Below are 60,948 nucleotides of genomic sequence, written 5' to 3'. Positions count from 1 at the left end.
TTTAATGAAGCGCAGTGCTGCAGCGCTCTGAACAACCAACCATGGGGCTGATACACTGACTGGAAACCATGGCCATGTGACTCACACCACATACTGGTCATAAAGAGCTCAGCGTTGATACATTTATGCAGAAATAAATGCAATGAAACAATCTGAAACGTGGCTGCTTTAGAAGAAAGTTTTATTTATAAAGCACCAACTCACAACAACACAGCGAGCTCAGTAACCTTACAGTATCACATATCCAATATCACTCTCACCCGATGATGGTGAGAAGGCAGGACTGTATTCTAACAGAAGAGGCCTCCAGCATGTGGGAGCACACCTGAAAGTATGACATTCAGTCCATGGTGTTTACACCTCCACTGCTTAAAGTGGCTTAAGTGGTGGTTGTTGCCTGTTGTGTGGCTTGTTTCATATCCCTTTACAGCATCAGGTGCAAGTTTGGGACGGTGCCTCTAGATTAGCAGAGCCCCTGTTCCAGAAAGGGGACTGAAAGCTGGGCTCAAACTTCACGGAGATCAGAGGAGGACCCATCAGCTATTTGATCCTTGGAAACAAAACACCAGCTGCTTGGAGTTGTTTGGCTTTGCATGTATAATATTCCAAACACAACTGGAACATGGTGCTGCCCCCTGCAGGTGAGCAGCAGCGTCTCTTCTTTACATTAGTGCCCCGTGAAGCCTTCAATCTGTGCTTTTGTTCAGTAATTACAAACTGCTGCACACTGGCTGTCAGAGTGTTTCCACTCTGATTACTGACCCCACAGTGGCTGTGAGAGGAGGAAGGCGTCTCTACTTGCCTCACGCTCTTGGGGGCGGAGTTTGTTACCCAGAAATGAGGCAGATTCTTTCAATGAGGCAGTTGGAAGGAGAAGGGAGCAGAAGGTAGGAAGGAAGGAAGGAAGTGCCAGCTGTTCAGGTAAGAACATGTTGAAGTGGTGATCTTTGTTTAGTTTTCTTGCACGTCTTCATCTTCTTTTTGTTCTTGTGTGTTTTAGTTTGATTGTCTGTCTTCTGCATGTTATTGTGCTGATGTTTCATCTTAAATCTGAGGACCACGTTAAGCTTGAATATAGCAGGACATGTGCACATGTTGCTGTACTCTACTCAGGGGCAGTGAAATGTTAGCAGCCTGTGATTTCAACAGCATTACCTTTTTCCCCTCATGGCTTTAAAAAGTGCTGACTGCTGTCATTATTTAGATTAGAGGATGAGATGAATGAATGAAGCAGCTCTCAGTGTTACGCATCACACTTCCTCAGCGTTGTGTGTTGGGTTGGAAAAGAAACGAGGGAGGGCTTCATCTTATTTAAGGGAAGGATTATGAATATTTGACCTTAAGAATATTTTATGACCTTATTGGAGACGCACCACATGTCAGCTTGTTGTGTGACCTCCACCATCAGCCCACATGAACCAGGGATCACCATACAGCCTGTGGGTTAGGAGTGGACAGCAGACAGAAAATGTCTTGCTGATATGTTGTGTAAGGACTGTAACACGAGGCTGAGCCCAAACAGGAAGAGGATCAACCCAAAGTGCTCCAGGCAGCATAACATTGGGACCTTTCCCAGGACTCCCATCTGCTGCCTCCTCACTGGGATACACATCAGAGACATCCAGCTCTGTGAGAGGACACCACACAGTAAACATCAGCATCATGCAGTCATGTAGTGCCGTTTAGTCCTGGACAGTGTTATCTGACCTGCCATGCGTTGTTTGTCCATCCACAACACTGATACTGGGTGATAAGCTCTGGTTTCAGAGTACCAGATGTCCCAAAGGTGCTGGATAAGTCCAGGCTGGTTCTGTAGTTTCTTCATAGAGACTCTGTGCATCCACACAGAGCAAGCTGCTGGCATCATGCTCCAGTAGCAGCTGACTTTGCTGCACCTACTGTACCCCAGCTGACACACAGTATCTGTCTGCAGGCAGTATGTGCTGATGTGTGCTGCATATTTACAGGTGTGTGCTTGGCATGCAAACACCTTTTGTAGTGGCTGTCGTAAACATTTTGAACATTAAAAATGTTGAACTGAGCTGTGTGTGAGGACGTCTGATCGCACGACTGCAGCCAACAAATATGTCTTTAAAAATAAACAAAAGTTCTGAACAACAGCTGGTATATATTCTGCAAAGCATTTTGTTTTATTATAATTATTTTGTTCATGCAAAATGAAAACTGGAAACTCAAAGCATGTCAGTCAGTCTGTGGAGCACATCAATAGTTACTGTGTGGCATTCATTACATCAGTGTGGTGAGTAAAACCACACAGAGGGGCGTACTGGATCAAGTTTGTTAGGCAGATTCTAATAACAATCAATTCAACTTTATTTATACAGCGCCAAATCACAACAACAGTCACCTCAAGGTGCTTAATACATACAGAGAAAAACCCAACAATCATATGACCCCTATGAACAAGCGCTTTGGCGACAGTGGGAAGGAAAAACTCCCTTTTAACAGGAAGTAACCTCCGGCAGAACCAGGGAGGATACTTGGGTTTTACTGAAGTTTCAAAATAAAGGACCATTGTTTACTAACACTCAACATAAATCTAACATTTAATAATTGCTCTAAGGTGTTGTTATACATCTGATAGACATTCATGGCAACACTGGAAAATGACTGATTATCCTGACTGTACATGGAGAATATTTACACACCAGGACAGAATATAAAGTACAGCTATCAGGTTGTACTTCCTATGTTCCTGGTTAACTTCACACGCTTTTGCAAAACAAATGTTCAATTTTTATCCGGCACACTTTGGGAGCTTTTTCACTTAAATGTGTATTACTACATCGAGAGGTTAAGGATGAACAATCAGAAAAAAGCTTTCTTGAGACACACTAAAACTCTGACCAGTGGAAATTCAGTTTTTCCACACAGCTCCACACATGTGGGACAAGCTGCAGCATGTTCCCTGCTACAGAGGGTGATTATAAGGTGCTTAGTGTGTGAGGTCTGGGGCAGGTGTCCTACCTGAGGAACATGCTGAAAGAATGTGGAGGGCTGAGATCAGCTTTCAGATACTGAACAGCTCTAATCTGCATCCTCAGCCTGATCTACAGTCAGACAGGACTAAGCTTTATTGATTACTGTGGAAAAGAAGTAACAGCTCCACAAACGAGACAGGCTACGTAAGCTGAACTGGGCAGGATGTGAAAACACTGTAACAATTTAAAGCACCCTTAGCTTATAGGAAGTTATTTTGCAGATGGGTTAATGAAGCCTTTTCCACTGGAGCTGTCTTAGATAAGTGTGGCAGGAGCAGGCGTATGTGTCCCAAACATGTCTGGAGCTGTCTCTGATCATTGCTGTTCCCTCACGTATAATTACCAAAACCACAAACAGCTCTGTGTCGCTGGTTTCAGAAAGCACCAGTGTTGGTTCCTGTGTGTTTACTCTAGCTTCTGCGTGTAGACCCCATGGTCTTTGTCTCTGGTGCCACTGATGGAGCTACAAAGGTATGATAGAGATAACATTTATACTGAAACATGTCCAAGATGAAGCTTCTATTACATACAACAACATCAGCTACACTATATAGCCAGAAGTATGTGGACGCTTTTTTCATTTGGAGCTGCTTGTTTGGTTTGACATGTTCATTTAGACCCAATAGTGTAAGTTTATGTCAGCATCATGTTTTCCATCATTTCATTTGTAGAGCACGTAGTTACTCAGTTCAACACAGTCGGTGGGTGTGGGGGGGGGGTCTTTCTCACAGTCTTATTTAGGATGTGTGAGCAGCAGCTTGTGGTGCACTGGGGGAAATGATTATTTGATCCCCTGATAAATGTCAAAGTTTGTGCACTTATAAAGAAATGAACAATCACTCATTTGCAACTTTAATTTTAATGGAGACAGCAAGAACATCACCCACAAATCCAAAAACACATCATATAAAAGTTAAAATGATTTGCAGGCTGTGATTGGCTGCATTACAGATACTCCTGTAACTCAGCAGCTGTGTAAAGCACAACTGTCCACAGAATGATTGTTTTTCACTTCAGCCTCTCCACCACCGTGGACCAAAGCCTGGCCAAAGGATGTCAGGGTTGTAGATCTTGTTGAAAAGGTAACAACTGTTGGTGCAGCCATTCAGAAACAGAAGAAATATAAAATAACCATTAATCACTCCTGGTCTGGAGCTCCTGGCAAGATCTGGCCTCATGGGGTGTGGATGATCATCAGAAAGAAAACCTCACTGAAAGAGCTCAATGCTCTGGAGGCATCTGGGACCCAGGAACAGCACTGATAACACACTGTGCCATAAAGGAAAATGTCGCCTGGTTTGGGAATCAAACTGGCTCAGATGGATCCAGATTAATGAGCAGCATTTCTCTGGCAGTCAGTGGGAAGCAAGCAACTATATTTTTGGTGACTAGCTATCCATAATATCTTCACAGCATCATATCGTGTTCACTTTATTTCCCATCCCACCTACAGTCTGTGTCGTGCCACAGAGGTCAGGGGTAACACTGACACTCTTCATGTATGAAATGCTTTGAACTGAAATCTTTTCACTTCCTTTGCAGTTCCTGACTCATCCTCCCGCCTGGTTCAAGCTCAAAGCCAGAGGAAGCTGAGTCAGCATGCAGCCAGAGTAAAGTCTAGCAGGTATCCTTTCATTGGCTGAAGAGTTGAACTGAAGTGTTTTCCTGAAGGTGATCGTGCTCTTGTTTGGTGCAGGCCTGAAGGCTCCTCAAAGACGTTGGCTTGTGACTGACAGCAATGGGCTCACCTGTTCAGCTCCTGGCCTGGATGTGTCTTCCTCTGCTCTTGGTTGTGCACTGTGCATCACATGGTTCCCTTGTTAAAGTCAACAAGGGTTTAAAAGTGAAACGAGGCCAATCGGCCTACCTTCACGTGGAGGACTTGCAGTTCCACATTCCCCATCAGAAGGATTCGTGCAAGTTGGAGGTGGTGATGAACGAGCCCATAACTCAGCGAGTAGGAAAACTGCTGCCTCAGGTAATAAAACCCTGTGTGTTCAAACAAAGCTGTGTGCTGTTATTGGACGGCATGTTTTACACTTTCAAAACACTTTTTATTAACCGTTCAACATCCAGTTGTAACATTTCACATCAAGAGTGAATTTGATCCCTTTCTATGTCTTTTAATTGTATAAAAATGTAATTATGAAATGATGAGTGACGGAGCAGCTACATGATACAGCTACATCAGAATGAAAACTCTTTATATCAGTTTCTCACTCACTATTCGGGCATTCCCAATAATAATGATTATAAATTCATAATCATTTAACCCTTCATTATGAACTAATTTAACATAGTCTTATAAAACCCCAGTGACAAAACAACCATGGGACCAGTTTACCCAGCCTGGGGCAGAGTTATCTAGGCCCTGGGCTGGATCCAGGTCTGGGGTGGGAGCTTGAAGGACAGAATCTGGTTTGTTTCATCAGATGATCTGCATCTGCATGTTTTGGACACTCAAAGGGAGGAGGTGAGCTGTCAGCTGATCAAACTGATCACTGCTGAGCTGGATCGGGTGGTGGGGGTGGGACAGGCCCAAACACACAGTCAGGGTCTTTGTTCAGAGGCATCTTCATTTTCCAGCTCAGGCAGAGTTGCTACAGCATTCCAAAGGACGCTGGGAACATGTAGGCTGGGAACATGGAGGCTGGGAACACGGAGGTTGGGAACATGGAGGCTGGGAACATGGAGGTTGGGAACATGGAGGTTGGGAACATGGAGGCTGGGAACATGGAGGCTGGGAACATGGAGGTTGGGAACATGGAGGTTGGGAACATGGAGGCTGGGAACATGGAGGCTGGGAACATGGAGGCTGGGAACATGGAGGTTGGGAACATGGAGGTTGGGAACATGGAGGCTGGGAACATGGAGGCTGGGAACATGGAGGTTGGGAACATGGAGGTTGGGAACATGGAGGCTGGGAACATGGAGGTTGGGAACATGGAGGCTGGGAACATGGAGGCTGGGAACATGGAGGTTGGGAACATGGAGGTTGGGAACATGGAGGCTGGGAACATGGAGGTTGGGAACATGAAGGCTGGGAACATGAAGGCTGGGAACATGGAGGCTGGGAACATGGAGGCTGGGAACATGGAGGCTGGGAACATGGAGGTTGGGAACATGGAGGTTGGGAACATGGAGGCTGGGAACATGGAGGTTGGGAACATGGAGGCTGGGAACATGGAGGTTGGGAACATGGAGGTTGGGAACATGGAGGCTGGGAACATGGAGGCTGGGAACATGGAGGCTGGGAACATGAAGGTTGGGAACATGAAGGCTGGGAACATGGAGGCTGGGAACATGGAGGCTGGGAACATGGAGGCTGGGAACATGGAGGCTGGGAACACTGACTCCAAATGGAGCGTGATCCCCAATACTGTTACTGCAACTGCCTGCTGGTGACTGTTGAAGCAAATGGAAGACACCACACTCTGGGGGGCTGTGGATGTCCGGGTCTGGATCTCCTCCATATCTGCTTCATGCTCTGGGGGGCGGGGCTATGGCTTCCCACACCCTCTAGCAGATCATTACATGGAGAAACCTTTTGAACTCAGGCGCACACCTTGAGTGTGCACACCAGTGCCACATTCAGTGTTTAGTATTGACTGTTACTTACACATATCTAGGTTGTTGCTCTCATCTCATTGTGTTGTTCTCTTGTTGTTTGTTTTCTTTTTTCTTCTTTTAACAGGTGATTGTCTCTTACTGCCCCTCCTTCTCCTTTCTTTCTCTCTAATTGTCTGTCCAATTTGTAATAACTTAAAATAAAATAAATAAATAAACAATAATAATATAGCATTGTCATATTGTTCCTCTTGAAAAATAAATCCTTCCTGGCCTTCAGACGACAATTCTGCTAAAGTATAGAACAGAAAAAAATGAAAGGATAGTCTTATGATATTCAGGTGTTGTTCAGACTATCAGAGGAATATGATCTCTGTTGTTAACACACAAAGAGTCTAACTCGCACCCTCAGTGTGGCCATTTTCAAAAGGTTTTCTTACTTTGCAAATGTCCAGTAATAGGTCAGGTCTTAGACCCACGTGTCTATTTATTTTCTGTTTAATTAGAAATATATACTCGTTTGCCTTTATTGGACAGTGTAGCAGTAGAGTTAGACAGGACACTGGGGACAGAGCAATAATCTGCACTTTGGCCGTGTGGCCTGTAGTCGCCATGACACTGAGCCGAAGCAGCACCCACGAAATATTTCTGAAAAGAACCACAAATTCTTTGGGTTCTGCAAATAAACTTATTAAGAAAAACGTGAGCTGTATAATGAAACATTATGTTTGTTCTGTGACGATGTTTTTGACTCTGTAAAGTTGTCTCCTACATGTTAGACTAACTCGTTATACTTGGTGATGCTGATTTTCACCTCACAGGTGTTTGATTGTGATTATCTGGCCGATGAAGTAAAGTATGTCCACAACGGCTGCCCGTTGTTGAAAGAAGACACTGTCAAGCTTCGCCTGTACAGGTAAATGGCTGATCAAGTCCTTCATGCAGGTTTTTAAAGAGACTGTATATTTCACACACAAAGAAACACATTTTTGAATCATTTCCTTTTGACAGTACTCTTCACTGGGACACAGCGCTCCATAAAGAAACAGCACAGTTTGCTATTTATCTGTGAAGGTCAATGTCTTTTTCCCTTTGACATCAGGTTCACAGAGACAGAGACATACATGGAGGTCTTTTCCATCCATGTAGAAATTATGGAGCCTGAGTGCACCATCATTAGGTTGGGGCCAAAATCCCTGGAGGTTCCTGAGTTCTACAGCCTCTCGAATGCTGTGGATGGAAATGTGGTCTCCTTCCACTATGAAAGGAGGTCAAGCTTGGAATGTAGCATCCATCTGAATAGCCATGACACCCATCTGCCAACCCACGGGCAGCTGGTCACAGGGGAACCAGAGGAAGCCGTCAGGAGAGGGGATGAGCCGGAGACATTCATCCATTTGCGTCAGCAGCTGGGTAATCCATGACACTGGTTGGATATTAGATCCTAAAACCAAAATAAAATAACACAGAAGTACATAGTTCTTCAGCTAGTTCATAAAAGAAATGAAAAGTGATTTTTATGCTTCACTGAGAGCAGCTAGCAGTGCATGAGGCGTTTTATGGACGCACAGCCTTCATGTTCACATCTGCAACACTGAAATGTCAACTGAACATTCACCTGGACTCCAGGATGACCTGATTACATGTTGGTGGTCAGTTGAAGCTCACAGAATGTCTAACACACTGACTTATGTATATGCAAAGTCATCTTCACTGTGATGTCAAATCAGTTTTAAATGTACCGGTTTGGAGCACCGTCACTCAGGAAGGGAAGACGATATTTTATTATATTTTACCTGTGGCAGCTTTGTGTCACACTCCATATAAGCAGAATACAAAGCGTGATCGTTTGCTCATGGTTACGTGTCGTGTCATCATGTAGACAACAAAGCCAGAGCAATGTGTAAATCTGAAGACTGCCTGAAGGGTCTGAAGCTGGTGAGGTTTACCACAGTTTCCTGTGAGGACTTCCTGGTGATGGGGCTGAGGTACCAGCACACAGACCCTCCATCTCCACAGGTAGATTACATTGCAGTCAGACTGGATCTGAAGGACACCAGGAGTGGCAGCATATATCAGGTAATTCAGCACACTTTATATGCACTCAGTTTAATTTGTCATGAATTACACATTTGGTACAAAGTTCTTCTCCTGGTGTGTTTTCAGTCTGAACAGGCCTGGATCCCAGTGCAGATCACTGGTGCAACGCCCAACCAGCCCCCCAAACCAGCCTACATGTCCATGTTTATTCTGGAAGTAGATCAGTTCATCCTTACTCCGCTCTCCACTGCTACGCTGGATGCTGAAGACGAAGAAACTCCCAAACAGCTTTTAGTGTTTAACATCACGACAGCTCCTCAGGACGGCTTCATCACCCATCTGTCTGACCACACTCGCCCAGTCTCCTCCTTCACGTGGCTTGATCTCAACGACATGCTCGTTGGATATCAACCTGCTAACTTCTCACATAACCAACGTAGGAACTATGAGGTTAGCACATCCAGCTTTACTCTTCTTTTTTAAAGCATTATGTCTTTGTGTCTTGTCACTGGTGTGTAAAACGTCTTTTTAATTACAGGTGGAGTTTGAAGTTCATGACTTTTACTTTGAGAAGAGCCCGACACTAACTGTTCACATGTCTGTGAGGACTGCAGATACAAACGCTCCCAGGGTGTCCTGGAACATGGGTACGTCATCACTGTCACATGACCTCAGCATTCTGGTTGGATAACTAAAAATGATCCACTTTCATAAAACATAGTTCTCGTTAGACTGTCGGGTTATTGTTTTGGTGTTCAGCTGTGTGTTTGTCAGTTTCCTGCTAGCATTTTGACCCTAAATGTCCCATTCAAGAAAACAAAATGACGTTTGTAATTTTCTCATTTGTTCTAAAGACTTCCCATCTTTGGTGTTGCTGGTGTCCTCCAGAATGACCAGTTACATGAATTGTAACCATTAACACTTTGGTTTGTAGGTCTCAGCCTGTTAGAGGGTCAGTCTCGTCCAATAACATGGGAACAGCTTCAGATTGTGGACAACGACAACCTGGACGCCGTTCGTATCATAACTGTGGACGGCCTGCAGCATGGACGGCTAACAGTCAGAGGTGCTAACACAACTCTGTTCAACTGAATTTGATTTATATAGCGCCAAATCACAATCAAGGAGCTTTCTACTGTAAGGTGAAAACACAAACTCAATCAGATGATCCCCATGAACAAACGTTTTGGTACCAGTGGGAAGGAAACACTGGAAGAAACCTCGGGCAGAACCAGGCTCAGGGAGGGGCGGGGCCATCTGCTGCGACGGGGGGTTGGGGGTGAGGTGAGGAAGACGGGACAAAGATAGTTTGTGAAAAACAACTGCAGTGCAGTACCTGTAATACCTACAGCATGTTCTAATCACTCTGATAGGATATTATGGTCGACAGTATCGAACGCTGCACTGAGGTCTAGCAGGACAAGCACAGAGATGAGTCCACTGTCAGAGGCCATAAGAAGATCATTTGTAACCTTCACTAAAGCTGTTTCTGTGCTGTGATGAGCTCTGAAACCTGACTGAAACAAATAAGCCATTCCTCTGCAGATGATCAGCAGACTTATTTCCATAACAGAAAGCCTTTCACTGCTCATAAACGGAAGGTCTCATTGTCTCGTCTCAGCTGAAACTAAATGAGAGTCCTGTTTACATTTACATTTCCTATGAGCTCCATCATCATTAAAGCCGGACAAAGTTGGTGTTCAAAAACTGTTTGAATTCATCTTTTTGTCAATTTTGTTGAACAAAATGAAATGATGAAAACATTGTTGCATTTCTTGGATCTCTGTTAGTCTGTGGGAACGGTCTTACCTGTGTATCACCCTAGCCCCTGTTCACCTTTAACAACAGCGATACCACTGGGGTGTTTTGACCCCCATGGTGGGATCTCAGTCCAGTACCAGTCACAAGTCCAGTGCACAGTTTCACACATCACCATTTGGTCATATTTGCACTGACGTCTTGGTTCGGATGCTGCCTGTATCTGTTTGAATGTAATAGTTTGATATGATTCTAGGTGGAAAGGGCTTCATGTTTACTGTCAATGACATAAAAGGGGGAGTGGTCTGCTATCACCATGACGACAGTGACTCCACCAAAGACTTCATAATCTTTCGCATCACTGACGGTCATCATCAGACCCGACACAAGTTCCCCATCAAGATCCTCCCCAAGGATGACACGCCTCCTTTTCTTATCACCAACATGCTGCTGGAGGTCCCTGAGGGCCACACAGCTCTGCTGAGAGGCTCCACCCTTCAGGCCTCTGACATGGACTCCAGTGATGACTACATCCTCTTTAACATTACCCGCCCCCCTCAATCAGGGGAGGTTATGAAAATTCCTGGACCAGGGAAAACAGGTCGGAAAACGGATCATTTTTTATACTTGTATCATACCGAGCGTCTCTTTGTGTTCTAACATCATATCGTACGTACTGGTTTTGATCCAGGTTACCCTGTCAGCCACTTTCTGCAGAAGGACCTGTCTCAGTCAAAGGTTTACTATCGTCATCTTGGACATGAGGTGTCTGATGATTGGTTTGAGGTGGTACTGTCTGATTTCCATGACCCACCCAACCTATCAGAGGCTCAGGTGTGTAGCACTATCTCACCTTAAAGATACTGTAATGTAGTTTGGATCAGATGAGGATGTACTATTGAGCGGTGCACCATGATACCCTGACATAGCTCAGTCACATTTATCTCTTCTATATTCCCCAAATACTAAATCCTCCTCATTCTTAACCTAACCTCTAAACGTAGCAGCAGAGACCTTCACACCTATGGATACGTTTTTAAATGGCTCTTGGCTAAACAGGTGAACTCAGTGAAATCTCGTTTCCTTGTAAAGTTCATGAAAAAATGAAGCTGAAACTCTTCCCTTTGTCTTTGATTTCACATGATGTCCAGGAACACAGCCCAGAGTGCCACACACAACCTGAACGTGCACTGACAGCACATAGGGCGCATACATAACCATATATATCAGATATCTTTGTTCATTTGCTTGTTTGTTTGGAGGTGGTGATGGTGCACGTCGAGCCGGTTCCAGACAAACCACCTAAAGAGGTTCCAGGTTCCAGTCGGTGTCTTGTGCTGAAAGAAACAGACGTAGTCCACATCACACGGCAGCAGCTTCACTTTGCAGACCCGCAGTCAGCTGACAGAGAGCTGACGTTTACTGTGACTACTCCACCTTTTTACTCTCGTCCCCACAGGTGAGTCGCCTCAGCTTCACAAACCTGCTGTGGGGAAATGTTCTGTCTGAAGGTTCTGTTGTCTTTGTATTGTCGTCTTACTGAGCAGCAATCCGGATGCAGGGAGGCTGTTTCTGGTCGACAGCATACCCAAATTTACCAAAGACGCCAACGCGCCAATGCTGAAGGTCTTCACTCAGGTAAATCTTTATTTCTTAGTCAGGAAGATATTGTAAGCACATATGTGGTCTGGCTCAAAATCTCTGGTTCCTTCCTGTTTGCAGCATGCAGTAAACTTCATGAAAGTAGCCTACATGCCTCCAATCATGGACATCGGCCAGTACTCCCAGCAAATCCAGTTTGTTCTCTCTGTAACCAACCATCTAGGTAAAACAGTCACTGGGATCTGCTTTAACATCACCGTAGAGCCAGTGGACAACCAGCCGCCACAGGTGGACAGAAAATGATCACATTCTGATCTCATTGACCACATGCAGCAATGTGAACGCATCAAAGAAATGTGATTAAATTCTCCTTCAGGTTGTTACCAAGCCTCTGACCGTAGATGAGGGAGGGGAGCGCAGGCTTGGCCCTGAACACGTGCTGCTGTCGGATCAGGACTCTTCAGAAGAAGCTCTGCGGGTGGAGCTGCAGAGGGAACCACAGCATGGGGCTCTGCATCTCGGTGGCCTCCTGATGAAACCAGGACAAAGCTTCACTCTGCAAGATCTGAAAAGCCACAAAGTTAGGTCAGACGTCCTGGATCTTAGTTCTTTGTGCCGCCGCCCATTTAAAATACTTTGCATGTCTCTTGCATGTATAGGAATGATCTGGATCAAGTCTTCCTACAGTCCTGTCTTGATCTGGGACACATAATCTCCTTATACAACTGATCACCTCTGTCCACATTTGCACTGACAGGTGTTGCAGAAACAGTTTATTCCTTTCTCAGGATAATGCAGTCATGTGCTTGTCTCAGTGAAGCATCCCAGTATCTGGAGATTTCCATCTTTATCCTGCTACCATAGGAGCATCTAAAGTAACCCAGTGTAGCTGCTGCTGGATAGTGACAACAGGTGCCTCTGTGATCACAAGGTGTCATTTTAAGGTGCTGCTGCATCCAAGTCTGCATGTTCCATCATTTCCTCAACAAACACAGTCAATACAAACCAGGCTTATTTTATAATAATTGTATTTTTACTCGCTGTTGACTCATTAGTTCATTTTTAGGATCTTAAATTGTCTTCACTCTCACTCGCTTCTGTTTTTATTGTTTTCTTCCTCAGTCACCGTCCTCTTCAGTCTCTCTGCCTCTGTAGGTGATTACTTTAAATAACCATTGTTAAGAAGAGACATTACATTTCATATCTTTTTGTGCTTATCTGTCATGTAGGTACAGTCATGACAGCTCAGAAACTACACAGGACAACATTGAATTCACTGCAACAGACGGGACCAGTTCAGTTATTTTTGTCTTGCAAGTGATGGTAATTAAAGAAACGCCCAACATCAAACAGAAAACAGAGAATTTGCACTTGCTTCACCCTCTTTGTCCATTTCCAGGTGAAGCCCATCAATGATGAGGTCCCAGTAGTCGGTGCAGGTTTGAAACCAGGTCTCAGCTGTGCAGAGGGGCAGGAAGTAGTCATCACCACAGAGTACATCTATGCCACTGATAGAGACAGCGACAACAGCAGCCTGTCCTTCCTAATTGTGCAGCAGCCGCATCACGGTGTGGTACTGAGAAAAGGTGCAGCGGTGGACCGCTTCATCCAGGCAGACATCACTGCAGGGATCATCACATATAAACACTCAGGTACACAGTGCACAGGTATACAGGTGAGCAGGTACACAGGTGCACAGGTGCAAACAAAAAAAGAATAATATACTTATTGTGGAGACTATTAGTGTCTGTCCTCTGTAATGGACATTTGTTTTCCATCTATGCCTTTAGACTTATTTGAGCTACGCTGCTAAAACAGTGATGTCTCGTGTGTTTAAGTGGCCTCTATTAGCTCCAAAGAGGCAGAAATCACAAAAAAGCTAAACTGAAAGAGACTTTTTCCTTTCTCAGAAGGATATTATGTAGATGATGGTATATTTTCATGTGAGGCTGTGTGCAGGCAGGAGTGGTGGTAAGGAGGACCCAACGTGCAGACACTCGGAGGCAGAAAGTAAACTTAAACTTAGATTTATTGCTCGATGGCAAAACAGAGAACTGGCTAAACTGAGAATACAAACAAACTAAGCAGGCAGAACACACAGCGTGGAATGACAGCAGATCCCAACACAGACAGAGGAAAACACAGGGCTTAAATACACAGCTGGGGCAAATCAGGGCTAACGAGACAGGGGAAGCAAAACCTGATACAATAACCTGAGACACAGAAAGTAAAACAGGAAACATAACAGAGACGCAGAGTTGACAAGGGGACACAGCAGAAAGCAGAACTGTAACAAAGAAACCTAAAGACTAGAAAAGATACATAATAACAAAATCAAAGTTCAATAATAATGTAAACTCAAAACTCGGGGTCGAATACCCAGGTCTCCCAACAGTCTACGGGCTATTACAATAAACAGGAAGTTTGCCATTCATCGGGATGCAGACTGAGACGTGGGACACAGGGAACAGAACAGGAAACCAGAAACTATCAACACAACACAAAGAATAACTCAGAGAATCTAAGTTACATGCTGTGTCACCAGAGCCAGGACTGTGACAGCAATGGAGGACAAACAGATTCCCTTCTGTGCTCTCCCACCCAAGCTGTCAAGTTTGTCTATAATATGAATATAGCTGAAGTGTGATGGTGAAGCAGCTGTTCTCTCTAAAGGCTCTTTTTGACGTTTGTGGTTTTAGAAGTAGAGATTGGACTCAGTCCTCGCCATGACACCATCACCTTTGTCATTTCTGATGGAGAGACGGAGACGCTGGCTTTATGCTGCAGTGGAGGGAGTCCCGTCAGGGTCAGCAGCACTGCTCATCTGAGGCAGACTCTACCCGTGTACGACCTCCAGATCACCGTGTTTCCTGTTGACAGCCAACCACCTACGCTAGAAACACGTGAGCATCTCAACTTGAATTCCTCGGGAAAAAGGGAAATGTACTTTAAGTACAGTATCTATGCCCTGTTTGCTTGTTTGTAGCAGACATCTTTAAAGTGAATGAAGGTGGGACGGCCCCGATTACTGCGGCTCACCTGAAAGCCTCTGACATGGACACAGTGCTGGACGAGCTGGTCATCAGTCTGACCTCCCCGCCTCAGTTTGGCTACATTGAAAATGTCCTCCCCACTCCTGGTTTTGAGAAAAGCAACACCGGAGTGAGCATAGGTGAGCATCTCACTGTATATGACCGTAGCACTCAACAAGGACTGTTTGATGTTTGTGGCTCCAACCTCTTTCTCTCAGCTTCTTTTTCATACAAGGACATCATGGAGGGTCATGTCAACTATGTGCAGTCCAGACATCAGAGGGTGGAGCCAACAGCTGACCACCTGATGCTCTGTGTCACAGACGGCAAACACAGCTCCGCCCATGTCTCTTTCTACATCATTATAAACCCCACAAATGATGAAGCCCCAGAGTTTGTGACTCACAACATCACGGTAAGTTTTTATGATGCACATCTAACTTTCATTGATAATAATACTCATGACTGTTCATCGTCATTACGTCCCTGTGTGTGAAGGTACAAGAGGGAAAAATGAAGCAGCTGGACTCGTCTGTCTTACATGCGACGGATCTGGACATCCCCAAGAACGTGTTGCTCTTTAGTGTGGCCACACCCCCTCGACACGGCAGCATCATCACCCACAGCAGGGGAGACGGCAAGAAACGAGAGACCCAGCACCAGCTTCCTGTTGTTGCCTTTACTATGGCAGATCTTATAAATGGTGTTTGTCACATGTTGATGCTTCAATTATGACTGAAATAGTTTACAAATATTTAATATTACTTATAAAATAGTTGCAAATTCAAGATGATCCAAACAATATCTGATATCTAACCAGCTGCACATCCGCACTTATCCAAGGTTACCAATGTGGGTAATCAACATGTTGTTGTTCTGTTGTGCATTCAAATAAACAACAACAACAACAATAATAATAGTTTTATTAATTTGCCTTGATCTAGCAGTGAGTGCAGAGTGGAGGGTAAAATATTAATATTAATATTTCTTAAATGAAATAAACTCTCATGTTACCGAATACAAAAACCCCACTAAGGTGCACATTTAATTAAAAATGAATCATTTAAAGAATAAATAAATAAAATGAACATCTTTCACTGAGGCAGAGCAATGTGCTCATCATCCAACAGATATGGATGTGATGTACGTGCACGATGACTCTGAGAGTGCGGAGGACAGTTTCACCATCCAGCTGACTGATGGACGGCACCAAGTCCTGAAACAGGTGATGGTTAAAGTGCTGCAAGTGAATGATGAGAAGCCCCATCTTATCAGGTTAGACCAACATTTTCAGACTCCCTGTTTAAAGTCAGTGCAGGATGAACTGTGACAAACAGAAGTGATTGTTGTATCGATCTTGTGTCCTTCAGGAACACCGGCCTAGACGTGGAGCCAGGTGAAGCCAGACTGATATCCAGCGCGTCACTGTTGGCACAGGACCGTGACACGCCTTCCTCAGAGCTCATGTACATTTTTGAAAGCGTCCCAACCCAAGGACTGCTTCAGCTTAAAGTTAGTGCAGTGTCATTTTATTATATGTATAAAATATCTATCAGTTTATGTTGGTTTGGTGGAAGAAGATGTTAAATGTTACAGTTTAACATAATAAGTCTGAAGCAAGTTAAACATCATCGAGAGCCTCTGATGTGCAGTACCATCAAAGTTCCTTTTAATTTCAAGGTTCTCCTAGTTCCACTTTGTCAGAGCTGCTCTGGTCTCTGAGACACAGATGATGGTAATAGGTGATGTTTATGTTTGATTCTTTTCATAGCTCCTTTATTTAGGTCCATGTTGTTTCTTTATATCTGTATCTCTCTCTGACTTTTCATTGCTTAAGACTTAAAAGGCTGATCAGCCATTACTCCCTTGCTAAGGAATTTGTGGGGAGCTGCTGTGTTTCTAACTATGTGTAATCCTGTCTCAGGAACATCAGGGCTGGGTCACACTGGCTGCTGGGAACAACTGCACCCAAGAAATGGTCGACATGAACCTTCTACGTTATGTGAACACAGGCCGTCGTGCTGCTAACAGCCAGGATTTCTTTGTCTTCCATTTGCTGGATGGAAAGAATGAATCACCCTCACAGCACTTCCAGATCTCCATCAAAGACCTAGACCAAGGTATCGGAGCTCCATTTAACTTATTCCTGTAGGTTCCTGATCAATGAAGAACATTTATCCTGCTCAGTGTCAGTAAGCAGAAACAGAAGGCTGTGAATCTTTGTTAGTTTTCATGTCTCGGATGCTGGCAGCTTGCTGTACTTCTTGCACCCCTTTCTTCATCACACCTTGTAGCAGCTCCAGTAGTTGGCTAACGTCCCTCCATGCTACCTTCACCTTAGCTGATGGCCTATAGTGTCCCTCTCCATGGAGGACGCTGCTCTTTGTGGCTGTTCATCTTGTAGCCAAGCATCACCGTGATCTCTGCTGCGACGGTGTAGAGCAGCTGGTTGGTTTCAGTGATGGTCCCAACAGGGATTGTACGTAATGCTGCATTCATATCATCTAGTAGACCTGCTGAGGGCACTTGATGTAGTCTTGGTAACCGGCACCTATACCTAATATACCCATAGCATACAGCCACCTAATCTCAGTCCAACAAAACAATATCTTAATAATTCATGTAATAAATGCAACTCTGCAGAGAGAAAGACCCACAAACAGCTGCTGAAAGTGGCTGCAGTGAAGGCGTAGTCACACCGTGTACTTTTGTCTTTTTAGGAAACATTGTCGTCTTTGTGAAACCAGCGAACGTCAGCCGTGGAGATCGTATTGTTCTCACCACCGATGTGCTGCTAGCCACAGATGGCACAGACAAGCCAGAGGAGCTTCTGTACACCATCACCAGTCCGCCTGCTCACGGACACATAGAGTACATGAAACATCCCGGCCTCATCATTTCTACCTTCAGCCAGATGGACATAGCAGCCAACCTCGTGGCTTATGTCCATGATAGCCGAGCCAGCACACCCAAAGAAACCTTCCAGTGAGTCTGAAAATCTGTCTAAGATTAAGGAGAACGTGCTTTTTAACGATGCTTAGTATTTAAAATAGACCTGCAGCTTTGTTTCAGTGGGATTCACTCAATTAGTGGTTGTTAGACCAATAACCCAAAGTGGTGTAGAAGAACAAAGCAGCACATAGATCACCCCCAACCAGTAACAGCAGATGGCTGCCTGAAGTTAGCTGTCTGGTGAAAGTTAGCCTCCTAGCCAATAAGAATAAAGGCCTTTAAACGTGGACCTATGCACACATTTCAGTCAGTGCAAAAGTAAATCTGTGTAGTCATTACATTGATCACATTACAGCTAACACCCAGTCCTTTGCATTTCTTTTGACAGGTTTATTGTGAGCAATGGTAAAACCAGCCTAAACGGCAGCTTTGAGATCGGGGTGGAAACGGTGGATCGTATCTTACCATCTCTGTCCTCCAACAAAGTCCTCACGCTGCCCCAGGGAGCTTCCATGATCCTGGGTCCAGACTACCTGTCTCTGTCAGACCCTGACACTCCACCCAGCACGCTGACATTTGTCCTTTCACAGCCGCCACAGTACGGCAGACTAGTTTTAGCTGGTGAAACACTGAGCACGGGTTCTAATTTCACCCAGAGAGACATAGAGGAGCTGGAGGTGGCATATAAACACGATGGGGGGCCGTCACAGATAGACCGATTCTCCTTCACTGGCTCTGACAGCACTAATCGAGGGTTCCTGCTGGACGGGCTGTTACACAGAGAGCCTGTTTTCTTCACAATTCAGGTAGGTTATAAGGGGAGGGCTCTGACTGTGAGAGATACTGTGGTTGTGCCGTAATTCTGCTGGAAACACAAACTTTAAATTTAATTTGGACTCAGCAGCAGAGCTAGAGGTCAAAGGCCAACAACTCTGTGACCTCTTTTGGTCATAAACTAGAAACATGTGCACTACTTAAGGCAAACAAACACTGAATGGGTTAGCTTTTATATCCATCCATCCATTCGCTTCCACTTATCCTTTTCAGGGTCGCAGGGGGCGCTGGAGCCTATCCCAGCTGTCATGGGGCGAGAGGCGGGGTACACCCTGGACAGGTCGCCAGTCTGTCACAGGGCCAACACACAGGGACAGACAATCATTCACACTCACATTCACTCGCACATTCACACCTAGTGGCAATTTTGAATTATCCAATTAACCTATCCCCACAAGTTGCATGTCTTTGGACGGTGGGAGGAAGCCGGAGTGCCCGGAGAGAACCCACGCAAACACAGGGAGAACATGCAAACTCCACACAGAAAGACCCCGGCCTGATGGTGGAATTGAACTCAGGACCTTCTTGCTGTGCGGCAACAGTGCTAACCACCGTGCCACCGTGCTGCCTTTTATATCCAAACAGCCTAAAGTGCTAAACCACGTTTGTGGTCATTATTCAAATGTACTAAAGCTGTTTTATGTGACTTTTCTATCAAGTACAACATCAAGCTGTGTGTAATTTCAGATCAGGCCTTTGGATAAGTCGCCTCCTGAGGTTGTGAAACTGCTTCCTCTTTGGAAAGCAGAGCGTTTAGCTGACGGCCGATACGGCATCTTTCTGTCATCCCAAGAACTGAAGGCTCGAGACATCAACAGCAGAGAAGAAGAGCTCACATTCTGTATAGTTCGCCCTCCACACTTTGGTTTCCTAGAAAACATTACCACAGGTAAGGACGGCTTTTACACCTTAGCTTAACTTTGAAGCAGAAAACCCTGAGCCTTATGCTTTTGACTTTGTGCAGGTGGTTTTGTGCCGCAGCGCTTCTTGCAGATGGAGCTAAACAAGAGATGTATTGTATATATCATCAGTCTGGACACGGAGTCTCTCTCAGACAGCCTGGAGTTCAGAGTGTCCGATCTGCTGGGAAACACAGGGCCTCGTCACCTGTAAGAATAATACTTTAAATAAACAGTATAGAGTTTGTCCTGTATTAACTTTGTTCTTTACAGACTCGAGTTCAGGTGGTCCCGGGTGGAGCTGCTACAGACCGAGTCTTCAGCATGCGAGGAGCAGGGAACGATCTCACTGGACATCATTCGTCGGGGGAATTTGGCCGTATCCTCATATATTGCTGTCAAGGTTTGCACGTCATTTGTTACTGAAACTGAGGAGCTGTTATCATTTTTTTAAACTCTAACAAAGGTTAACTACGAGCGTTTCACTGTGAGGTGACTGTTGTTGTGAAATAAATATGAGGTGAACTGAACTGAAAAGAGATTTGTGATAGCTCAGCTACAGGACATTTAGCCTGTATGCAGGTTTATGAACACGTGGTTCTGCAACTCGTTTCTTTATTTAGGTAAATGAGGTCACTGCAACTGCTGGAAAGGATTTCCTCACAAACCCTTCTGCACTCGTCCAGTTTGATCCAGGTATGTGTTTGATAGTAGAGACAAGATTCAGCCGCGGTTTGGGCCGTAACAGCTGTCAGTTTGTCTGTGTTTGAGTCTGGGCAATGAAAGAAAGTCATTAAAGTTTGGTGAGGATCTGGGTCAGTGTCTTTATAAGTGCTGGAGGCAGCAGGTTCTTTCTGGGCGTGTGTGGGCTTCCTCTGGATATACCGTCTTTCACCCACACTCTAAAGATCCAGTCATGTGAAAAGAACCAGTTAAACCAGAGGTTCCCAAAGTGTGGGGCCCGCCCCCTAGGGGGGGCGCAGAGCCATTGCAGGGGGGGCGCGGTATGAAAAGGAAAAAAAAAAAAAAAGAGCGCTTGGACACTGTGGACAGGTTTTTGACGGGGCTCCCACACAAACGCAAAGCAGGAGATGAAGCATCGCCAAATATGTTTCCAAACCAACTTCATTCTAAGACAAAGACTAGAAAATATGGTGAAGCATATCTTCCCTTTGGCTTCACCTGCACAAGTGCCAAGGTAGGTCTCCCCTGCAAAATTAGTTTCCCTGCGTCGGGAGCAGCGCTGGGCTCTCCAAATCACGGACAAACAGTATCCCACATTCTTGATTTTTAGTTCACAAACACTTCTTGTAATAACTAACTACTCCTGACATTTTGGACATGTTAGCTCTTTATGCAGTAAAGTTACAGCGGGATACAAATAATATCAGGCTGATCCTGCCGTAATTTGTTCCCCCGGTTCAAATCACGGACAAACAGTATCCCACAGCTGTTTTTGTTTTTGAACCCATTTTTCACAGAGAGACATTTTTTGAAAAATGTATTGACAGCAATGTTGAATATTATTACACAGGAAAAAACAACTACACGTAAAATAATCACACCATGACGCCTCTGCCTTTCTAAATGCAGGGACAGTAACTGTGTGTATATGTAAGCGTGTAAAACCTGAAGATAGTCAGATTAACAGTATTTCGTCTCTATCTGCCATTCTGCAATTCATCTCATGTAAACAATAACGTGGCCACAGCGTGACGTGAAAAGAGGCACATACCTTTGACGTTGCGTGACGAACTCTGTATTCCTCGTCCACACGTAAACGCAAAAAAGGAGTTTTAAATAATCTCCGTTTTCGGTGAATCGCAACGCCGTTTACGTGTTGACGAAAAGCCCAAACGCATAGAAACAGCTGAGTTTTCAGAAACACCCGTGTAGGTGTGGACGCAGCGTAAAAGAGTTAGTAGTTTATTTTATTACTACCTGTAATTTATTGCCGTTTACTTGTATTTGCTTAATTGTTTACTAAATGTTTGAGGTGTGAAATAAACCGCAATGGAGCAAAATATGAGTGTGTGTGTTTGGAGGATGTGTTTGTGCGGGGGGGGGGCAACATCTTGTAAAAAAGGGGGGCCTGGCAAAAAAGCTTGGGAACCACTGAGTTAAACAAACATGAAAAACAAGAACTAGAAATATAAATACTGAAAACTTAGAGAAACTAGGAAAACTGAAAATGCAGAACTGGAAGATGAGTCACTGTAATCGTCCACAGAAAAGAACGAACCTCAGAGCCCCACAGAACCTGACCATGACCTTCTTCTAATTGTGTTGTGACTGAATTTCTTATTGTTGCAGCAACAGTTTAGTTCAGTGCGACGTGTTAATGGTCCTCTTTAGAGATGGGAATTGAAAGCCTTGTAGAGAAGCGGTTCCCAGTAGTTCATTGTTCCTCTGTCTGCCTGTTTGTTCCCCTTATTAGTTCCACTTGTGCTACAATCAGCTGATTTCAGTTCGTGTGCTGGAGGAAGAAAACAGTGTTTGTGGATTGTGTTAGCAGCATAATGCAAATGTTTGGTCTTTTCTGGATGCACTTTAACATCGTGTGTTCATCCTTTTGTGCAATAAAACATAAATAAAATGTCCGTGTCACTGTTTCTTTGCCCAAAACGGTGCAGGAAGTGCAGGAAGTGGAGGAAGTGCAGGAAGAAGTGCAGGTTTTTACACTTGGCTCATTTTTTTACTGTCTACCTTTACTGTGAATGAATGATTAAATGTCTCTGTGTAAACACTGTGATGGACTGCTGACCTGTGTACACACACACACACACACACACACACACACACACACACACACACACACACACACACACACACACACACACACACACACATATATATAAACACTGTGTTTGTAGGAGTGTCAAAGCGAAGGTGGCAAATGGAGATTATTCACGATCACCTTGAGGAGGCTGAGGAGACATTTGAGGTGGTGCTAGTCTCTCCTGTAAGCACGGTCATTGGCAGCATCAACAAAGCTACGCTCACCATCAGAGACTCAGCAGGAGGTAAAAAAAAAAGTATTTTGCCTTAAATGATGGTGTTTGAGGATAGACTTATCTTACCACCGCACTAAAACCACAGGGCAGTGCAGGCTAGAGCAGAATCAGGAGGCTCCTGTTCTTGGAGGACAGGAGATCCAGTCCAACACGTACCCTCAGCATGGATCCATACACCTAGAGAAACTTCCTCTTGGGACAGACTCCATCATCTGGACGCGTGGAGACAGCATCTCCAGGCCAGGAGCAGGACTCCCCCAAAAGAAACTCAGAGTCAGAGGCAATGCAAAGTCAGTAAGTACTTACTGTTCTGCTGTTTGAGTGTATTATATATTAAACCGCTGCAGTTTAATCTTTTTGCAGTGGCACGTGGGTAGGGATGCTCCATGAACTGCTGCTCTGTGTTTTTCCTTTCAGATTGCACCATCATCAGTTTTTCACAATGGAACAGACACAGTTTACACAGTAGGTAGCACTCCCCGCTCCTACCAATCAAACCAGGCGTCTGAAAGTTAAAGTTTTAATTTCTATTGCTTCTTCAATTTCAGTATCATGGCATCATCCAAATGCAAGTAGAAGATGACACCTCACCATCCAGGAAGGGCAGAAAGGCAAACATCCAGGTGGTTAGCAGGGGGGCACACCAGCGTCGGTCAGAGGGGTCCAAGTCCCATCCTCACAGAAACATCTTAAAACCTCAAAAAGCTGGTGTGGCTAAGGGACATGTGAGTACCAGTGGGTTTTCTTCCCCCTCGAACTCCATCAGCTTGGCTTTTAGGAACGGGGAATCCTTTTGTTTTGCTTCTATATCTGTTTAAAAGAAAAGGCAAGAATCTGCTGATCCTGATGCAAATTCACACTTCAATCTCCACCAAGCACTTGAGCTTGAGATTAGCTGCTCTCGCTCAGATATTGTTACAGCCGGGCGGCCGGTGTTTGTGCGAAGCCGACCTAAAAGCAGACACAAGGATGGAACACAAAGTGAGCTGTTTATTAGGCTGAATACACAAACACAAAACAAGGCAAAGCAAACAGGAGCATAAGCAAACCGAGAACATGAAACACACACAAAACTTTGGTGTGGTAATCTGAACATGAACGGTAGCTTGAAACATCCTGAGATCAGACGTGACATGAAGCGAGATGGACAGACGAGCCGACACTGAACAGAGGGAGACAGACTTAAACACACAGAAGGGTAACGAGGGGAGTGGAAACACAGCTGACACTAATAAACCTGATGCCACACAGGAAGCAAAACTAAACACACTGAACATGGAAACACTAGACTTTCAAAATAAAAGAGGAAAACTGGAGAGATGACAACACAAGCTTGACAAACATGAAACAGTTGACAGACTGGCGAGACACAAGCAGAGACACATGAGAACAGATAAGGGCGACACAAGCACGAGCATAACTAAACGTTAAACAGAGGACAGGAAAAGACTCACAAACAAGGAAACAAACTGGGTTAAAACTCAACCCCAAACTAAAAATCAAAAATAGAAACTAAACTCAAAGTGCTGGCTCACAGAGCCCCTGACATATATGCTCTATAAAATATAGTCCATGTTTCACAATAGGCAAGCTGCAGTACTGAGTCACAGTAGAATTGACATTGGCTCATTGGCTTGACTACTTTCAAACCAGCATCCAAGTTCTTGTCTTTCAGGTGTGTGCACCTTTGGGTTAGCATGATGTGCTAGCAGCGCAGTAGTAGCTCTGTTGCTAGTGTGCATACTGGACTTTGTCTTGCTCCACATGCTGTGAAGTATGTTGCATATTACTGTGGAGCAGCACTATAATCATTTCTGTGTGAATGTTTGTGGGTCACAGACTACAGCTGGTAACCCCGTCCCCAAACCCTGTGTGCCAGAACTTAGAGGCCTCCTTCATCTTAACCAAGCTACCAATGAGCTCTTTCACTGCAACGGTGTCTCCTGGAAACCCTGGGCACCAACTGATCAGGTATTACAGCTTCACAACACCAACACATACATGAACTAAAAGAACGCTTTACTTGAGTGGGACAAAGAAAGTGTCTGGCCTCGCTAATAATCTGCCTAATGAGGCTTTAACTTTGTTTCCTAAATTATTGTGTTCTGCTTGCAAATTAACTGAAAAGCTGCAGATCTAAAATTATCATCACGTCATCTTTCCTGTTGAAACAGATGGTGAGTGCTCAGATGTGTCCTCAGGGCTCCACCTTTCATGGTGGTTATTGCTACATCCTCAGTACTGAACGCAAGCTGACGTGGAGTGAAGCAAACAGGGCCTGCAGGGAAAGGTACAGTTCAACATGCTGTGTGGAGGCATCAGGTGCTTCAGAGAAGATAACTTCTTTGTCTTCCTAATGTCAGGTTTAAAGCAACACTGGCAAGTGTTGTGTCTAAAGCTGACATGGACTGGCTGTGGGACTTTGGTGGAAGAAAGCCTTTCTGGATCGGTAGGTGTGGTGTTTTTACATGTGTGAGTAACACTCAGAATAATGTCACTGTGTCATTACTGTCAGCTCCTCATTCGCTTGTAATGCATTAGAAATAAAAAATCACTCACTGTGTAAAAATGTACTTTCAGTCTAGTTTAATATGTAAAGTTTAAAGTGCGCTGGACACAAACGTAACTACAACTGGAACATTCTTTAAGTTTAATAAACCTTCAATTAAAAGAAACGTTTTTGTATCCAGTACAAAGAATTCTGTGTAACCTAACTAACAACAGCATTTCTAGTATTGATTCACTTTATTGAGGAAGAAGGTTCTGGGTTTGACTTTGCTCCCCGTCCTTACATGGATCCAGGTACTCCTGCTTAAGTAGTCCAGAGACGGGGAGCTGGTTTACTTCAGTGGGATGAGCGATCCACCGTATGCAGCTGCTCACCCACTGAGCTAAACCCGACGCTGCACATCTGTATGTTGTGTTTGCAGGGAGCGGTGCACCTGCCACCTAGTCCAGGGCCAAAGCTCCAGAAGTTTCTGTCGGTGTATTTTTTATGCAGAATGGAACGAGCTAATTTTCTCTGTTGTGCCAGGTCTGAACGACAGGGAGGGCGGAGGGCGCTGGGAGTGGGCCGGAGGCGAGCCGGTCGGCTACACCAACTGGAGAAAAATGCCTCCTCAGACAAAAAAGAAGGAAAGCAAAAAGTGTGTTCTGGTTTGGAGGAGGGCAAAGTGGCAAATCAGGGACTGTAAGACGAGCAGAGGTCATCACTTTGTCTGCTCGCTTAAAATCTGAATTGAGCACAGTCCAGTCCAGTCCAGTCCAGTACAGTCCAGCACAGTCCAGTCCAGTCCAGCACAGTCCAGTACAGTCCAGCACAGTTCAGTACAGTCCAATACAGTCCAGCACAGTCCAGTACAGTCCAGTCCAGTACAGTCCAGCACAGTCCAGTCCAGTCCAGCACAGTCCAGTACAGTCCAGTCCAGTACAGTCCAGCACAGTCCAGTCCAGTCCAGTCCAGCACAGTCCAGTACAGTCCAGCACAGTTCAGTACAGTCCAATACAGTCCAGCACAGTCCAGCACAGTCCAATACAGTCCAGTACAGTACAGTCCAGCACAGACCAGCACAGTCCAGTCCAGTCCAATACAGTCCAGTACAGTCCAGCACAGTCCAATACAGTCCAGTACAGTACAGTCCAGCACAGTCCAGCACAGTCCAATACAGTCCAGTACAGTACAGTCCAGCACAGTTCAGTACAGTCCAATACAGTCCAGCACAGTCCAGCACAGTCCAATACAGTCCAGTACAGTACAGTCCAGCACAGTCCAGCACAGTCCAATACAGTCCAGCACAGTCCAGCACAGTCCAATACAGTCCAGTACAGTACAGTCCAGCACAGACCAGCACAGTCCAGTCCAGTCCAGTACAGTCCAGCGCGGCCCGGCAGCAGCGAGCTGTCACTGTGTGACAGGCGTCGCAGGGCGAGATGGACATCAGGACATTAAGCTGCAATTAATGGCAAATTATCAACAATAATCAGTGTAAAGTTACTAAAACTGTTCTTTTAATAAAATTCACAACCTGTTTACAGTTAACAAGTGAAAATATTGCTGCATGTCTAAAGCACACAGTTTATATTTACAATGTAAGTGTTGGGGCCTTAATCAGGTCCACAGCCTCTGTTTGAACCACATGTATTATTATTAAGGTGCAGAACAAACATTCATACGTTACAGTTTTTCTGGAATGACATCGTGTCGGCTTAATGTTGTTCATGAATATGTAAACATGTGGAAAGATGAACTGTGTGAATAAAGCTGAATCAGTTCATTTATTTTCCTTATTAAAAGATATAATCATGTAAATGTGCTGATATTGTGTTTGTGTGCAAGTCTAAGAAATGAATGTGTGACGTGGCTGCTGCTCTGCTGCTGCATTATAGACTTAAACACATGTTAGCAGAGTTAATGTTATTCCTCGCTGTCACCAATAAAAACAGGCTCTATCGGTCATGAGCTGCTGCTGCTGTCGTTTTCCTCAACATTATCTCTGCTGTTTAGACCCGACGCTGCTGCCTAACTGCGCTGTAATTGTGATTATCCGCATCATGTGATCAGCAGGCCGGCTATGAAAGAAGGCCTTTTATATGAGCTGTGAGCAGTTCTCAGAGGTTGGTATGCAGGCTACATCTGATCCTCTTCAGCTCGGTGAGTCCGGTTCAAACTGAATATCTGCGTGTTGCTTTGAGACTAACAGGCTGCTCCATCTACATGGATACAAAGATTTAGACACATTTTGGCTTCTTTCTAGTGATTGCTGGTTCATCACACGCTGAACAGGAAACATTCTTCAAAGTCTTGCAACAGACCAGCTGAAATCAATGTGTTTTATGTGCTTGACATTAAATCCTTGATAGGGTTGAAACAAAGTCTGCAGCAGTTTGATGCTTTGGGTCATGTTGCTGACATCACTGATGTAGATTTTGTTACCATATTGTTGCTTTGACAGGGTTATTTTTTCCTGTTGTTTGTTTTCTTTCAAACAGTAAAATGTGTTAAACAGCATGAAGCTGCAGTCAGGATGTTGGTAGCCTACCAGCCATCTATTTAATCTGCTAACCCGCAGAAACTGGACTTTACTTTGACTTTGGATTTCCAGCTGTAAAATGTTTCCCTGCCTCGACTCTTCATCGTCACACATTATTGATTGAAGCACAAGCATGTTTTCCTTGAATCCTGCCTGCTGTAATAGCACATACAGCATGCATGCATATTGATTCTTATACAGCGTATGCTCTGTATACACTGACATGCTGTCTGTACGTTAGCTTTGTGATGTTTCCGACTGTCCTGAGAGTCGATAATGTTTGGGAGAAACACAACATGACTGCTCTGCGTCACTGTTCACCAGCTGTTGCTTTGCTGTTTATTTATAATTGCGGCTCGATCATCTGACTTTCTAATCTTGATCACTACCAGCTGGAGGAACAGAAGACACTTCACCGCTGGGTCATGGATCATCATGCATCAGGCCAACAAAGTCCTCACAGCCATGCATCACATTTCCAGTGGCTGTCCTTTGCCTACCAGGGCCTCACAGAGATCCCTTATGAAACCATCCTGACACAGACCGACAGCCTGCAGGTGCTGGACCTGAGCTACAACCTGCTGGATGAGTATCCTTTTGGAAATAACACAGCAGCGTAAAGACGCTTAAAGATATCACAAAAGAAAAGCCAACTGTTACCAACTCTGACTTTAATGGTTCTTCCAGAAACACTGCTGTGACACATGAGGTTATAAAGCCCTTCAGCTCGGTGGAACTTTAACCTGACTGCTTTTATTCTTTAGGAAACAACTTCAAATAGATGCTAACCCTGCTTTAGTTCTGTAAGTGATGCACATAGTTGACTTTTATTAAAATATTAGCACGAGTGTTCATCCGTGTGTTAGCTTAGTCTAAGAAGAAATCATTGGATGCTGATGAACAGTCTGTGTGGAGAGCAATCCGCCCGACAACAGTTCATCTGTATTAATAAAGTTTTTCATGCATTCACAGTTTGACTGTAAACGGTGGGCAGCAAGTCTAAACAGAAGGATACCAGTTATTATTTACCCGTTACTGCACATGAGGGTCATGTTGGGGATGAGCAGGATGCTGCGGGTGTGTCAGAGCTTTGTTCACTGCCTAGTGTCCTTCACTCAGTCCTTATTGGAACCCGGCTCTGCTGGGCCGCCTGGAGAAGCTCAGCACTCTGATCCTGGACTGCAACAACTACACGTCTCATGTCAAGTTTCCCTACATGCCGAGTATCACCACAGTGTGCATCAACAAGAACAAGATCAACAACCTGCCTGTTTTTGTGGAGGAGATCTGGAGAAAGTTCCCCAACATCAAGTGAGCCGTTGCTGTTTCTCTCTGAACCCACGCGCCCGTGCTCGCTGTTACTTCTGCCTCATGTGTCTCTGTTCCTTCTAACTGCAGGATCCTCAGCATGATGAACAACGAGGCAGCACCCAGCTACTTCAATGGAGGCAGTCTGACTCAGTACATAGACTACAGGTGAGCTTCCTCCTGACAGGTGACTGCACAGTTTCTTAAAAACGTTATAAGAATCTACACACAGTGTGTAAAAGTACATGAGCTGACACAGATTTCTATCATGCACCATACAGCATAATGACCTGTGTCCCTCTGTTACCACCATTACCACATCATGTTTATGTAAATACCATATACTGTACTACATGCAGAATCTAGCCATGCTGTCTGTTGTGTACAGCGCCCCCATCTGACTCATTGGTGCAAGAACACAAGATGTGTTAGAATAAACAGCATTTATTGTGGTCTGCTGTGCGTACTCAGACACTATGAAAGCCTGAAGAGCACAGAACAGGAGGTGTGTCAGTGCACCCTGCACGTAACACAGACCTGTGAAATCATCAGTGTGTTTTACGCCTGTGTTTGAAAACTAAAGGTTGTACTGTGACACCTGCAGAGGATCAGCTGCTGAGTCTCTGTTGTGCTGTGGGCACCTCGCTAATTTCAGCTTTTAGAAACAAAGCTATGGTTTTAATTGGAGATGATGTATCGGAATTTCAGGAGCGGGGCCACGCCTCCAAACACGCTCCTTCTGGCTGTCATCTGCGTAGGTTCCCCCAGTTCTGCAAGCTGTTCATTCTCGTTTACGTGCCCCTCCCTCCCTCCTTGTTCTCTGTTCTTTAACTTCTTCACTCCTGTTTAGTGCACAGGGATCTGCCAGGCCCGGGAGCCGTCGCCGGTCCCCTTCGAGGCCTTCCCCGAACCACAGCTCAGCTCATGTCCAAGCATCACCTTTACCTACTGAAACGCTGTCAAACCTAAAATGAGGACGTGGGCCCAGCGAGTGAAATATTCCTTTATGGGGCCAACATGTGCAGACAAAAGACAGAAGTGCAACTCTAAGCACACGTATGAAACACGTCAGCCTTTACACACGTTTAGCGTAAAAACTGTGTCACTCTGTGGATAAAAATAGGATGCAAACCCATATTTACAGTAAAACACAGAAAATATATCAAACTTTATGATGAGAAAAACATCCAGTTTTAAGATAAAAACATGTGGTATCCAAGGAAACCAGACGGACGCTGTCTCGTCTGATGGATCGCTGACCACAGAACGGTTTCCTGCTTTATCTCCGTGTTAGATGAGCGATGGCTTAAAGAACACAGCAGTAACTCTGCATGCTCACATAAACAGCAGATTCTTCTCTGCATCACAATCTTCAGTCTGCATCTGTGGTGCGTCAGCTGCTCTTCAGCTCCTGTTTTTAATGTGTTGGCCCTCATGCAGAGATTTTTCCATGTCCATGAAATCTTTTGATAGTATGTGCTGTAGATGATGACATATTCAAAGCCTTTGCAGTTTTACATTGAGGAACAATATTCTGAAATTTTGCAGATGCAGTTTTTTACCTCTTCCCGTCGTTACTCCTGGGAAGCTTTGCCTCTAACACGTCGTTCTTAAAACCAGTTCTGTTACTGTTACTGTTGTCAATCAACCACATCAGCTGCAAACTGCTTGTCCAGCTGTTTCTTCTTAGTATCACTGCTGAAATACAAAACAGAAAAAAGGGTAAAATGTCTCAGTTTGAACTGTTTCCTATGTTTTACTGTGAATAAACAGTCCGAACATGTTGTTTTCTGGACATGCCTTTAACAGAGCTCAGCATGTGTAATATAATACCAGTGCTGTTGAAATGGTTTTTATGGGAACACCACCCACTTTAGAACATCCTCAGTGGAAGAAACATGACAGCCTGCCACACTGCACACTGACTCTGGTTGATTTAAACATGAGAGTTATGTGGAGTAGATTACAGGTGTGGATTACAGGTGTGTGCTCCTTTGTGCAAGGAGGAACAAGATGAGCACTGCCAGCGCCCTACAAAGCAACCTCCAGTAGGCCACTGGTGTGAACATCTCTGATAGTAATAATAATAATAATAATGGATTGCATTTATATAGCACTTTTCAAGACCCTCAAAGCGTTTTACAATTCCACTGTTCATTCACTCTCACATTGACACAGTGGTGGAGGCAGCTACAGTTGTAGCCACAGCTGCCCTGGGGCAGACTGACAGAAGCGCCATCAGCCCCTCTGGCCATCACCAGTAGGCGGTAGGTGAAGTGTCTTGCCCAAGGACACAACGACCGAGACTGTCCGAGCCGGGGCTCGAACCGGCAACCTTCCGATTACAAGACGAACTGCCAACGCTTGAGTCACGATCACACAATCAGAAACAGATTTCATATCATATCTATGATCATCCGCACACAGATGTCTAACTGCCTGTTAGGTATTGGCATGAATTTCTTGGAGTCACTGTCAGACCCTATGCTGGTGCAGTGGGTCCTGGATACTTCCTGGTGACAGCAGTGCCTGCCATCATGTGGCAACAGTATGCAGGTAGTTCCTGGAGAATGAAGGAGCTGATAGCACCGACTGGCCACCTGACCTACATTCAGTGGAACACCTCACATTTAAGACACTTCAAACTTCTAACCTGAAGCTGTTTAAGCTTAACCAGAATATTTATTTTAACCTGTCACTGGTTTACTACAAGTTTACAGCACAGCTGTGACAATAATGATATAAAGGGTTATGTTAAAATATGAATGAATCAACACAGACTGTGTGCTTTTTCTCTAAGAGTCTGTCTGCAGTGCATTCACCCATGCTGACCTTGTTTGCTTTTCCCCTTTCAGACTCTATGTGATCAGTCAGCTTCCAGGTCTGGAGATTCTGGATGACACGGAGGTCCTGGAGAAGGAGCGAGCCCAGGCTCGGAAAACCTACCGGCTGCAGCAGAGCGGTCACAGCAGCAGAAAACGGAAAGAGGACTCCTCCAAGAAGCACACGCGCATTCAGAAAAAGCCAAGCAGCATTATAAAATAAAGACTGTATCGCCCCTGTTAACACTACAATATGCACTGTGTGTTCTATGTCTGCTTGTAATAACATTAATCTGAAGCTATGGTATGTGGTCATACCATATCCTGAAGCCACAGTCTGAGCATGTCTGCTGGGCTTCATCTGATGAACAATAATCAATAATTAACAAGAAGACGCACATAAAAGTGCAGCGAGCAGCTCTTAATGCAGAGCTCTGTACCTGTTTTATTAAACTAATAATGAAGCAGCCAGAGGATTATTCTTCTTATCATCTGTAAGGTTTCCATCATCAGTTGCATGAACAAAGTCAGCTTTCACACAGGTGCTTACATGTTTTACATTTTCCTTCATCTGCTGACAGAAACGTCTTCCTTTAATTTCTTTGAGTAGTGCATTAAAATCATTGTGTTCTATAAAGCGCCATCATAATTTTAACGATGTGCATTTTTTAACAACACTAAATCGACTATTTCAAAGCTGTTCTCTGCTTGGTCACCAAAGTCGGAGCTGCAACAGGCAGGATTGAGAATGACTCCAACAGTCTGATGTTTCTGATTGTGGAGATATCAGAAAACTCTGAGATTAGTACTGTCACACTCCAACATCTGGTCGTGTCCCACAGAAAGGAATGACATCAAATTTTAATGAAATCAACAAACCCTGAACTTTTTGAAACATTTTCTTCACCAGGTAACAAAAGCAGCAACGAGCAGTCAGGCTTGTAACATTGTAGCTTTTATTATTGCCTGTTTTTGCCTGTTCATTCCTGCTATGATTGTGCTATCTACTGTACAATATAAAGCGCCTTGAGGCGACTTTTGTTGTGATTTGGCGCTATATAAATAAAATTGAATTGAATTGAATTGCTATAAAATCACTGTGGAAATAACTTTGAATTCTCTTTGGGTGGGTTTACCACCGGGACTGTCAGCACCCGTGGCATGTGTCAGCAGCTGGGGCTGTAGCATAAGCTTTATATTGTTGTTATTGGTAATTATGTGCATCATGTTACGGTGTAATGTGAAAGTAATGTAACAAATGTAATGACCACAACACTGTATAAGATAAAAACAGAATGCACTTATTTGTGGATCGCATAAACACATATTTCATTCACACAGGACACGGAAACATATCAAATGTTCTATTTTAAGAGGAAAAAAACTGTTATTTTGAACTTGATGTCAGCAAAAAAGTTGATACAGGGCCACGTTTACGACGGTGCAGCCTCCATCTTCTTTTTAATAACAGTCTGTACACATCTGAGCAGAGCAGCTGCTGTACTGCCAACCCAGTCAGCAGCTTGGTGAGCGATCAATCAATGTTTCTGTGTCATGTTGTTCTGTTTTTATCTCTGGTAACTTAGGCTGAACCAAACACATTCTGCTGTTAGTTAAGAAGCTGATTAAAGATAACAAAGACTGTGTGAAGTACAGCTTGAATGGCTCACCTCCTACTGTAAGCTCTGTTTGGTTAGAAACCGACTCTTCATGTTCTGTGCTTTGCAGTAAGACCTTTGTGTCATATGACTTCTCATTTCTCTGTTCTTTGTTATCTCAGTTCCTTCCTGTGCTTCTAGTTGACACCCTCAGTGTGTTTCTGCAGCTCTCAGTATAAGATGTTCTATTAGTCCTCAGTATGTGATCCTGGATGGTTATGAAGGAGCCGTGAGCTATCACATGTGTGTTACAGTGTTACTACATGCTAGCAGTTACAGACATGTTGTAGTTATTTGTTACCAAATGTCAAACTGTACCAACAGCCCATCAAAGAACTGCGTGTTATTATAACATGTCTGTGTAGGTATGTATCCTAACAGTGCACGCTAGCATTAATGATAACCATAGACCATATATATAAAAGATGGTCGTAGCCATGGTGATATCACCCATCATTACAAACACTGCTAAAGACAGCATCATCAGCAGACAGCTGTTCCTATACTGACCTGGGAAAACAGAGTGAGATACCAAATATCCCCTTACAGCTTTTGCATCACGTGTTACACATGTTTTTAATGCTGCTGAACATTTTACTTTGGAGTTCATCAGGAGCGACTCGCTTTGGAGGTATTTGATCATTTTTGTGATGCCTAATTTTTCTGCCCTGAGGTGGTAACTTGGTGAGAGAGTAAGGCACAAACATCACAGCTTTTTCTTTTACATGTTGACAACTTTACTCCATCTAACACGCACACACACACACACACACACACATGCGCGCGCACACACACGCACACACACGCACACACACACACGCACACACACGCACACACACACACACACACACACACACACACACACAAACACACTCTCCCTCTCGAGAGTGTGTTTGCTTTGTCTTATGACACGAGGAGAGGGAGCCGTGTGATGTGTAGTGCATGCCTAAACACGTTTCACTCAGTGGAATACATTAGAAGACCCATCCATCATTATACACACTTGGTGACTTTAATAAGTTAACATATTGTGAAAGTGGGGGAGGGGTTTGGAAAGTGGGGGAGGGGTTTGGAAAGTGGGGGAGGGGTTTGGAAAGTGGCGTCTCCACCACGTCCTGCTAAAACTGCTCCAACACTTCCTGATATTTGGCCACCACAGTCGTTGTTTTTTGATTTCCAGTTCATGAGGAGAGTTTTGTTGGTGATGCATAAGGAAGTAAGGAGTATATGTGATGTATTAGCTTCCACATCTAGTTCACTTACTCACCTAAGATGCACAGGTTAGGCTAAGGTTGGGATACTGTAACTAAGCCCTTGGATAGGTCTTCACATATACAGCAGGCCCATTCAGCATGCTGTAGTTCTTAGCAGCGTTGTCTTTGGAATAGCTGCATATATCTGCCCTGTATAGTCTGCTCTGTAGAGAATGTTGTACTGTATAAGCTGTATTTTGGGGCTTTTAGTCATTTTGAAGGCATTCAGAATGACTGGAATTCAGTTATTCCTGTATGATAGATTTCAGTTGCTGTTAATGAAGAAATTCACCTTTGCTGATTCTATATTTTGATAGAAGTTCTTTAAATAAACTTCCCATCTTGTACAACATGTTCTAGATTTCCTTTGTCTGTCTCTAATGCTGATATTTTAAAAATATAGTCAGAAATAATCTAATAAAAAAGGGAACTGGAGAAAACTGGGCTGATTACTGACTGCGTCATCTTCATATCCTTTTATTTCCACTATGCTTTTGCTGTCAGTGTCCTGGTGTTGGGCTTCGTCTACGTGACACGATTGTTTATTACCTGAACAAACTGTAAAAGTTAGGATAATATCTGAACTCTTCACGTATTACAATAGGAGGACCTTTGACATTAAGACTATTTGTCCTCTATTCAGATGACTGTTTGGAGGTTTGTGGTCAGATAGTCACCAAATGTGAAATCTAAATAACTCCAAATATCTTTAGATGGTAAAAGTTTCTTGTTTTTGTAGAACACAATACTTTCACTTTGTCTCTGAGAATGATTTCTCCACATTAACTTTCTGTTCTCGTGTCAGTTTTTGGTTTGTTGGTTTATTTTTGTGTAACTTTTGTTAGTTTCTACCTCTGTGTTTGTCTTGTCTAAATAAGGACACGAGATGAATAAAGATTATTTAAATAAATAATTCAGTGTTTTGTGTTATTAGCACAATTTCATCAAACTGGTTTCAGGAGTGAAGCGACTGCTTTTATCACACAGGACGTCTTTGTGATAACTAGATGTCTAACTCAGCTGGTCAGAGAACTAACCAGCTACAGAGAATTAGTCAGCTGGTTAGGTTATTGAAAAACTGAGTTGTTGTGTTGTTTGTGGACAGGAAGCAGACTTCCATCCTCTGCACAGATTATTTCCTTTGTTTTTTCCTGTCTTGTCAGACATGCGATGGTATAAAATGTCCTGTGCACCCTAAGAGTACAGAATACTGCATGTACACGGTACAGTACTGCACATGGACACAGTACAGAATACTGCATGTACACGGTACAGTACTGCACATGGACACAGTACAGAATACTGCATGTACACGGTACAGTACTGCATGTACACGGTGCAGTACTGCACATGGACACAGTACAGAATACTGCATGTACACGGTACAGTACTGCATGGACACAGTACAGTACTGCATGTATACGGTACAGTACTGCATGTATACGGTACAGTACTGCATGTACACGGTACAGTACTGCATGGACACAGTACAGTACTGCATGTATACGGTACAGTACTGCATGTATACGGTACAGTACTGCACATGGACACAGTACAGAATACTGCATGGACACGGTACAGTACTGCATGGACACGGTACAGTACTGCATGGACACAGTACAGTACTGCATGTATACGGTACAGTACTGCACATGTACACAGTACAGTACTGCATGTATACGGTACAGTACTGCATGTATACGGTACAGTACTGCACATGGACACAGTACAGAATACTGCATGGACACGGTACAGTACTGCATGGACACGGTACAGTACTGCATGGACACAGTACAGTACTGCATGTATACGGTACAGTACTGCATGTACACGGTACAGTACTGCATGTATACGGTACAGTACTGCACATGTACACAGTACAGTACTGCATGTACACGGTGCAGTACTGCACATGGACACAGTACAGAATACTGCATGTACACGGTGCAGTACTGCATGTACACGGTGCAGTACTGCACATGGACACAGTACAGAATACTGCATGGACACGGTACAGTACTGCATGGACACAGTACAGTACTGCATGTACACGGTACAGTACTGCATGTATACGGTACAGTACTGCACATGTACACAGTACAGTACTGCATGTACACGGTACAGTACTGCATGTACACGGTACAGTACTGCACATGTACACAGTACAGTACTGCATGTATACGGTACAGTACTGCATGTATACGGTACAGTACTGCACATGGACACAGTACAGTACTGCATGTACACGGTACAGTACTGCACATGTACACAGTACAGTACTGCATGTATACGGTACAGTACTGCATGTACACGGTACAGTACTGCACATGTACACAGTACAGTACTGCATGTATACGGTACAGTACTGCATGTACACGGTACAGTACTGCGCATGTACACGGTACAGTACTGCATTACACGGTACAGTACTGCACATGTACACAGTACAGTACTGCATGTACAAGGTACAGTACTGCGCATGTACACGGTACAGTACTGCATGTACACGGTACAGTACTGCATTACACGGTACAGTACTGCACATGTACACAGTACAGTACTGCATGTACACGGTACAGTACTGCACATATACGGTACAGTACTGCATGTACACGGTACAGTACTGCGCATGTACACGGTACAGTACTGCATGTACACGGTACAGTACTGCATTACACGGTACAGTACTGCACATGTACACAGTACAGTACTGCATGTACACGGTACAGTACTGCACATGTACACAGTACAGTACTGCATGTACACGGTACAGTACTGCATTACACGGTACAGTACTGCGCATGTACACGGTACAGTACTGCATGTACACGGTGCAGTACTGCGCATGTACACGGTACAGTACTGCATGTACACGGTGCAGTACTGCACATGTACACGGTACAGTACTGCATGTACACGGTGCAGTACTGCACATGTACACGGTACAGTACTGCATGTACACGGTACAGTACTGCGCATGTACACGGTACAGTACTGCATGTACACGGTACAGTACTGCATTACACGGTACAGTACTGCACATGTACACAGTACAGTACTGCATGTACACGGTACAGTACTGCATTACACGGTACAGTACTGCGCATGTACACGGTACAGTACTGCATGTACACGGTGCAGTACTGCACATGTACACGGTACAGTACTGCATGTACACGGTGCAGTACTGCGCATGTACACGGTACAGTACTGCATGTACACGGTGCAGTACTGCGCATGTACACGGTACAGTACTGCATGTACACGGTGCAGTACTGCACATGTACACGGTACAGTACTGCATGTACACGGTACAGTACTGCACTGAGGTGTAGGGTATATTCTATATAAACATACTGTTGACAGCGTTTGTCAGCACTGCGCTGTGTGCAGCACAGCCTTCAACAAAGAGCGGCCGGGGGAGGAGACCCCACAGCATTACTGAACAAGGACGGACCCTGCATGTTAAACACATAACGGGGACACGCTGTGAGCACGGCCCGGCACGGCACGGCTCCACTGCTGACCGGGTCCTCCTCTGTCCCCAGTGTGACTACAGCTAACCTCAACAGTATGACACGGAGACACACTGATCGAAAATTTCTGAATTAGTTCAGCGCTCCGTCGAGCTGCACGAGTCAAACCTGTACCGGAAACTGAGTGAACCCGCCTTCAAAATAAGGCTCGCTCTCGGCTTGGCCATGACTTTGTAATGCTAAGCTGATGCTAAGTATGTTAGCATGGAAATGTAGTAAATGAGAACATGAGATTAAAAAAAGCTTAGAGTGGATTAAAAGTAATGCTCTTCTGTACACTGTACCACACTAACAGAGGAACAGATGTGCTACAGTCTGTGTGCTCACTTACACTAATTTACTTTCATTTTACTTTAGTTTTGAAGGTGCAATATGATTTCAGTTCAGCTGTCGCTTTATTGGCACATTTCACTTCAGTTATATTTAATTTTTTTATAATGCCAAATCACAGCAGCAGTGACATCATGGTGCTTCATATTGTAAAGATGACATTAGTGTGTATGTGTTCTTACTGCCTGCCTCTGTCTCTGTGTTTGTCTGCCTGCTCTGACCCTTGTCCAACACACCACACTGCTGCATCACAACAACAACGCTGCCTTCCTGATCAGCAGTGTCAAACATGAAGCCTGCCACAGGGTCAGATTCAGCCCAGCAGGACACTTTAAAGGATGAGGGCACATCTTTGGTCTTTTCAGTGCAGTTTGTATTAGTAGTTAAAAGTAAGTGATGAATTCAAAGAAATGACTCGTGTCCTTCCACACTACACTGAAATATGATGGTTAGATGCTGCCAGCTCTGTTCTAGGATGCCCTCTGGACCCAGTGGAGGTGGTGAGTGACAGGAGAATGGCGGCTAAGCTGTCATCCCTGCTGGACAACATCTCCCACCCATGCAGGAGACTGACAGCACTGAGCAGCTCCTTCAGTGGCTGCAGCACCCACGGTGTGGGACGGAGAGACTCCACAGGTCTATGCAGATGACCACACACACAGACACACACAATACAGCGTGATAGCCTTCACCCTGTCTCCCTTATGTGCAATATTACCAAGTGCAATTTTTCTGATGCAACATAGTATTTTATTCTATTTTATCTTATTCTATTGTTTTTATTTTATTTTATTTTTGCTGCTCTTAACTTTGTACTGTCCACTTTTTGCCGTACCCAACAAATTTCCCACGAGTGGGACTAATCAGGTTTTATCTTATCTTATCTTATCTTATCTTAAACCAAGGACATCTCATGACTTCTCAGGCTGTTGCTTCTTGTTTTCTGTTTGCTAAATGGGGTTTTCAATAAATGTGAAAAGCTTTTCGAACAGACTACTACATCAACGCTCCTTTAAGGTAAATTCTGGTACTAAACTGTTTTTCACACCTAGCTCAGGTTTTCCTTTAGTTTTAGTCCGAATAATAAAGCTTGGCTCAAATCAAAGTTTCCCCTTACATGTCCTTTATTTGGTGCTGACCTTGGTGCGTGTTGTAATTAGAGACTGTGCGTTGGCAGTGCTGCACTGAGGGCATAATGAAAGCGGCTGGGTTATAATCAGGGACGGTTTAAATGGTAGGTAAGTGGACACAATGACCTCTTAGACGTGTTACATCATAGCCTCGGTGTTTCCATGTGAAAGTGCTGACCGGAAACTCGCTGTGACTGTGCGTAACTTGACGAAGGTACCTGTCAAAGTGCCGTTCCGCTCGGTATTTCGCAGAAACGCCGGCTGCCGTTGCCCTCCTCGGGCATCGCGCTCTCCTCCCTCATCGACCCTTTACGCGTGGAATATATAAAGTCACGCTCTCGGATCTAAAATGCTATTTTTAAACGTGACCTTGCGTCGAAGGACTGAACACCGGCTCGTGCCAGTCCTGAAGGATTTCTTCGCAGCGCACTGCATTGCAACAGATCGGCAGCTGAATGAATAGAAACCGGGATGTGGAGACTCGCTGCGGCACAACAGGACGTTACAGTGCTGATGAACAACACGGCCTACATACCACCGAGCTTAAGGGTCGCATCTCCAGGACATCAGTGCGGTATGAACTCCTTCACTGACGCGCTGTTAACCTTGTAACACAGTAATAATTGAGCTCCAATTTATTCGCTGCTGCAGAACTATGCATCACAAGACAGGTGAATGTGTGTGCTTGATCCACCAATCCTATGCAAGAGAAGGAAAGACCAGCAGGGAGATGGACTTTGCATGCTGGATGGTTTTGCTGACCTTCAAAGAGGAAACCAAAATGAAAAATTAACCAAGCGAGTGGCCTAAGCTCTTTGGATATTGCATAACTCTTCTTTGCTCTTGGTTCACTCCTGGACTATGTAGTAGCTGCTCTCTGGATTAGTCTGCAGCTCATGAGGGCTGGAGGTGCAAACAGAGGGTGCTGAAAGGTCTTTTAGAGCTGGGCCCGTCTGTAGATGCCTTATCCACCCATGAGCAACGGATTGAATCGCAAACCACGATGTGATCAGCAATAAAGTCAACAGCCAAGCAATAAAAAGTGAAGAACTTATGCAAACAAAGATCCCAGCGCAGGTTTTTGGCCATCGGCAGCATAAATAAAGTCTAACTATGCTTCTGAACTGCGGTCAGCCACTGCCTCTCCTGAGGCACACGGACGTGCCGCCTCGAGTCATAGAAAACTTTATCCTGACGGGCTACCGCTTCCCAAACTACAGCCTGTGGGACTGCTTACTGTCAGCATTCAGGCCTACCAATGAAACCGGCAATTTCTGGACACACTTTCTTCCCGTTTTCATCTTTTTCTACTATTTTGTGGAGGTTTTTGGTTGGGAAGGTGCGCCCGATAGCAGTGAACCGTTCTTCTATCCGCTGTGGAATTACTTTATTGGGGTGTTCTGTTTGCTGATGGCCAGCAGCATGGCTCACCTGCTTAACTCAATGTCTCTTGTGGTAAGAGAGGTTTGCTTCTTCGTGGATTACGGCACCATCAGTGCGTACACGGTCGGCTCATCGTTGGCATACTACTACTACATCCACCCTCAGGCAGGAATAGCGGAGACAGGAAGCAGCTCCCGGGTGGAGTTGAAACGTGAAGCTGCAGCGTTTACCTCATCCTATGCAATCCCAGAGTACAGCGTGTTCTTCGAGACCTGCTACATCCCGTGTGCATGTGTTGTAGCAATCATTTGTGTTTTATCCTGCTGCAATACTCGGCAGAGGTGGAGGCAGCATCGATACATCATCCGGACGCTGGTTTTTCTCCTTCCGTTTCTCATCTCCTCCACGCCAATCTTCTACCGCCTCCTCACTCGATCGCCTTACTCCACCTCCTCCTCCTCCTTCATCGCTTCCACCCCCATGGCCTGCTTCTTCTATCGCCACTGCCTCTGGTTGCTGGTGTCAGCCATCTTCAACATCAGCAAGTTCCCCGAACGCCTTGCGCCAGGACGCTTTGACATCTGGGGGCACAGCCACCAGTGGTTCCACTGTTGCACATTTTTGTCCATCCTGGATGAACTTCACATGATCAAGGCTGAGATTAAGGCCATCTTGCTGAGCCCAGCTTTGCTGCTCCCCCCCACCTCCCTCTCCCACCTCCCTGGACCCACCGTTGCATCCACCTACGGAGTGATGCTCCTCCTCCAGACCACCATTGTCTCCATCATCGTGTGGTTCTCCTGGCGAGCCAACTGTATCTATGGATCCCAGAGAGAACAGCTGGAAAAGGAGCCCCCCAAGAAGCACCTGAAGTGTCACTGATCACGGAGAACTCTGTTTTCATTGCCATCATTGAACCCGTTGTATGTTCCCGTCCCCTTTGGATTATAAGGATTATATGCTGAGCTCATGTGTGGTTGATGCATATCTTTGCCAGTTCTTTCCCAGACCTGCTGCAGCACGTTCTAACAGGATGTCTGAGCGCTGGGATAATAACTACCTCTCGGGGCTCTACAATTATGGTTGCTGCCCAGGAGAACTAATGTTCCACTTTACCACTGGTTAACATGGCTTAGACGTTAGTGGGACCATTAAGAACATTTGCTGATGAGCTGTCTGCTGTTAGGTCCTTTTTTGTTGTTCCGCTTCCCTTTTTTATTTCGACCTTAAACGGCCTGTTGCCGCGGCCTCTGCTGAGCCCATTGTTTCATGTCTAATGATTCCTTTGATAACATACCTTTTCTTCCTCTTACTTGCACAAACATACACACACGAATCTCATTTCCTGTCTGTTTTGCAAGTGACCCTTGCAGCAGGAAGTGGGCCTTGCACACGCCGACAGAAATAGCTGAGAGCTCTTATCGGTCTTACAGTGAAGCACTTTCAGGGGGCTGCTCGTACTTCCCCCGTCATTAAGAAGCCATGCTTAACTTTCAAATCTGTGAGGACACAACACTTCAAAGCGTCCTTCTGAGTTATTGACATGTGAAATGTGTTTGCGGTGGTGTGACTGTGTCTGCTGTTTGTGTGGTTTTCATCGCACCCGGAGCCAGTTCCCCATACGTTCTGCTGCGTACAGCAAACTCTCTTTTTAGACATACTGGTGCATTTATATCTTTATGGTGAGAGCAAAGTCTGAGCTTCAGAAATACTGCAGAGCACTGCTCCACTTTAAAGCTTTCCTTTGTTAACGTGAGCACAGTGACTGCAGCAGCAGTGGGCTCTGTGTCTGAGACCATGAACAGCCTGTCACAGTCAAAGCCATAGTCTGCAAACGTGTTGAGGTAACATCACAGTTTCAGTTCTTTATGCCTACGAGCTGATACGACCACGTGTGTTATCGTCTTATTACAGTCACGTAAAATGTTCCTATAAAAGTCTCCAGACTGCATACATGACAGCTCAGTCTGTACACAGCTCAGTTTGTCCACAGCTCAGTTTGTCCACAGCTCAGTCTGTACACAGCTCAGTTTGTCCACAGCTCAGTTTGTCCACAGCTCAGTTTGTCCACAGCTCAGTCTGTACACAGCTCAGTTTGTCCACAGCTCAGTTTGTACACTACATACGTCAGAAATTAGGAATCGATCTTACAGTTTCATACAGACGTGTTTTACCACAGGTTTAAACACAGTTTGTCACTTCTGGATGTTCATGGATGGAATACTTTTTAAATACAGGCTGAAACCAGCGACGTTCAGTGAGTCCAACATGCCAGTGAACAGACTGAGGCTATAAGTTAAATGTTAACTTTACCAGAGAAGCCACCGACTCTTTATTGAGCAAAGTTTAGCTTTATGGTGTTTGATCACAGCTCCTCAGCCATGAGACTTGGACCCTGTTTTGTAGGGTTTGGTTTAAACACCATCCATGTACATCCTGATATTTAGATGTGGATTGTCCAGAGAGAGCATTAGTAGATGAAGTGAACATATAACCTCTCATGTGCTGAGAACTACAACATGGTGGCTGTGGCTGAGGAGCAGGTCAGCTACTAAACAGGTTGGTGGTTTCATTCCTGGATGTCAAAGTATACTGGGCCAGATAAACCACCAGTCGCTCCAGTCTGAGTGTGAAAGATGTAGAAAAGATGCTGGTATGAATCTGTGGGTGAATGAGAGCTGCTGTATAAAGTGCTTTGAGTAGATTAGAAAAGCTGTATAAGAACCAGATTTCACCATACAGTGACTAATGTCCCCAAATCTGTACTGCTGAACACAAACGTCAGTGTGTAATAATAATAATAATGATTTTAGCCAAACAGAAATATTCTTCTGATCATTTAGTTTCACGTCTTCCATCGGTGTAGTCCGGTCCTCCACGTCTGCCGGGGGATGAGACGTAGTTTGCACACTTTAAACCAACAATGACCGTCAGTGTTTTTCTCTTTGACCTCTTTTGTTAATCTCACGTGATGACATTGTGATTATGTACTAAAATCTGCACATATACCTGCTTATACTTGCACACCAGAAACTAATTAGACATGGATCCGAGTCGTTTATTACACTGGAAGATGTATGGAGGGAACATCCTGACAGGGTGAAATCATGCTGCACTTTCTTTAGGCTCCTCATCTGGTTCCTCTGAGGGTCTGTGGTACTGTGACATTTCTGTACTGCTGTCTGATGAACGGCCTGAGACAGTCTGGTTATCGAGGATCTCATGTTGAAGCAATGTTTTTACCTCAACTCAGCAGTGGAATGGTTGTTGCTGAGAGAAACCATCGCTGGGACAGCTCGTGTCCCTGAGTCTGTTAAGCTGTGTTCAGTATGTGAATGTTAGACTACTCATCTTACCTAGTGAAGTACTCAGGGGGAAGAAAACTCTAATAGATTATTTACACATGCATTTAATGATGAATGACTTCAGGTCATTATAGCACTCGGTGTACAAATCCTTCTTAATCAAATAGTGTATCTTTGAGTTTTCAATAAATTACACAGAGAACTTTTGTCATTGTGGGTCTTTATTATCTTTACTGTGCATATGTTTTCATAATTAATGCAACTTGAATCCTGTCATTAGCTTTAGCTGCACAAACAACACGCTGGTGAAGAAACACTTCCTCAAACGTGTGTAGGTCAGAGACCAGGCTCTGCTTACACAGCAGGTAGTATTGAGCCGTGATGTGGAGCAGCTTTGTGTCTTAGGCAGCAACTGAACACAAAGCAGACACGACAAAATAATGTTTGGTTCACATGCAGATCAGAAAGTATTCAATGAACTGCAGTTTTTTTCGTTTCAAGCAGTTTTGAACCTGCAAACAGTGAAGCTGCTCCTTCCTGTGTGGTGGCTTTAACGTGTGCAGCTCAGCTCCTCTGTTGTTTCCCAGCTTCTCTTTTGCATCGTTTGGATTAAAGAAGTGAGACTAAGCATATTAATTGCACCCTTATCTCTGTCCATACAGATGCTAGTAGGTGTATTTTTGAACCTTTGAACAGTGGATTTGTTATTAATCTTCTCATTGACAGAAGAACGTAAATGAAAATGTGACGTGTTCAGTGTCAGCCATCGCACACAGTCCTGGTTCCTGGTTCCTGGTGTGGTTCGTGGCCCCACAGCTGCAAACATGTCTATAGGTGTTTAGACTCAGTAACTCATCAGATCTCAGAGCTTTGAATAATTCAAATGTTTTCAAAGAAGTTCCCTGTCCTGCCCTGATTTGCAAGTCTAGCACTTCCTCATCTCAGCCTGGTGCATGCATGGTTTCTGTGTAGGTCTGTGGACCCTACGCTCGGCCACGTACCTGCACACACGACGCCACTCCTTCCCCACTGCATCCCTTTGTCTCATTTTACTTTAACATCCACAGCTGCAAAAACAGTCAGAGGACATGAACAGAGTGGAGATCATCCTCACGCAGAGCTACTGCTGAATCAGGGAGAGAAGTGTCGTGGAGGCAAAGGCGGATGTAGATGAAGAGTGGGAGAACACTGTTACAACAAAAGACGTATGCAAAGAGATTTGTTTTATACTTTTATAATATGACTTCTTTAATGTGTTTTATGAAAATGTACCAGTGCTTTAAACAAAGCAAAAGGAAAAAGCAGGTACGAGCACGTTTGCAAAAAGCCCACAGCAGCTCTCTGAATGTCAGATTCATCCATTTCATGTTCAGTCAGCTTCAAGTCTCGGCACCCCGACACGTCTTTCAGTTCGTGTTGCTGAAAAGCGTTTCCACAGCATGATGCTGCTGCCACCATGCTCCATGCCAGGTGATGACCGCCGCCTGATTTCTTCCTGACATGACGTTTGGCATCAGACCAGGTTTGCTGATCTGAGAGTCTGCCAAACTCCTGCCTTTCTCCACAGAGCAGTGCTGGAGCTTTGTCCGAGTGAACACTGGGCTCGTGGTCACCCCGAGTTCCCTTCTAAGAGTGCTGGTTGTTCCAAACTGCTCCCATTTCTGGATGATGGAGGCCACGGTGCTCACTGGGGCCTTCGGTACCCTCCCCCAGATCTGTCTCAGAGCTCTACAGAAGTCCTTGGACTTCATGGCGTAGTGCTCCAACATGCACTGTCCACACACGTCCTATCAGCTGAATTTATCACAGGTGGACTCCAGTCAGCTTGTAGAAACAGGCTGCAGTTTGATTGTCGTGGCAAAGGCTACATATAGTTTTTACATGTATATAACCTCTTAAGGCTGATATCTTACATATATAGATTCATGAGACTTTTCAAATTACTGCAAGTATCCAAAACATGTAATGTGGGCTCACTGGGTGGCTTCAAAACTGTGTAAACTCCAGTTTGAAGTGAGGAACTTTAACAACATGTGAGAACCTGAAGTCAGACTATTCAAATATCAGGTGGAATATCGTTTGTAAATTTCTGTACATTCACAACTAAGATGGTTTGTTTCAGCTGCATCTCCTCATTTCTGACAGCTGAGAGCTGAGATAAGCTTCGTGGAAGAGGTCTGAACTGGGGAGGGGCAGTGTGGTACTCACTGCTGATAGGCTGAAAACACGGCCCTGATGCGTCCACTGTTATTTTCACATGACGCTGACACAGTGGGCTGCAGGTCGGTGAAACTGTGTGAAATAATCAGACTGTGCTGCATTTATTTTGTCTGGTGAGATAATCATGAGTCTGAACAGAGCTGAGGGACAAAGCCAGCTGCCCACAGCTTCATCCATTGCCTCTGTTTTGGCAATTAGACAAATGCAAATGTTTTTAAGCTTCTTGTTGTCGATCATGACTTTTAGGGAGCGACTGCAGTGAGGGAAGCCCCAGCAGGGAAACGTTTCACTGTTGTCTGAGTACCAAACAGAAACAGAAGAGAGTGACCCAGGATGATGACAGGTTGGTGGGAGGAGCCAGTCGCTGTGCAGGAACGCTGAAACATAGGAGAGTGGGGACCAGTGGAGGGTGCTGAGTGGACCCAGAAGGAAGCAGCTGTTGTCTGTGAGCTGTGGTTTTGCTGTTTGTGTGGGAGACAGGAAGGCTTCCTCAGCTGTCTGTGTTCAGTCTGGATCTGGTCTGCAGGACTCTGTGTGACCTCTAATGCTTTTTAAATGTAGCACACCGTTTATTTGAGAAATGTCACCAAACTCACAGCCCACACTTCTGTTCCCCCACACAGCTGGGGCTGATCAGCTCGTCCCCACCCACACAGCCCCATTCTCAGCCATTCATGCGTGCAAGTCTCAGCAGCTCCCTGAATGTTTCTGTGCTCCAAACAATCTCACCAATGCCTCCGGGTCAGCCTGGCTGGCACACTGCTGAGGAGTACTGAGATCTGAACCAGGGACTGGACTCTGGTGTCAGTCTGCCAAGTGTCTGTTCCCCTCTGTCGTACTGGTGGATCTCCACACCCAGTAGGTGGTGTTCCACAGAGGAGAACCTCCACTTCTTTGTCCAGATGAGCTCATAACCCACAGCAGCTGTCTGCTGGTGGGCAAAGCACAGCATGGAGAGGAGCGAGCTGAGCCTTAAAGTCTGGATTTGTTAGCTGCTCTTTGTGCTGTTCCTGTGGTCATGAATCAGTACAAGCTGAAATCTGTTTCCACGTTCTCTCTGCACACTGGGAGTAACTGGGAGTAACTGGGAGTAGACCTGCTGCTGCACACTGAGAGGAGCGAGCTGATTTGGTTGAGGTGCTTCATGCCCTCTGCTCACCTGGCTTTAGATATGCATCAGGTAGACCTCAGAGATGGGATCACGGCTTCATCGTGGCAGAAAGGAAGCGTGTGCATCTTTGCTTCGCTCGTTGGTGCTCCAGAAATCAGCGGTTCAGAAAATAAAATCAGCCTGTGTGCGAACAGAACTTTAAACAATGGAGTAGCTGCTTTCATGCGAGCCGTCTGTGCCTTGGTGAGAAGCAGGAAGCTTCACCTGCCAGTAAACTTCCTGTTCTGCAGCTCTGTTCACCCTCTAGTGTCAGAAAAGAGCAGACAGTGAGGTACGCCAGAGAAACCCAGGCGAACCACAAAGCTCTCACTTCCTGTCAGAGATTTAATGTAGACGAAGTCGTTTCAGTCCTACTTTTACCTTCAGTCAGCTCGCAGCCTGTTTGTGCAGCTGAGGGGCGTTCAGTGACTGTTTCACGGCTCCATCTAAAGACCAGCAAAGAAGAGCAGCTACACAAGTGAATATGATTCACATATGAACTATAAAGAACTGATGACAGGACAGCGGCTCCAGAAATCACCTTTTATTTCACGTTCGCTCTTCTGATACGTCAGAGTTACAAAAACTGCTCTGAGTCATAATTAAAACGATGAAAAGCAGGACGACAGCAACATTTGTGAATGAAGGAATGTGTTAATGCAGACGAAGCCATGAACTTCACACACAGCGAGGATGGACCGAAGGTTTAAATCCCAGCAGGAATAACTGGGAGAAACGTTCAGTTTCCAGTTAAGACACTGGCTGTGAGTAAGTCTGAGCACAGGGCCACAGCTTTGTCCACTCAAACTACCTGCTGAACTACATGACCTAATGTGTTATTGTCATTATCACCATATTTATCCTGTCACAGGTGCACGTCTGGCTGTTCTAACATGTGTATAATACTGAACTTTCAAAATGAAGAAGCACTTTGTTTTAATGCACAGGGGAGGACAAACAACAGCAGGACAGCTGATGGTTCATAAAGCAGAGGTGTGACAGGACAGTGGACGAGGGAAACTGACTGAATGGGTCACCGTCAGCTCCATGTGCAGAATAAAAGCCCAAAGAGCCGCGTTACAGTGAAGTGGACTCGTGCTTTGGTGCTGCTGCCTCTGAGTCCTGAGACGCCCGATGACCCGGGGAGGCAGGAACCAGGGTGAAAGAACAAGTGTTGTTTTCCATGTTTGAATCAAGCATCATCTTATCTTTAGTATGGTTAATAAATACTCATCATCATCACCAGTCAAACACAGCTGATGGCACCAGTAGTAAAACCAGACTGCGCCCGACGAGGGAAACCATTGATCAAGAATCACATGAATTCACTACAGTCGTGCTGCTGTAGCCCAGAATTAGACGCATTAGTTAGGATTCAGACATCTTGCGGATCATGTAGTTGAGGATCCCTCCATGCCGGAAATACGCCAGCTCCACATCCGTGTCAAATCTCATCCGCACCTGGAATGTTTTCCCCGTGTCGAGCTGTGAGAGCAGGGAGAGAGCAGGTCAGCGGTCACATCCAAACATGGCTGCAGCAGTTTACCCTCTCTGTCTGTACCTCGATGTCTACCACCATCCTGGGTGTGAGCTGCTCAGGGATGACCACGGTGTAGCGCTCTCTGCCGGTCAGACCCAGGCTGTCAGCAGTGTCTCCTGGTAGATACTCCAGAGGAATCACTCCCATCCCAACCAGGTTACTCCGGTGGATCCGCTCGTAGCTCTCTGCTAGAACGGCCTTGATGCCCTGCAAACAGAACCAAACACCTGAGACCTGCAAACAACTATGTGAGCAAAAGCCCCAAACAAAACAGTTTGGGTTTACCAGCAGAAAGGGGCCCTTTGCTGCCCAGTCCCTGGAGCTGCCAGAGCCGTACTCCTTCCCTGCGAGAACAATCAAAGGGATCCTGGACTGCTGGTACCGGTCTGCAGCATCGAACACGTCCAGCTGAAACAGGAACACACATGCTCCCGATCAGAAGACACGCCCGGCAACAGCACTACATCTGTTATCATGGTCAGTAATGCCACACAGTCTCTGTACTCGGGGATCTAACAAGTGATTCTTTAAAATATGCTGTTATACAACAACCATGATTAACCCTGTGAGCTCTGAACCCTGACTGCCAACACCTGGGTGAACAACTAAACAATGACACTTTGGTTCAGGGTCATTGCTGATGAGGTTAAAGCATGAAGGAGAGAAACACACAGACAGTAACCTGTACGTCTCTGCTGTCAGAGAAATGAAATTCAATGATTCAGTTCAGTTTTAGGCACCATTCATAACCACTGCCTGTTGGCGCAGTGTTTCAGGGTCCTGTTGTTGTAGTTTAGTGCAGTAAATAAAATGGAATTGAAGGAAAGGAGGTCCTGGGTTTGAATCCACCGTCTCCCCGTGTTCGCATTGGCTGTCTCAGGCTTCCTCTCACAGTCATGCTGCTGTGGGACTCTGCATCGATGTGAATGTAAATGTGAACTGCTGTCTCTCTGTGTATTGTTATTAATCTCTGGCTCTCTTCCACAGCATGTCTCTATCCTGTCTACCAGCAGATGGCCCCGCCCCTCCCTGAGCCTGTCGGAGGTTTCTTCCTGTTAAAAGGGAGTTTTTCCTTCCCACTGTCGCCAAAGTGCTGCTCATAGGGGGTCATATGATTGTTGGGTTTTCTCTGTATGTATTATTGTAGGGTTCTTATCTTACTATATAAAGCATCGTGAGGCGACTGTTGTTGTGATTTGGGATTATATAAATAAAACTGAACTAAAGTTTGAGGGGATAGGTTAATTGGATAATCCAAATTGTCACTAGGTGTGAATGTGAGTGTGAATGGTTGTCTGTCCCTGTGTGTTGGCCCTGCGACAGGCTGGCGACCTGTCCAGGGTGTACCCCGCCTCTCACCCTATGACAGCTGGGATAGGCTCCAGCGCCCCCCGCGACCCTGGAAAGGATAAGCGGAAGCGAATGGATGGATGAACTAAAGTTATTTAACAAGCACCACAATCTGTTATGAGGAGGGCCAGTCTATCATTGGGTAGTTACAGAAATAAAACTCCACATGACTTTTCCTAATATGGTGCTTATAAATGAATGATTCTTGGGGTTGGCAGCTCAGCGAGTCATCCGATATTCTCTCCATCTAAAGTGCTCTCATTATTATTATTAATATTATTAATGTACCAATTCCAACTGGTTCCTCCCAGCAGCGATGGCTGGTCCACAATGTTTGGATTCACAGATCCATTGCTCTGACAGCCAAACCAAAGATCTGGCATCTCACCAAACGGTCTGATGGAGCTAAAACAATAACCGGCCTCTTGGCTTCATTATTACAGATATAGAGTCAAGAAGCTTTGACAGTTTCTCTCAGGCCCATTTCCTTTTCTACTGCTACATTTTATATCACAGCAAGAACAAACCTAACAGCACCATCAGCTACACTGACTCGACAGGCAGCATTGGCACCAGTTACTATAAATGTAATAGTGTTTAATGTAAATGAATCTACATGTAGCTTCCACTTTATAGCTCCTGATGTCAAAAACACAACACGCACACTTCTTCATAGCTCAGATATTATCAAGGTAAAGAGTCACAGCAGTCTTTGGTCATTTAAAGGTCTGATATCCTGATATATATATCTTTCTCTTTCAGGCATAACCGTTGATATAATACAATAAATATTGGAAACATATAGACGTGTCTAACATTTGTAATGTGCAGTTATTTATGTAGTCATTCACAGCCGACAGCTCACATTAGCTGGGTGTTTGATGTGAGCTGCACGGTGACAGTTACACTGCCCTCTGATGGACAAACTATGCAACTTCAAACTGCAGGCTCTCCTTCAGTTCATGGCCCATTAATATCACCAGACTGACTAAAGACCATCAGAAAACTTTACATTTATGGTCATTAATGAACTGTTCTTCACACTTCTTTAGATGCACTGAAAACACAGAAGGTCATGTAAATATAGACAGTGTTCATGTAGTTTGGTTTTTTACCAGTTTGAAGAGTGGCTGGTTTGTAATTTAAATAAAGAAAATCTAGTCATAAATTAAATCTAATTTAACATCACAGTTTAAATAGCATGTGTCTGACTTCTGTTGAGCAGTTGAAGTTGCACAGTTTGTCCATCAGAGGGCAGCGTGCAACCCTGACTGGGGACATCAGTGCTGCCTCTAAATATTTCCGTATGTGGACTCAGGCGGTCTGTTGTCAGGTTTGGCACAGCTGTGTCCCTTCTTGTTATAAATAAGTGTTGCACAGTGACTCGGCGTGAGGCTTTCTGTAACTCAGTGGTAACAAGGTGTTGCAGTCCTACCGTTTCTGCTGTCGGCAGGTGGATGGTTTGTGGCGCCTGCTTGTTGAGAAACTTATTGAAGAGACGGATGTTAGCGAACGTCCCTCTGGCCATCACAGCGTCGTTACCTCGCCGAGAGCCGTACGAGTTGTAGTCTCGAGGGTTCAAACTGCCAAAAGAGTAGCAGCAGAAAATGTTTATGAGTAGTTCAGGCATGTTTACACTACCCCAGCTCCACCCCCCACCCCAGCTCCACCCACCCCCACCTTAACCTTTTACACACCGACATCATCAGGTGAAGTGAAGGAATATGAAAAGCTGCACAACACTGTGTGTGACGTGGGGTAATTATCATTATTATTCAGTTGCACTTATTAGAAGCTCGCAGTAACACGTGTGAGCTGACTCACCCTCTGCTGGTCAGGTAGCGTGCGGCGGGGCTGTTCCTGGCAATGTTCCCTGCAGGTGAAATGTGGTCTGTTGTGACCGAGTCTCCCAAGTTCAGAAGCACACAGGCATCTGTGATGGAGGCAGGAGGCTGCAGCTTCTTGGTCTGAGGTAATACAGGGCGGTACAACACACAGTCACGGCTACACTGCAGTAGAAATGACAGCGTCTGCTCAGACAGAGCAGTTAGACTGAGGAAGCAGACGGTATTTGGTCTGAATGTCTTCAGATGTGTATGAGACGCAGGTCTGCTTGAACGAGAATCAAAGCACCGCAGATGATGTTCAAGGCTAATATCAGAATAAGATCTTGTTATTTCCTGGTTTTTCACCGCAGCAGAATCTCATTAGTCCAACCATCATGTTGTGAGTTCAACAGGTTTTCCTCCTGAGTGTGCAGCAGGAACACGCTCGCCAAACCAGACGGCTGAGGACGGAAAAATGGTTGGCTCAAACTTTCTCACTGACCATCTTAAGATGTGCAAGACTAGTCAACGAGCTGACTGTCACTGTTGTCACTGTGTTTTAGCTGAAGCTCAATCCCAGGAAATTACTGTGTCATAAATGTTATGCAGCCATCTTCCACCAGATGGCGTCGTTAGTGAGAAACAGCATAAATCAATGAATCCATCTTTTTGTTAACAGTGGAAATGAGCTTCTCTGAAAGGTGGATAGGCTCTCCAGATAGGGGGCGGAGGTCAGAGGTTTAGAGTAGGCCCACCTCTCCGGCTGAGGTCACCCGGACAAGGTGTTAGAACTGGGCGTGTCCTACCGCGAGGAGGCCCCGGCGTAGACCCGGGACACGCTGGGAAAGGCTCAAGGTTTCCCCGGATAAGCTGGAGGAGGTGGCTGCCCCCGCGACCCAACCCCAGATGTTGATTTGTCCCTTTTACCTGAACATAAGTGTTTTTCTTCTCTGCTGTGTGTCTGCAGTACAACGTGTAACGCTGATGATGATGATGATGCACGATGTGAGGTGTCACACTGTTAGGCAGAATGACTTTATGCAGACAGGCCCAACCAATAACACGACGGCCTCCTGGTGACAGGCTGTGGAGCTGTGGTGGAGCACAGGTCACCACTTTACACTGTAAGCTAGACCCTACACTAGTGGGCCAGTTGCTTTATGGAGGCAAGTCCACTCTTCTACTCAATAAAAGCAATGAATAAGTCTGCAGATGGACGTCGGTGTAAGCTCCTCATGTACTTACCAAACCATCAAAGAATGGTGGTGACTTGATGTAGGTGGATTTGGGGTCCCAGGTGTAGAGTTTATCAGAGGGAGCAGCCAGCGAGTTCCAGCGTTCATTCACGTTCTGCACGAAACCACAAAGACAGCACGAGGCTTTCTGTCAATAAGACCTTCATATATCAGCAGTGCATGATCTCCAACAAATGTACGATGACACTACCTCGATCTTCTCATAAACCTCTTTGAACATGGATGGAATGACAAACGTTCTCTCCACAGCCTGGATTTCCTCTCGAGTGGGCCAGATGTCCCTGAGGAAAACCTCTCTGCCTGCAGAGTTCATCGCTGCAGTGGAACAGAGAAAGAAAGAGGACAGCAGTCAGAAGGGTTTTTGTAGTGTTTCAGGCTGATAGTGAAAATATAATAACCTAAACTATATACAGACGCTTCAGTTTAAAGGGTATCAACACATTTAGAGCCAGGATAACATCTGGTGGCTTAAGATGAATTTAATCTACATCGAAGGAATTTTAGGTCCAAAACCAAATAAAGTAAGGACGTGACAGGCTGGCTCCGTCACAAATGACCCCACAGAGCAGCTCTGTGAAGCCTCTGAGACGTCTCTACAGCAGGATGAACACTGCCTGCACTACGACTCAGTCAGGCTGAATGAGAGGCACAGCCCGCTGTGACTGGCTTCCTTCTGCTTGAAGGTTTAAACCTACAGGTTTCTTTCAAACAATATCACTCCTATTTATTTACACCTGTACCTGTTTCCACCAGTAAAAAACCCATCATCACTAAAAGGCTTCAGCTTATTATCTCAAATGTTTTGAGATAAGTGAAAGCTTGGAGACCCAACTCAAACCTGTGGCTTAAAAAGGAGAAAATAACTGCAAATGTCAAGACTTTCCAATCATATCCCATTGGATGCATCAAAATACTAACAAATGTGATATTCTTTGCAGTTTGGGGGATTCAGTCATTCTTTAGATTTTTAAAGTTTTGTCTAAATAAAATGCCACAGAAACAAAAAGCAGGCAGAGATGGTGAGCAGCAAGTGTTTAAACTCAATCAGTGACGTACCAATGGGCTCATTTTCAAAGTCTATTCTCACTGTGCCAGCTAATGCATAGGCGATGACGAGCGGTGGGGAAGCCAGGTAGTTGGCTCTGGTGTTGGGATGCACTCGTCCTTCAAAGTTTCTGTTCCCTGACAGGACGCCTGCAGCGATCAGATCCCCCTGAAGCACAACGCAAACACATGAAACAGAAGGCTCTCACTTATGGTGACTAAACACCAAGCTGCTTCAAATCAACACAAAGAGTGTTAGGAATAAAAAAAGCCAAACGTCAGAGGAGGAAGGAGGAGGAGCCTCCGACGTAAGCCGTTAGTACCTGGGTTATGGCCTCCACCACTGGCTCTGGGAGCGGCCCACTGTTGCCTATACACGTCATGCAACCATAGCCAACAACCTCAAAGCTGGCAAAGACACAACGTGATTACTTATACAGCTGCACATCACACACTCACATCACATACTTCTTCAGATGTAAACACAAGAGACCAGTTCTAGGGGTGCCACACGGGTGGTCACACGGGTGGGCCACACGGGTGGGCCACACGGGCGTGCCACACGGGTGTGCCACACGGGTGTGCTACACGGGTGTGCCACACGGGTGTGCTACACAGACAAACAGGTGTGCTTCAGATTCAAACAGCATTCATGAAGAGACATTAATGGCAGTGATGCTGAGCGCTTAGAAATGAACCAACAGTTCCCTCAAAGAAAACAGGTGTAACTGTGTTGTTAACACTCCTGAAGTCTTTTTAATGTAAATAATATTTAAAAATAATTATTGGAAACCTTCACTGCTCACTGTGCCAACACAGCAGCTGATGTCCCCATTCTGCTTTAAAACAATGATACTGGTTACACTGGATCCTACCTGGTCTCTACCAGGTGAGAGGTGTGAGTCTACACATAAACGTGGGATCAACAACAAGGCTGAGCAGCTTACCCGAGCTGAGACAGGTACTCCATGACGCCGCTCTCTCTCAGGTAGTAGGTCACCACTCCGCTGCCAGGGGACAGGCTGGTTTTTATGTACGGCTTCACACTCAAACCAGACTCCACTGCTTTTTTTGCAAGGAGTCCTGAGACAAGAGAGACTCTCATTCAATCACTGTGTCAGGAAACTGTGACAGTGAAGCTCAGAACATTGCAGAACACCCACCTGCTCCAAGCATGACTGATGGATTGCTAGTGTTGGTGCAGCTTGTGATGGCAGCGATAACCACCGAGCCGTGACTCAGCGCGTACTCCTCTCCGTTGAACTGGAAGGGGACTGAAGCGTTGTGGTGCTCCGGAGCCACCTGGAAACCCTTGAACCCTTGCTGAGGCGAGAAGTATAGAGAAGAACGTTTTCAGAGCATTTTATGTGACAAAGGTGTCGGTTATCAACAATCCTGTACGAGCACACGGGTGACTCCTGGAATCTCCTCCACACTGATAAGACTGTGCAGTGAATGAGCCATCCTGGAGGAGCTAGACACCTGTGGAGCTTTGGTAGAGGCCAGGTATCACCTCATGCTACGAGCAGTGACACTGACCAAAGCTAATGCTTCAAGACTAATGAAACACATGCAGAGGGACCAGATCAATATGATCAATGTGTGGTTCATCAGATGTATTTACTGTAAAACTTTGTTTCAGGGTGTAAAAACTAAACGTGTATGGACGCACCTTTGCTTCTAGACAAACTTCAAAATCTTTTTTCATGTCAGACACGGGAATTCTGTCCTGAGGTCTTTTGGGACCGCTGCAGCAGGGAACCACTGTGCTGAGATCCAGTTCTACAACCTAAGGAAGACAGACACATCCCATGGTACTTTATTCTTATTACATTTGCATCATGTCACAATTTTCTGTTGCCATTAATATCTGCACAAACATAAAGTCAGAGACTGACCTGAGTGAACTCTGGATCCTGAGAAACATCGTTGTAGTCTCTGAAGATGGCCACTGCCTTCAGGTACTTTGTAATGTATGCTAACCTTTCTGGTTCCCGTCCTGAGTTTAGACAAACGAGTCGAGTAAAGAACAACAAACAGAATCGCCCGTAAGACCTTTGTGCTGCCATCAAACACCAGCAGCTCACCGGTTTGTTCCAGATACTGAAGGCTGACATCGTCCACAGGGAAGAAGGCCGCCGTGGCTCCGTACTCTGGACACATGTTGGCGATGGTGGCTCTGTCAGCGATCGACAGCTGAGCCACACCTGGGCCGAAGAACTCCACGAATTTTCCTACAACGCCCACCTGACGGAGGTGCTGCGAGCGCACACAGAGAGGACAGCTGTGAGGTCAGTAATGCTGAGCACTGACTGCTGTGCTGCAACAGCTGCATCGACTCCTTCCTACCTTGGTAACAGTAAGCACGATGTCGGTGGACGTGATGAACTTGTCTGCAGTGCCGTGCACCTTGTAGCCCACCACCTCGGGGAGCACCATGCTGATTGGCTGACCCAACATAACAGCTTCTGCTTCAATCCCACCCACACCTGAAGGGGCGAGGCTAACTTTTATTTAGGGCCCAAAGTTCACACCTGTTTTTTCACTATTACACCAATACAAGCAATTAATGCAAATGTTCCTGAGTAATCCTGGAAAATCAAACAATCTCCTAATACTTATGTATGGATGCATAAATACAAACAACAATATTACTACTACTAATGATAATAAGTTAACAAAGTAAGTGTTGAACTGTCAGAGGTTACACAACACTGTAAAATACTGCACATTCACAATGACACAAACAGGCCTTTTTCAGGGACAACAGGAGTTAACAGTTTAAAGCTGCTCTGCAGCAGTGGAGGCTGATCAGCCGTGAAAGCTGCTGCTAATTCCTACAGGTGTTACTTCCAGCCCCCTCTGTCTGCATAGAGCAGTGTTGGACACACTGTGGTCCCAGTGCAGTACCAGGTAACAGTGCTGTACTGCAGAGAGTAGAGTGATGTGAGAAAAAGGGGATTAACGATGGAAGAGAGACAGACCATCATAACACCTGTGAAGAGAAGACTTTGAGCTGCAGGTTTGACAGGACGAGCTGCAGCAAGACGTCAGAATAAGACAAAGAGGTTTGTCTGTGCCATGAAACACCGACACTGGACTACAGAAGACTGGGAGAAGGTGTTATGGACTGAAGGATCAACATTTGCATCACACAGGATCTTTGTACGCCGGGGAGTAGGTGAAAGGACGGTTCCACAGTGTGTGGAATCAACTGTCAAACATGGAGGAGGAAGTGTGATGGTCTGGGGCTGTTTGCTGGATCCAGGGTTGCTGACTGAACCAAAACAGCTACCACAGCATCCTGCAGCACCCTCTGCTCAGTCAGGGGTTCATCCTACAGCAGGATGATGACCCACAGCATGAGTCCAAGCTGTGCCAGAACCACCTCGGGAACAAAGAACAAGATGGTGAGCTTGGAAACATGGAGTGTCCGGCACAGTCTGCAGACTTAAACCCCATCGAGCTGGTTTGGGATGAACTGGACAGAAGAGTGAAAGCAAAGCCACCTACAGGTGCCACATTTATGGGACCTTCTGCTACAGATATGGGAGAATATTTGATTTCTGTTGGAGAAAGAATGTCACGGCTGTGTTCAGCTGTTACATCTGCCAAAGTTTACAATACACTTTGATCTATAAACAGACTCCATGATTTCTTTCTATGCTTTGATTTCAGAGTGCAATGAGACACTAAACTGCATCATTTTCAATAAAAAACTGGAAAATTGGTTTATTCTAAAACTTCTGACTGGTAGTGTGTATTTCATAAGGTGAAGATCCTACACAGAGCAAAAGAAATCACAAACAATAAACATGGCAAAAAGAAACTATGAGCGAATATAATCACAAGGAACAGAAAAGCAAAGCTCCATTCATGGTGGGACGTCCCCCAGCAGCAGCCTACAGCATAACTGACAATAAATAAAAGAGCACGAGACAAAGGTTCATCATTAATAACGGCTCCTACACATTACACGTCTTACCCCAGCCCAGGACACCCAGACCATCGATCATGGTGGTGTGAGAGTCAGTGCCCACCAGACTGTCCGGATAGAAGAGCCCATCCTGGTTAAACACCACGCGGGCCAAGTACTCCAGGTTGACCTGGTGAACGATTCCTGAACCAGGAGGAATAATCCGCATGTTTCTGAAGGCTTTCGAGCCCCACTGCAAAGATCAGAGCTCACATTTATGGACTGAAACATCAGACTTAAACAGACACACGAGGTTCAGTTTCTTACCTTTAGAAACTGAAATCTTTCTTTGTTGCGGTCAAACTCCAGATCCTGATTTTTCTGAAGGCTATCAGACCTGCGTGAGGAAAAACAAGTGAAATCAAGCAGTGAATAAAACATCTATGAACTGACGGTCACACAGTGGAAGAAAGGAAGAAATCTTACTTCCTGTTAAAGTCCACTTGGATGGAATGATCAATGACGAGGTCAGCGGGACAAACTGGATTAATCTTTTCTGGGTCGCCACCTAGTTTCATCACTGCATCACGCATGGCAGCAAAGTCGACCACCGCAGGAACGCCGCTGCAGGACACAGCACAGGCTGATCAGGGACCGTGCAGCTCAGAAAGTAATATTACCTTTTTAAATGTGCACTAAATATGACTAATAATAGACTCCAAAGCCATTTGTTTGGGCTCTATGTTAAAGTAGAAACCTGCTGCTTACACAGTGGATAACTTTTTTTAAAATACAGCTTGCTTTTAGCAGATGCTGCTGCAAACTGCACTTAAATCCAGATCTAGTTATTTCACTCAAAGGTTCTTTTCGGACTGGAGATGATCTCTGCTGAAACAGTGATTTAAGAACACCTGCACACACCTTGTGATATAACTTTCTTGTTACAGACCAAGGCGAGGTTATTCTGATGACATCACTGAGACACCAATGTGCAGTAAACTTAATTGAATGAGTGAAAGGCTTCTTTCTCTGTTAAAACAAGTCACTGACATTTAAACGCTGGGGAAAAGACTTACGTGAAGTCCTGGAGGATGACCCGAGCTGGCCTGAACGGCACCTCCACAGTTTGGAACTGCGTCTGCTTCCAGTTCAGGATGCTTTCCACATCCGAACGCTTCACTAGAAACTCATCACAGTTCCTGACAGCAGATTCCAGGAGGACCCGGATGGAGAACGGCAGACGGTCTAAGGAGCGCATGTGCAAGTGAATACTCCTTGGTTGTATGCACCAACGAGATGCTTCACATTAGCATTCAGTGTAGATGTGCTCTTACCATATCTGGGATCTCCAAGTTTGGATAGATTGAAAAACTGCTGCTTTGGCTCTTTGGGGTCCAGAGGCTCAACTATGTGCTGAAAAGGATTTTTCACAGCTGCCGACATCTTTTCCTATACGTCTAAAAGAAGATCAAAAACCTGACTTACATGATGCAGAATAAAGAAGATAACTTGCATAAAAACAAACAGTCCCTTTACCATCTATTTTTCAAGTACTTTTCAAATATGCCAACAACATACAAACCAAATGAAGACTCACAGGAAGGTAGAGACTCGGGCCTATTACTAGTCTCATAACGGGAGGTGGATTTGCTTGGATTTCAGGACAGGGTTAGTGGTGGAGGGAGGGTCGTTGACCTCGTGCTATGAACATTGCATAACTCAATTTCTTTACCAATCTAACAAAAATGTGACACTAACTGTGCATCAGTCACTTGCAGCTCAAACACGCATTAAGTGAAATTCAGGTTCTGGGGCATGACAGATCTTAGAAAGAGGCGTTATCTGTGTGAAAGGTGAAATGTCTGCGCACCTTGCATGACCACATACTTGGCTGGTTAGCTGCAGTTCAGGCTAAACCTCTGCTGTCAAGTGCAAAGTCAAACTGCCACGACAGTGACAGTCGGCACCGCTGCTTTCCTTCTAATGATTTAGTCTAGTGTAACAACCTAGATGTACTAATGATCGCCTGTCACTCTGTCACACTCCTGCCGACAGCAATATAAAACGATAAAAGTGACGCTGACTTTCAGGTCCCATTTGTAGCCTCGGTTTATGTCATCTGTCATTTTTACCAGAATGGTCCCAATTTCAATCAGAATGTTTACACTTGAAGCCTGATGATAGTACAGCT

At 45.1% G+C, this 60,948-nt stretch overlaps 4 protein-coding genes across 8 annotated transcripts in view; 3 read left to right on the top strand and 1 right to left on the bottom strand.

Annotated features, from left to right (window-relative positions):
- Nucleotides 1-877: 877 nt before the first annotated feature.
- On the top strand, nt 878-26,067 carry frem1a (Fras1 related extracellular matrix 1a). 5 transcript variants are annotated; one of them, XM_039604892.1, is made up of 39 exons: nt 882-921; nt 4,545-4,626; nt 4,674-4,980; nt 7,391-7,485; nt 7,672-7,982; nt 8,452-8,648; nt 8,736-9,059; nt 9,148-9,256; nt 9,544-9,675; nt 10,624-10,968; nt 11,059-11,201; nt 11,630-11,826; nt 11,915-12,005; nt 12,090-12,257; nt 12,346-12,554; nt 13,199-13,292; nt 13,369-13,621; nt 14,669-14,872; nt 14,956-15,141; nt 15,220-15,416; nt 15,500-15,704; nt 16,132-16,276; nt 16,372-16,513; nt 16,926-17,121; nt 17,722-17,986; nt 18,342-18,759; nt 19,475-19,676; nt 19,752-19,896; nt 19,960-20,089; nt 20,310-20,382; nt 22,320-22,358; nt 22,560-22,709; nt 22,786-22,994; nt 23,118-23,165; nt 23,249-23,425; nt 24,540-24,671; nt 24,875-24,990; nt 25,064-25,149; nt 25,735-26,067. In XM_039604892.1, exons 3-39 carry the CDS (start codon nt 4,741-4,743, stop codon nt 25,935-25,937), a joined length of 6,576 nt encoding a protein of 2,191 aa, XP_039460826.1. In that variant the 5' UTR covers nt 882-921; nt 4,545-4,626; nt 4,674-4,740; the 3' UTR covers nt 25,938-26,067. The 5 variants fall into 5 exon arrangements, 4 of the variants coding, with proteins under 4 accessions (XP_031581682.1, XP_039460836.1, XP_039460841.1 ...); XM_031725822.2 differs by lacking the exon at nt 22,320-22,358 and having other exon boundaries at nt 878-921; nt 4,699-4,980; XM_039604902.1 differs by lacking the exons at nt 15,500-15,704; nt 16,132-16,276; nt 16,372-16,513; ... (14 more) ...; nt 25,064-25,149; nt 25,735-26,067 and having other exon boundaries at nt 878-921; nt 4,699-4,980; nt 15,270-15,413.
- A 402-nt stretch (nt 26,068-26,469) lies between these two features.
- LOC116309250 (leucine-rich repeat-containing protein 72) lies at nt 26,470-32,933 on the top strand. The gene is made up of 5 exons (XM_039608186.1): nt 26,470-27,351; nt 28,123-28,319; nt 28,859-29,041; nt 29,129-29,206; nt 31,894-32,933. Exons 2-5 carry the CDS (start codon nt 28,156-28,158, stop codon nt 32,081-32,083), a joined length of 615 nt encoding a protein of 204 aa, XP_039464120.1. The 5' UTR covers nt 26,470-27,351; nt 28,123-28,155; the 3' UTR covers nt 32,084-32,933.
- A 7,050-nt stretch (nt 32,934-39,983) lies between these two features.
- paqr9 (progestin and adipoQ receptor family member 9) lies at nt 39,984-44,661 on the top strand. Its single transcript, XM_031725814.2, has one exon. It carries the CDS (start codon nt 40,881-40,883, stop codon nt 42,030-42,032), a length of 1,152 nt encoding a protein of 383 aa, XP_031581674.1. The 5' UTR covers nt 39,984-40,880; the 3' UTR covers nt 42,033-44,661.
- Nucleotides 44,662-48,354: 3,693 nt separating this feature from the next.
- Nucleotides 48,355-60,948, bottom strand: part of aco1 (aconitase 1, soluble) — a 13,142-nt gene continuing 548 nt past the window's right edge. Inside the window, exons 2-21 of the mRNA XM_031725804.2 lie at nt 60,092-60,214; nt 59,834-60,002; nt 59,244-59,381; nt 59,085-59,154; nt 58,827-59,010; nt 57,191-57,330; nt 56,929-57,100; nt 56,740-56,840; nt 56,514-56,630; nt 56,005-56,164; nt 55,789-55,924; nt 55,165-55,249; nt 54,854-55,010; nt 53,988-54,112; nt 53,787-53,891; nt 52,540-52,682; nt 52,151-52,298; nt 49,651-49,773; nt 49,387-49,572; nt 48,355-49,310 (exon numbers count right to left, since the gene is read on the bottom strand). Coding sequence (XP_031581664.1) covers nt 49,194-49,310; nt 49,387-49,572; nt 49,651-49,773; nt 52,151-52,298; nt 52,540-52,682; nt 53,787-53,891; nt 53,988-54,112; nt 54,854-55,010; nt 55,165-55,249; nt 55,789-55,924; nt 56,005-56,164; nt 56,514-56,630; nt 56,740-56,840; nt 56,929-57,100; nt 57,191-57,330; nt 58,827-59,010; nt 59,085-59,154; nt 59,244-59,381; nt 59,834-60,002; nt 60,092-60,200 — 2,685 coding nt within the window. The 5' untranslated portion in view covers nt 60,201-60,214 and the 3' untranslated portion in view covers nt 48,355-49,193. The remainder of the gene's footprint in view (nt 49,311-49,386; nt 49,573-49,650; nt 49,774-52,150; nt 52,299-52,539; nt 52,683-53,786; nt 53,892-53,987; nt 54,113-54,853; nt 55,011-55,164; nt 55,250-55,788; nt 55,925-56,004; nt 56,165-56,513; nt 56,631-56,739; nt 56,841-56,928; nt 57,101-57,190; nt 57,331-58,826; nt 59,011-59,084; nt 59,155-59,243; nt 59,382-59,833; nt 60,003-60,091; nt 60,215-60,948) is intronic.

This window comes from Oreochromis aureus, linkage group 3 (assembly GCF_013358895.1).
Source record: "Oreochromis aureus strain Israel breed Guangdong linkage group 3, ZZ_aureus, whole genome shotgun sequence".
Classification (NCBI taxonomy): Eukaryota; Metazoa; Chordata; class Actinopteri; order Cichliformes; family Cichlidae; genus Oreochromis; species Oreochromis aureus.
Note: the sequence above shows the minus strand (reverse complement) of the source record. Positions and strands in the feature narration are given on the sequence as shown.

What these genes read in the sequence shown, in the direction of transcription:
- LOC116309250 (XM_039608186.1), top strand. Translation starts at nt 28,156, where the DNA reads ATGGATCATCATGCATCAGGCCAACAAAGTCCTCACAGCCATGCATCA. An exon ending in AGCTACAACCTGCTGGATGA is followed by an intron (nt 28,320 to 28,858) that starts GTATCCTTTTGG and finishes CAGTCCTTATTG; the next exon opens with GAACCCGGCTCTGCTGGGCC. An exon ending in ACTCAGTACATAGACTACAG is followed by an intron (nt 29,207 to 31,893) that starts GTGAGCTTCCTC and finishes TTCCCCTTTCAG; the next exon opens with ACTCTATGTGATCAGTCAGC.
- paqr9 (XM_031725814.2), top strand. Translation starts at nt 40,881, where the DNA reads ATGCTTCTGAACTGCGGTCAGCCACTGCCTCTCCTGAGGCACACGGAC.
- frem1a (XM_039604892.1), top strand. Translation starts at nt 4,741, where the DNA reads ATGGGCTCACCTGTTCAGCTCCTGGCCTGGATGTGTCTTCCTCTGCTC. An exon ending in CCATTTGCGTCAGCAGCTGG is followed by an intron (nt 7,983 to 8,451) that starts GTAATCCATGAC and finishes GTCATCATGTAG; the next exon opens with ACAACAAAGCCAGAGCAATG. An exon ending in TTTTACTCTCGTCCCCACAG is followed by an intron (nt 11,827 to 11,914) that starts GTGAGTCGCCTC and finishes CTTACTGAGCAG; the next exon opens with CAATCCGGATGCAGGGAGGC.